The 72,089-nt window shown below is 38.8% G+C and overlaps 2 protein-coding genes across 2 annotated transcripts; both read left to right on the forward strand.

Annotated features, from left to right (window-relative positions):
• Positions 1 to 252: 252 nt before the first annotated feature.
• On the forward strand, positions 253 to 39,414 carry LOC117495256 (regulator of G-protein signaling 8-like). The gene is made up of 5 exons (XM_034146406.1): positions 253 to 446; positions 25,828 to 25,938; positions 27,943 to 28,004; positions 37,349 to 37,515; positions 37,676 to 39,414. Exons 2-5 carry the CDS (start codon positions 25,838 to 25,840, stop codon positions 37,868 to 37,870), a joined length of 525 nt encoding a protein of 174 aa, XP_034002297.1. The 5' UTR covers positions 253 to 446; positions 25,828 to 25,837; the 3' UTR covers positions 37,871 to 39,414.
• Positions 39,415 to 63,777: 24,363 nt separating this feature from the next.
• LOC117495939 (regulator of G-protein signaling 5-like) lies at positions 63,778 to 65,537 on the forward strand. Its single transcript, XM_034147553.1, has 5 exons — positions 63,778 to 63,898; positions 64,127 to 64,210; positions 64,320 to 64,381; positions 64,513 to 64,679; positions 64,804 to 65,537. Exons 1-5 carry the CDS (start codon positions 63,855 to 63,857, stop codon positions 64,999 to 65,001), a joined length of 555 nt encoding a protein of 184 aa, XP_034003444.1. The 5' UTR covers positions 63,778 to 63,854; the 3' UTR covers positions 65,002 to 65,537.
• Positions 65,538 to 72,089: the final 6,552 nt, after the last annotated feature.

The raw sequence follows: 72,089 nt of genomic DNA on the forward strand, positions 1-72,089 counted from the left end.
AGATCTCAACCTTTTTACACCCCGCTGCATCCATCCCCAGCTGTCCTTCTGCACTTCACATTCACGTTTCCATCTCTTCAACCACAACATCACTGAGCGCCGCTTCTCCACTTCACAGATGTGCTTGGGTTGTCCTTGGAGATTTCCCTGTGCAAACAAAGCTCTCTTCCCCCTCTGTCTCTCTCTGAATCCACCCCCTCTGCCTCTCGCTCTATCCAACTCTGCTGCTCTCTTCCCCCCGCCAATGAGCATGCCGTGTGTAGCTCCCACTCGCTGGCATCAGAAACACTAGATATCTTCGGTTCCGAGCTGCACAGATACATACAAAAACGCACCAGCATTGGCTAGACGAAGGCTGCGTTCTGCCAAACACACCTTGGGGATAGGCTGTGATAAATAAGAAGGGGAGAAAGAGTCCAGCATCTCTCGCACACACAAGACTCAAGGTAAAGGATCCATATTCATTTGTTAGATAACAAAGAGTTATGTAATTCTGCTCTAGACACAGAGCTCGTATGCATTATGTGGGTCTTTCCTAAAAGGTTCACAGGTTGATTATGATCTACTGCATTGAATAGAGCTTATGGTTACATCAATGAAAACATTGTTAATGGAATGATGACATCTATGTGGCTAATAAGGAAAACATTAATCAAACTATTGGAGTAGAGGAATACAAGCTGCATAAGAATGTTAACCAAAAATCCAGCTAATTTTAATGATGTTTGTGTACACTGGCTGCATGTCCACATGTCTACCTGAGTGATCTCTTTTCCACGCATGCTTTCTGTCCCATTTATTGTGAGACCTATAAGAAATCCGTTCAAACCCTCCCTCTGCCTTGATGCTGAAAGCTCCAAGGGCTTTTCAGTCTAGCAAATGTCAGTCATCACAGCAATCAAAGCTGGAGCTGGGCTTTGAAGCCTACACAAGTGCCACCTATGATTGAGGTACACCCAAACCCTTCCATAACATTCAGATGTTTGACTTTTGAACCTACCAACTCCTACTTACCCTACCTTTGTATGTCAACCATGTCATAGTAATCTATTGGACATTCAGAAAGGTTATTTAGCAGCAAACAACTATTTGCCATGTTAAGATGTTGCAGAGTAATTTTATCCAAAGCAGTAAATTAAGTGACCCTTCTGTGTGTTGTTATCAGAGCTTCTGTGCTTTATTTACGTATCTAATACCAATGCGTGCAGGAGTACCTGTTTGGCTAGTCATTGCTCTGAATTGCGCTAAATAGGCGGCCACCAATGATCACGCTATCCCGACCCACAACATTTCCGCAGAAGTGTAGCAGGCACCCTTTGGTTCACACAAGTTATCACTTTGCTCTGTCAGCACTGTTGCCATAGTTTGCAATGTAAGGAGGATGTGTTATACCTTTTGACAGAGCAAGACTAAGTTATCCTCCTGATTGCAGTGTTTGTTCTAAGCTAGCTGGCTACGTGAAATCGTTTTTTATTTTATGTGGTATCTTGATCTTCTCACCAATTCTCAAATAAGCCTTTCTCCCACAAAATGTCTTGTATTTTTATTTTTAAACATTTGCTATACCAATACATTACAACATGAGATTAATTAGCATGAGTTACCACAGACAGCTATTTTAGGCAAAGACAAATAACATATAGTGTACTTACAGTCCACTTTTGGACACACGTTCAACATGAACATGTTGTGTTGGTAGGAAAAGTTGTACCCATGTAAATAAATAAGTATTGCTGTATAAACAAGGCTTAAACATATTTGTATTATACATGTATATTCCAATTGGTTTAGAAAATTCTGCCATTTGTGTTTCACTGATTATCAAAATAATTTTTTTTTTCTCAATTGACTAAATTAGTTTATTTATTGTTGCAGCTCTATCGATAAATTATAATCCAGTGACATTGCTGTGCCAACCCAGTCTCACGGCCTTTCGTGTTATAGTCACGACATTTAATCTATTGGTTCGTGTTCACCAACACGATTTTCCCCTTTTTTTTGTGTCACACAGAACGATTTTAAAAGCAATGTATTTCTATATGGTAGTATGTTTCATGCCTGCACCACGTCTTTTTGTCCGGTCGGGTCTTGGAAGACCGGAAGCTGTGTGGTTCATAAAAACATTTTCTTACTCAATATCAAGCCACGATTATTGTTTTTATTTTAAATCGTATAATGTCTGACTTTTTTTGCCGTCCGTGAGGAAAATAAATGGGGCTCAGAGCCTCAGAATACTGAAATCTGTATTTTTTTAAATCTTTTTTTCCTTCTAATTTGTTATTCTTTTCTAAATAACACACTGTTATTTACTCAACAATAACACACAATTATCCTTGTTTTTATTGATTTGTTTAATTCTATAATATCGGGCTTTTTCGCCGTCCTTCAGGAACTGCAGTTCAAAATAAAGTCACCGGAAACAGACGTGCGATACACACCCACGGAACTGATTACCCAAGATCCTCAGCTATGGTTGAAGCTCGGTGATTGGATGTTCTAGCCGCAATGCACGTTGCGATATGAAATAACTATCAACAGAATTGCGTTGCCAGGCAACAGCTTGGGGTGAAAACAGTATTTCCGGTCTCGAAGTTTGCATAGTAATCTGCAGTACTCATCAACTAAAAACATCAGTTTAGCCTTGCTAATTACACAACATTGATTGGTTTAAATTGTGTACAATGCTTTTGTGTTTTCCCCCTTCGATTCGGAGAAACGAATAGTTTTTTCTGAGTTTAGGATGGCCGAAGACACTACACTACCCATAATCCTCAGCTATCGTTTGGGACTACAGTCCCTTTTCTTGACAAACCCCGTTATTAATCTTCAAGTTCTGTGATTGGATGTTGGAGTGGCAGTGTGCCAAGGTTACGCCGAGCGTTAGACAGCTCTATGAAATGGAATGAAATCATGGCAGACTATCCAAAACTGGACTCGAATGGGTCCAGCCCACCCCCCCCCCAGAACTACACATGCTGGCTATTGTGTTTCGCAACCTATGTTCGCAACATGTTCTATGGCACGTTTTAAAAGACGTTTTTGTTTTTCACACAATTAGAAGTTGCCAGTATTCAACTGTGTACACCCCTGGAGGTTTAGGGGGTAAGAAACACATTGGTGTTATCAAATTTAAAACATATAATTAATAAATGGGTAAAAATTGCTTGTGTCCATAATGGGCAGTATTAATATATACCCACACTGTAAAAAATGGCTGTGAAATCCACAGTTATTTACAGTGTTTGTGCACAGTAAATTACTGTATACTATTTTCGAGTATAATACCGTGTTTCCAACCAAAAATGTCAGTACCTCTGGAGTTACTTTAAAAATATCAGTAGTAACGTCCCAACTGTATACAATCTCAGTAACCAACAATGTTCTGTAGAAGATCACAGTAACCAACAATGTACTGTAGATAATCACAGTAACCAACAATGTACTGTATAAGATCACAGTAACCAACAATGTACTGTAGATAATCACAGTAACCAACAATGTACTGTAGATATTCACAATAACCAACAATGTACTGTAGATAATCACAGTAACCAACAATGTACTGTAGAAGATCACAGTAACCAAAAAAGAAAGAAACAACCGAAAAACCCAATTTCTAGAATAGCTAAAATATCTTAAATAAACCAACATATTTTTCTTAATAATCTTGATGCAGTGTAATTACTAGTTTGGCTATATTAGATATTTTATATACTTAGTAGATATATATTTTGAAGACCCTATGTCTTTGCAAACTGGAAGAACTACAACTGTGGTGCTGATTTGTACCAAGCTGCATAGCGTGGCTCTAGGGAATTGTAGTTTTTAAATATATTAGTGTTTTTCCTAAAATTGGAAGTTATAAATACTGAATTAAGAATACACTGAGGGTTTAAGGGGATGGTAAACACATGTTTGTAATCAGATTTTATATATCAAATTATGAAATGGGTCAAAATACATTTTAACCATATTTGACAGTGCCCCCTGTTTTGACTATACTCACATGATAGTTGAGGTCAAGAGCTCTCTATAACAGTATGTCCCATGTCTTATAAGCCTTCAAACATGCACCAAGGTCAGTATTTCAAAGCAGGAGCCATGTGGAATCTTCATACTGACATATGTTACTCTCCAGGTCAAGACCTTTACAACAACGTATTTGGTGTACCTCTATGGCAAAGTTTTCATTTTCTCATTTCATGGTCACAAGCCATCCCAGGCGTATAGTTTCAGAGAGCACTTTCAAGGCCCAATATATAGAAGCTTTTTTTTTGGTTTATTTGTTTTAGTTTTATGGAAATAGTGACCAAAATGACCTTCAGAGATTACAATACTACATAATCTGTTTCATTAGCCAATGCAAGCATACAAAGAATGTGTCTTGGCATTGCGCCTTAAAAACGCAACACAGAGAAAAAAGAATAGACAAAAGTAAGGTAATAATCATAATTTTTATTATTATTGTGGCGGCTCAATTCCCAGTCCAGTTTGAGTCGCCGAGAGGCTAAGCTTGGCTATAGGCTGTGACGCGTTTTCAAAGAGAAAGTCCACACCGAAGTAATATAGTCTGACAATATTTAATAAACAAAAACGAACGACAAACTATAGGGACAAAAACGGTCAACAGAAAAAATAGGCTTGTTTGAGATGAGCTGCGGCTCGCCTCGAAAGTAGACGAGAATAGCCGATTGCAGCCGGGGGAGGTCTCAAAAAGCTCGCCTGAAGTCAGACAGCTCGGAGTCGGCTTGACTCGGTTTGCGATGGCGGAAATTGCGTTGGCGTTCTTCATTGCAGATGAAGTGGATGCAGTAGAAATCCCACAATTATTATATCACTACTAGGGATGTAACGGTTCACAAACATTTCGGTTCAGTACGTACCTCGGTTTTTAGGTCACGGTTCGGTACGTTTTCGGTACAGCAGAAAAAATGATCACAAAACATAAAATAATTTTTTATTTTTTTTTATTATTATTAAACTGTGAATAATGTATTCACTCAAATAAATACAAAATATAATAAAATAAACATTAAGGTGCAGCATTTCGATGAACTGAAATAATCTGTATTTGAACTTTACTGTACTAGTACCTAAGCAGCCAGTTTGACATTATGATTTGCTTGTCATTGTATTTTCATGTTTCTTTACACCCTCTCGCTAGGGACAGAGGTAGCAGATACAGCCAGGTAGCGCTTTGCTAACATGGCAACATAAGGATATTTGGCGTTTGTAATAGCTTTGGCTCGGTCTGAACTTTTTGCGAGTGGTGGAGGCTTAAATGCTAGTGGGAGTTGGGTTTGCACTTCAGTCTTTTTTGTTTTGGTACCGGTGATATTCACGTTCGGGTGATGCCTTTTCAAATGAGTGTGCAAGTTTGATGTATTGCCAGCCGCGTAACCAATGTTAGTTGAACAATGCCGACAAACAGCTTTGGTTCGGTCCACCTGTCTTTGTCCGTCATCCTTGTACGTAACTGCGAAACCAAAAATGTTCCCAAACCGGAGACTTCAATGATGCTGGAGGATTTTCGAGCTCAACTTTATCTGCGTTCGCCACCACCAATGAGCGCTCAGCTCGATATACCAGCGAGTCGTTTCCCATCAAGCATTTCGCTTCTGTAGCTCGTGGAGAGAAACTGGGGGTGTTTCTCAATGTCGAGGACGCTTCCTTGGTAAGACATGTCTTCCGAGTCAGGTCCATCAGAGGCTAGGCAAGAATCCTTCCTGGCATTCGGAGAACAAAGAATGGAACAGGCTAGCAAGTGTGCAGGTGTGCGTCATATGAGAGCCTTACATTTTCCGCCAAAGATTTGGGGAATTGGTCCGTGCGCAAAGCATTGTGGGGATTTTAAGACCGCGGAGGATATAAATGTGCAGCCTCGAAATTTCCCGCAACGAAGGACGCCGGCCTCGGTAGGATTCCAAGCATCCTGGACATTGGAACAGTTCTACGGCGAGACTCCATGACGTAGCATCCTTGAAATAGTGGCTCTGGAGCAGCCTTCCTCGACATTGAGAAACTCAATGTCGAAGAAAGCTGCTGACCAATTGTCAGGGACCAAGCAGTAAGGCAACAGGACACAGGAGTGGTTTAAATAGACTGGGTTTTTTATTTACCCAAAAGTCCACAGAAAACATCATAAATCAATAAGTTCTAAAAACTAGACCTATAAAAGAGGTCAACGGAAAATGGCATCAACTTAACAGGTGTACAGTAAACTCAACAAACTGACCTTCTACAATGAAAAACCAAGGAACCTATATAGTGGCTTGGCCAAACCAAGTTGAAACCAAGGGATAATTAATAGTAACATAATACACAAAGGACATCCCCCCTTTAACATGGAAGCAGGTGGTTTGTCCCAATCTGTACCAATTGGCTCCTTACAGTATTTATGAGTCCTCAGTGCTCGGCCACGCCCTTTGCTGAACCAGGAAATAACCTCCCCCAATGGACATGGTAACTCAAGAGACAAAGAAAGTAATTAATACAAACTATTTTGTCGGTTAATTTATGTAACCGTAGCCAAAGTTTGACAGTCCGACGTACAGGGTCCATTCCTGCATTCATTTTGCATGTTAAAATTCACAGAAATCTTGCAAACATTAGATTTCAGTGTGGACATGCAGAATGCCCTACTGCAGCAGTTTTCAAAGTGTGAGGCGCACCTCCCCGGGGGGCGCCAGAGAGCTTCAGGGGAGGCACAGCGTGAGAAAAAAATACCAAGAAACAGTGAAATCTAGCTAGTTAACTTCAGCTAACTTTATGCGAGCGGCAACATGGATCGATTTTTAGTGAAGTTACCTAAAGTGAAAGAGGAGACAGCGTCTGGCAGAAAACGTCACTTGCACACTTTTGTCTGTCTGTGGAGACCGAGTTCCCCCCCATCGCCAAAAAGGCTGTAAAAGTGCTCATTCCCTTCACCTCCGCCTACCTGTGTGAGTGCGGGTTTTCCGCATTGACTTTGATCAAAAGCAAGTACCGGTCAAGCAGGGGCGGATCTACCGGGGTGGCATGGGGTGGCAACTGCCACCCTAAAAATAGCCTTGCCACCCCAGTTGGCAGCTTTGTTTTGAAATAAAAGTTGTGGCTCATCGGACATTTTGAGAGAAAATCCCTAATGTCCGAGTATAAGTGAATGCAGCACAAGACGCGAGCCTTGTAGCCCCTCCCCCGGCCCTGGGGCGAGCGAGGAAATGTGATTGGCGGCGATTTCATTTGAATGGGACAGCGCATTCGGACCCAAGTAGACGGAAGGAATGAGGTATTTGCGGTCTACAATGACAGAGAAGAGACTGTCAGGTTTGGCTGTACTCAGCATTGAATCAAAATGCACTAAAGCTTTAGATCTTAATAAGTTTGTGAGGCGTTTTGCTAAACAAGATGGTAATCGTCGCATTCAGCTGTTATATGCATGCCAACTTGATGCTCTGCTCACGGATGACTCGATGAGCATAAACAACTGTTAAGATGATGACCTTACGTGTGTAAATATATTTTTTTCTTTGCAGGGGTCTTCCCCCAAAAAACTGTTTTAAGTCCTGAGAAAGTCAAATAAGACGGTGTGTAAAACTACACTGCCCAGCCAAAAAAAAGTAACCACTTTGATTTAACTAGGCCAGTAGGTAAGGGCATTCCACTGGATAATAATACCCTTGCATTATAGGAACAACAATAACAATAATAATAATAATAATAATAATATCATAGTAGGGGCACGGCTGTTCTTATGTTCTCTGAGGGGAGGCTCAACTTCCCACACTTTGAAAACTCCTGCCATACTGTATTCAAAGTGTTTTAAAATATTGTGTATTATCTAAGAATAGTGATAATGTATTTGCCAAACAGTGCCTTTTGTTGTGTCTCGTCAAATGTGTTAGTTATGTTTATGTATTATGTCTGTCATTTCATGTTTAGTCAGGTTTTCATGTTTATTCACGTCATGTCAGGTCTGTCTATTTATTTCATTCATCTCTAGTTAAGTCCCCGTGTTTCATGTCGTGTCTCGTTTTCCATTTCCTGTTTTATTTTGTACTTACCTCTTGTCTCTCATTTCAGGCCCTGTTACTTCCTCCCTTTTCATCGTCAGCGTCTGCCCCGCCCCTGATTGTTTCCACCTGTTCCCACTCACCTCATGTTTAAATAGTTCTGTGTCCCTCCTTTCCTGTGTCAGTTCGTCTTGTTTGTTCCCACGTGTGGTCGTGCCAGGCCTCAGCAAAGAGAGGATCGTTTCCAGTCTTGTCAGGTTTTGTTATTTTGTTATTTTTGTAGACTTAATTTTATTTTAAGTTCTCTTTTTGTTAAGATTAGTTTTTTCCTCCTTGTGAGCGTTTTTTTTTGTTATTCCAGTACTTACTCTGTTAAGAGGGATTTTCTGTTCATTGACATTAAAAAGACAATTTTTGTTACATTCAAGACTATGTCTCTGGGTCGTGCATTTGTGTTCTCCAGTTTGTGTCGAGGTCGTGACACCTTTTCAACTACAGCACGTCTCTAAAATGGCTTGGCAGAAGAAATGGCTTCATATTTTTTGTGTTGATTTGTTATCGCCACTGTTTTAAAAATGCAAGCTCCATGTTTTTGGATATTAATATCCATTGTTTAATGGATGAAAACATTTAATAAGTGTAGGAATTGCAGCTGCTGGTCAGTTAAGCACAGTTTATAAGACATGGAAGATAATTGTACATGGGATATGCAATGGAAGACTACATTGGTAGCAGCCATGGTATGCTCACCCATTTAGTACAAGAAAATACATGTTCCTGATACCGTTCAACAATTAAGAATAAATTGTTAAAATGTATTGTTTGCTGTCTCCCTGCAGTTATTGGTGAGCTTTAAAATTGTGTCAAGAATTTCTGGTAATCTGTAAATTACCAGCATGACATGAAGTATACTATAATGAAGAAATTGTTTTACAGTTACAATACTGATACTGTAACTTAAAATTATAGCGTTAAAGTTTTTATTTTACAGTTGAAACACTATTACCATAAACAAATACAGTGCTTTTTAAATGGCAGTGTTTTATTTCATAGTTAAAATACTATTACCTTAAACAAAAATACAATGCTTGGAAATGACTGTTTTATTTTACAGCTATAACACTACTGCTGTAACAAATAAAGTAATTAAATATTACTGTGTTTCATTTTACAGTTTAAACACTATTACCGTAAACACAAATACAGTACTTGGAAGTTACTGTGTTTCATTTTACAGTTTAAACACTATTACTGTAAACACAAATACAGTACTTGGAAGTTACTGTGTTTCATTTTACAGCTATAATACTACTACTGTAATACAAAATAAAGTAAATGCTAATTACTGTGTTTCATTTTTACAGTTAAAACACTATTACCGGAAACACAAATACAGTACTTGGAAGTTACTGTGTTTCATTTTACACTGTTACTTATAATAAAAACGTGTAAATACTGTGATTACCTTTACAGTATGTAACTGGCAGCAATTGACAAGTTACTTACTGTAATTCATTTTGCAGTAAGTAACTTGTCAATTGCTGCCAGTTACATACTGTGAATTTCACGGTACGTTTCTTACAGTGACATGACAGCTCATTGTTATTTTGTAATTCTACTCCACTACAATTCAGAGGTTAACCTGGTATTTTTACTCCACTACATTTATTTTAGTTACTTTGTAGATTCTGATTAATGATGTGAAATATAAACAACCCTTAAATCAGACTTTAGTTACAGCTGAGTAAAATTCAGGGAAGGTGATTGTCAAGTGCCAACAATCAGGAGAGATATTTGAGAGTTGGTGCTTGAAAAGACTAAACATTTATCTGCAGATCCCTATAAAGCATATTCATTACTCGTTATTCTCTACTAATAGTTAATTAAAGACTGTATATAATGGCTATTTTGCACATCCCTTTCAAGATTTCAAGATTTTCTAAGGTTTATTGACATATCTTATGCAATGAGGAAAAACTTGGGTCGCAGGTTCCTCAACAGTGCATTACAAGACATCTATCAATATGTGTGTATACCTCCACCATTAAACTGTCATATTCTGCACATTTCTTATACTATCTACATACATCTTATAAGAGTATAATTAATATGCATAATATCAGTTAAAATAAGTGCTTCAACACAGTTAACATTGCAGGAAAGCAATATATTAGACGTTAAGTACTTTGTCAGGCTTAATATTTATCTGTAGATACCCCCAAAGCTTTTTTCTTATTCAAAAGAAGACCTTAACCTAAAGTATTCTTTAATGTTTAAATTCATTCATTTTTCTGTTTTGCACATCCTCCTATTAATATCTTTGTACATCCAGCACTAAACTGTTTTATTGTAGAGATCACTTACAGTATCTCCTTGATATGTTATATTCTATATTTCTATCATTGACCTTCTACGTTCCCCCTATTTTGTATGTACTCTTAATATTTTTTTCATCAAATATAACATATTCAACAACAAAAAATCAATAACGTGCTTTAACCACTAGGCGGTGCGGGTTAAAAAACTGTGAAGTTTAAAGTGTTAACACAACAAATTATACTTTTTATTATTAGTGTAGGACACTTATGTATGTATAACATCTGAAGATGTGTAGTTTTACTCATGTTTTCACATAATTTTACAGGATATTGCTATATTATTTGACATGTTTTACTTCTACACATTAATATCACAGACAGAAAGGTATATCCGTCATTTAATGGTAAGCTATTGAAATTCTGAATTCATAGATGTGTCGCCCATCACCCAAAACCCCTGACTATTCTCTCAACTCAGTATTTACATTCTTTAATTCAAAGAAAATCAATAATATCTTTAAAAACGACAAGTCCCTGTCTATCAGCTGTGCACCGCTACCTATCTACCTATTGGATCAAATATAAAAGTCTGCTGAATTAGTATTGATACTGCAAGGAGAAACAGAGAAATTGAAGATGTTGTTTAATTGCTGATATATTTATGATTCACGTCACATATTCAGTTTCGGTGGCAGTTCTTCCAGTTGGTCCAGAAGTCTTCTAATCAGGGCTCTATAAATAAAGAACTACGGCAGATGTGTAATATTTAATGCAGCCGAACCGTGTATTACAATGCCATTATGTGATGACTTCCAAAGAGAAAAGCAAGTACACTCGAAATAAAGTATTATTTTCTTTCTTTTTTTATAAATGTTTTCGGATTTAATATCGCATAAATACTATATCCCAACGTGCAATGCGGCTAAAACATCCAATCACCGAGCTTCAACCATAGCTGAGGATCTTGGGTAATCAGTTCAGTGGGTGTGTATCGCCTACGTCTGTTTCCGGTGACTTTATTTTTAAATTCAGTTCCTGACGGACTGCAAAAAAGCCCGATATTATAGAATTAAACAAATAAATAAAAACAAGGATAATTGTTTTTTATTGTTGAGTAAATAACAGTGTGCTATTTAGAAAAGAATAACAAATTAGAAGGAAAAAAAGATTGAAAAAATACAGATTTCAGTATTCTGAGGCTCTTAGCCCCATTCATTTTCCTCATGGACGGCAAAAAAAGTCAGACATTATACGATTCAAAATAAAAACAATAATCGTGGCTTGATATTGAGTAAGAAAATGTTTTTATGAACCACACAGCTTCTGGTCTTCCAAGACCCGACCGGACAAAAATACGTGGTGCAGGCACGAAACATACTACCAATAGAAATACATTGCTTTTAAAATCGTTCTGTGTGACACGAAAAAAAGGGGAAAATCGTGTTGGTGAACACGAATCAATAGATTAAATGTCGTGACTATAACACAAAATGCCGTGAGACTGGGTTGGCTGTGCATGTAAGCGAGCACGACTGTAGCTCAACAGCAAAAATCATACAGTATAACAACACTGTTTCAAATCTCAACCAGAAGTAAGATAAATAGTATGCCTCCTGCTGACTACAATGGATGGTTATACATTGTTAGCATAGGTCAAACATAAAGGACATGAATCATTTCTGTCTCTCATTCTCCTTATTCTAACACTGCTCCAAACAAGATATTCAGCAGGACCATACAAAAGGCCTGTCACATCAATGATGTTGTGATATGGCCCAAAGAGGATGGCAAGCTCTAATTTTAGCATAGTGTTCTCCAGAAGCTAAAGCAAGTCAGTGGTGCTCACCCCTGCACACATGTGCTTTTAATAGTCAAGTCCAGCCAGTGCCAGGCAGATTTACTTGAGTATAATCTGACAACGCTCTAAATCAAATGCTTGGTCAAAGTTTGGGAAGCATTGCTTGCCCTCCATTTACCACAAAACGTACTGAGTGCAGAATATGCTTTAAGCGCAGTCGGTTTGAGATTTGTCTGAGCTGAAGGCAAATATGCATACAGTTTTTTATACAGTATATTTAAATAGGCGCACAATGTTGTGACAGAAACCATGAAGAATGATTGGGTTAGTAAAGATGCTGTTCTAGCTCATATTGACAAACCCAACGTCATGCTGCCCTCAAGGCAACAAACAGAAACACTGCATTATACAGTACCAGTATCTTTACTTAACCCACTTTTGTATTGATTTTACAGTAGCAAAGGTTGTAGCAGATAGCACGAAGATAGCACGTGCTACTTTTTGTTTGGTACCACCTCCAAGAAAGTTCTAAGCAAGCAGAGTTTACACTTACTGGTGGAGTTAAATATGACATACAACTGATTGGACAGAGACAATCCTCACTTACATGATTTGTAAATAGCCAAGCTTACGTCAATAGCGATTGCAATATTTGTATTCACTCGACCCAAATGTTCTGGCTCTGCAAGACTACAGCGTGGAATTGACAAAGTGCAGACAATCCTTGATGAAAGGATTCAGCAAGTGTCCCTTTGAAAAAGATCTCCTGGCAATCACATGTGCCAATCAGCTTATCATGCCGCTTAAACTTACATTCTAAACATGTTGCAGCTGAGGAGTTTTGAGACAATTGTGCTAAAAGGCATGACAGAATGAATGCTATTGTGATCTGTTCATACTCAATTATCTGAACATGATCTGTGCATGCTTAATTTGTAATTGCTTAGTAACACATTTGCTCGGGCCGTAATATGCACCCCAACTCATGTACTGTCTTACTACCCAATGGTTTATTTGCAGTCATAGGTGGTTAGCAGGCTAGCCAACTAAGAAGCAAAGCTCTAAAGTAGCAAGTTAGCTTAAACATTATCTTCTGTATTAAACTAATCACAATTGGGAGAATCATGTGCAATCAGGAAATCGACTTACACTCAAAAGATTGTCAATCTTTGGATAGAGGTGTACAATATTTTAAATGAACACTGTACTAGTCTGTATTTTTTACAGATTCCACCGACACTCAGGCTACTTTTTTAATGACTGGTGCAAGCAACATTCGATAAAAAAAAATAAGGAGCATAAGTATGAAAAAATATCAGGCAATTGGTGAATCCAATACTGAGTTCTAACCTAATAAAAGCTTGTACATGTTTGTCAATGCAGGGACAGAACAAATGAGGCAAAAACACAACACCTGCAGTCAAGATTAACAAAAACCCAAATGAACACGAGAGCACCTCGGTTGGAGGGGAAAACATTCAGAACATAGTGATAATTTTATAGAGGATTGGCAATCTTTTCAGTGTTACAAAACAAGCTGCAGTGATATATAATGCACCATGTGCCTGCCAGGCTTGCACAGTACATTTCTATTCTTTAGGAGATTAAATTATAAGCTGGTAAAGCTCGTGAACAGGCAGCAGATTAGGTTGATACAAAATAAATAGATAGAGCAGGGCTTGCGTGGCAGGGAAGTGACATTCATTTTAACGTACATCATCGTACCATTCTGAGTAAAAAAAATAGATGAAAATAGTATCAGGGTTTTATGTGCTGAAAAGTCCCTGGGAAGCTTTATCCCAGATTGACCTATCAGACTGTTGGTGAGCAATGTGCTCAGGTGTCCTCACAGGAGGCCTCTGAGGAGAGAAGGACATCTGACTTTAATAGGACATGATGCATAACAGGGAACATGATTCACTTCAAAGTCTTCAGTCCAATATAGTGTTTCCTTGTATTTTGTCCCAAATATGTTAATTGAGGTGGATATAATTGAACAAACACATTCAAGCTTATACACATACCAATAGCTTATTATTCATTGACTTGTTATTATTGAGTGGTTTTGTCACATATTCTTACTTCTTATAATATATGAAAAAAATTGTTTATTTCATTAAAAAAAAGCAGTTATGAAACACAATTTCCCCCAGGATAAATAAAACATTTCTGATTCCTTTTACTTTTGGTTAAGGATAATACTTAACATTAAAAGCAGTTTCTAAATATACCACTACAGAACATATGATGAACAGTCAGCATTTTTTTCAGGGACACAAGTGGCCAGATGTCTGACACTCACCAGTAACAAAAGACAACACAGAGACAGCAATATAGTGAGCAGAATTTGCATCAAAATGACATTCTGCTTTATAAATCTCTTTATCCAGACGCCCTCTTAATCACCTGGTTATATCAATGCTGTTTTGTGTTTCACTTCTTGTTCTCAGTAAAAGGAACAGCGGAGGAGTGTAATTCTACTGATTGTGCCACGTCTGTTGGGTTCTATAACAATGTCAGACCTGCTGTATGTGTGTCTAATACTCACAGCTGTGGCTATAAATGGCACCACATTTATTCATCACAAGTACCTGCCATTGGTGCGGTGGTGACAACTCGATCATTATTACTGCGTATGCAAGAGATAATCAGTTATTCAGTTTGAAGTTGGGAAGTAGGCCATTTGTATTCATGTTATAATCATCCTCTACATCTTTTACCATAATCCTGCTGACAGAAAATAAACAATCTGACAAACAAACCGAGCAGAAAACCTAGCCTTCCTTAGTGGTGATATCAAATGATGTCTCCAATGTCAATAAAAAGAATGAGAACATTTACCTCATTAAATCATACATGTTTGTTTGGGAAATGCATTTTATGTGTACTGCGAACATCAATAACCACTGGCACAGGGAAAACACACACATATGTAATCTTATCCCTTTTCTATTGATGTGTCAGAAAAGATTCATCATTTTCCTTTTTACCAATGTTCACTATTATGTTTTGTCCTTGAATGTTCAACAACACGTAGGCACAAGGAGACGAGTCAAAGAAAAGCATAGCTGCAGGCCTTTCTGGATCAGTGTGGCAGCTAGCGGGTCTTTGGGCTATAGTGTGGTGTGATAGTTCTGTTCTGAAACCTAACTTAGCAGAACCGGCCATAGCAAGTGCTCAGAGGACAGAAATAAACCCGAAATCAGCCACGATTCCTCCTTCTGTTGTTTCTAAAGGTGGTAACACGTCAGATGGTCTGACATTCTGTGGGGACTCGGGCTGCCGAGCTCGGGGCAGTGTGCACAAAAATACACACATGCAAAAACACACAAGTGCAAGACCAAAGTTGTGCTCTTATGACTCAGGTCAATTCTGACAGCTTGGCTGCAGAGAGAAAGCCTGGAACTGCCAAGACTGAACTGCTCTGCAGTCACCCTTGATAACTTGTCATCTGAGTCACAGCGCATCCTAACTAGCCTGACAACAAGCTAAAACTGTGTCTTGGAATGAATGTGCAGTGAAAGCTAGATTTTGGATGTGATGACTTCTTGAAACATTTGAGAACCTATTAAATAACAAATAAAAAAATCTGTTCAGTGTAACGTATTATTCGCTTCAATCTTTTTTGCTATGTATGCCTTACGGTTCCAAAAAACAGGATAGCAAAAACCAAAAACTCAAGGTTTTCAAAACCGTAGTCTGAAAATGCATGTCATCATGTTGGCTACATTGACTTCTTACTCTATACTCTCTATAACTTGAAAGCTTTTATTGACTGTAGCACTGGATGCTATAAGATATGTGTATATGCAAATGTTGTGATTTTTCTACCACTGCCAACATGTTTTTAAATGACTATTATTAGCCCCGGGGAAACTGATGATCCTCTTAGGCCGATGTAGTTAATTTGTTGTGACCCCCACAAAAAGGCTGTGCAGTGTCATACAGGCAAATCAACAGACACAGCTCTGTGGTTCTGCAGAGATGAGACAAGCAAATAATTATGTTCAATGTGTGAAGAAGTCGGGAGGGGGGGTTGACAGTGAGTTAATTAATTAACACGTGCATGAATTAGAATTGATAAAAGGATCTGTTGCTGAGACTGCTGCTTATAAGTGAGGCTGTGGAGGAAAGTTGGATTGTGAGGAACAAGAAGTGGACATTTTAGACAGAACACTTGTAAACTATTAAATGAAACCTAAAGACCTATTGGCTGTATAGCCGAAAGTTAGAAGAAAAGATTGATACCACACTCAAATGTCTGTATGTTGAATATGAAACCATTCACTACTTTGCATCTCTCCTAAAACGTCTTTCTTTCTATTGTTATCATTATTTTATTTATTTGTTGGAAGTAGATAAGTAGCCAAATGTTAATAGCATTTCTGTTTTGTGTTTTGTACATTTCAATAAATTCTATAGGATAAAGTTTGGCAATTACATAGAGGATGTTATCCAGATTAAATACATGACGTATGCTTGACGAATATACCCGATTTCCAAAGTTGTCAGAATATCATTGCTATTTTTACAAGCGCTCAGTGGGAATGGACCAGGGATTTGTTCTGAACTAAAATGTGACCCGCTCTATCGAAATCAGTCGGATGTCGCAACGGCTCATTTCAAAATAAACGTGGATTTGCGGAAAAAATATTTTTTCGGGGTTCGGGTGTTTTGTTTGATTTTAAATAAACAAAGTCTTGGCTTTCAGAATATGAAACTTTTATTTCCAAAATCACACGATAAATACATTTGTGAAGCTTGTAAAGGGAAGATGACAGGCACGTCTCAATCGCAATCTGCTGTTCCGTAGCGCAGCCCCCCCTCCCTCCGGCTGAAATTATGAATGTAAGGCATAAGTAATCATAGATAACACGGCAGGGTCCGTTACAGTTTGTTTTCATCTGATTTCAATTAAACAAAGTCTTGGCTTTCAGAATATTAAACTTGTTTCGGCAAATTTAGATGATAAATACAACTATGAAGCTTGTAACGGCATATTTACAAGCGGAGAACGGAGTAATTTAACGTCACAGCAAGCATAACAACAGCCGGTGTTTCTCGTGAGTGTTTTCCCCGGGAAACAAACACAATACACACAAACGCAAAAATACACAAACACACACACACACATACACTCACACACTCGCGAGCTTCCCCCAGACCAGTAATCCAAACGGAAATATTTTCCCTCCGGACTATTTTGATCATTTGCTCCGCTAATAATCAATCAGATCGATGGATTCCAGAGAAGAGGAAACTTTGAAGGCCTTTTTCTCAAAATGATGACTCGGTGACAGTCATTATATAATGTGACATATTTTGCTTAATATTTGGAGTACAACAAAAATCTTGATATCATTAGAAAGCTAGGAATCTCCTCTTTCCAACAGTGTATACAACTCAAAATGTGTCTTCGGGTCAATGCGACTGATTTCGATAGAGCAGGTCACAAATGTTCTTTTAACATGAAAGAGGACATGATCCACATTCCGTGACGTCATTGTCAAGTAATGTGTCCAACGAAGCATACGTATCAATACCAGAGGTCCTACATGTGCAAGTCATGAGCAAGTCTCAAGTCTTGACCTACAAGTATCAAGCAAGTCCCAAGTCACTGTGGTGAGAGTCAAGCAAGTCAAGTCAAGTCATTGCTCAGGTCAAGTCAAGTCAAGTCATACAAAATTCTGATGAATAAGCCCAGTTTCCGCATTTAAATCAGTTAAAAGACAGTGGTTATGAAAATGGATTTAACCCACACTATGATCTTCATTACATCCACAGTTAATCATTTGAAATCTAATTTAGACCGACGACAATCATATTAGATTCATATTAACCCTAGAACTGCAGACAATATAGCTAGGACTCAGTCCTAAAAAGGCAGAATTCCAGGTAAGAAAATCATATATGGCATTTGCCATTACACATATTTAATTTAAATGTCTGTTAACACTAGAACCGCCAACAGCGTCAGCACCTACATAGATATCATTTTCAAATCATTGAATTTGTTCCTCTTCATAATTTCCTTATAAACTAAGTAGGACGATTTAAAACTCAGTTAATTGGGTTAATTTAGAAATTGCTTCAGTTTATCATCATAACAGATCAAAAAGTTCAGATTCATTTTACAATAAATCAAGGAATGATGCACTTCTACAAACAAAAACAACATAATTAAAACATTTAAACAAACTACTAAAAGTAGATGAACTACATTATTCAACAGTTTACAGTAACTTCTGATAATAACACAGGGGAAATAAACGAGGCATCTCTTTTCCTCTCTCTCTCTCCCTCTCCTGACAGCCCGTCAGTATGAGGGTTAGTACAAATGAATCCCTTGGCGGTTCTAGTGTTAATTTACCGTTTTGTCTTCTCTTTGTAATGCTTAATCGATTTGAAACCAAGTCTAATGTAGCTTAAACTTAACGTTAGCTTTCTAGCTAACACAACACATTCACGCACCTTTCTCTGTGGGTTTTTTTGTAGTGACGAATGAAGTTGGATGTTTTGGTGGTCGTGTCACTGATCTTTATGCTGCAGACCCTGCATACCGCTGTTCTCTTCTTATTAGCGGCATCGACAACATAATCCTTGAATCCAAACTTCACTATTTGTGGAGTAACGCTAGCCGCTGCCATGTTAACTGACACTCCTGCCGTCTAGTGGGTTGCCAGGTTTGCGCGCACGGTGCTATAATCACCCAATCACGTTTTTCAAAAAAACTAAACGTAATATCTCACTACAAAAACAAATGCAAATATTTAATTTTAAACAGTCAAGTCCTTTCAAGTCATCTGTCTCAAGCTTAAGTCAAGTCTCAAGTCATGAATACCTAGTCAAAGTCAAGTCAAGTCTTTTATCAATGTTAGTCAAGCAAGTCTCAAGTCAAAAAATATGCGACTCGAGTCTGACTCGAGTCAAGTCATGTGACTCGAGTCCCCACCTCTGATCAATACTGTCAATCTACAGTATTGGAATCAAGCTTGTGCAAACACTTTTGGCAAAAATAGCTGTAGAACTGCTGGGTTTCTTCTGTCAGCATCCAGAAATGAGGACATTGAGGGTAATCTGAAAAACTGCATTGCACCAAGTTAGGTAACATCAAAGAAGATGTTCATACACGCACACACACGCAACTTCCACAATGTACATTTTTACTTCCTCTATTTACCAACCCAAACAGGCATCTGGGGGTCTAGCGGATGTTGATTGCACTTTTACATTCATAAGGCGTACTTTTATGTCCAGTGTGTGTGTGTGTGTGTGTGTGTGTGTGTGTGTGTGTGTGTGTGTGTGTGTGTGTGTGTGTGTGTGTGTGTGTGTGTGTGTGTGTGTGTGTGTGTGTGTGTGTGTGTGTGTGTGTGTGTGTGTGTGTGTGTGTGTATCTGAGCACTGTTGCTGTTTTTAGCCTTTTTCCTCCAGGAGCAGGCCTTGCTGCATGGCTGAATAGAACATGCACTGCTTCCTCCTGACTACATGGATTTGTCAGGGTTTTTTATAAATAGCTCAGTGGCAGCACGTGTCAGCACCCCACTGCAAGATACAGATTTGACAAGAGAGATGAGGAAAGAGGGCATAACAGGCGCAGGGAGAGGTCGGTTGTCATGTTATTCGCAGTTTGGCCCACTTCAAAGCACATTCTGACACAATTACAATTTATGTAACTATATATATATTTATAATTTATGTAACTATATATATTTTTGAATGCTGGTTTCCAGTTCAAATATTAGAGTACGAAAGCTGCTGTCTATTTCCATGTGTTTGTGCAACATTTGGGATCCCACATGTGTTGACATTGAATTTCAAGCACTATTTGCAGTCTGAATCTAATTATCTAATAACATTGTCCACACAATGGCACAGATTGAACAACAATAAGATTAAAAAGAATAATTCAGTGACTCGGTGTTCGTGTTTGTTATTTTGAAATCAATGGGAAAGATGTTTTCGCATTTCTTGTAATTTTTCTTCTGCAAAAGTTTGATTAACAATGGAAACCAGTTGTAAAAAACGTGTCATCATCTCGAAAAGAATGTGTGACATGATTAAAAGCAGCAGGAGCACTACTAAATGGATGTTGCGCTGAGTTGATTTTGTTTATTAAAGTGTTCCAACAACTAACATTAGCTGACTAAAGACAAGAATACCATGATATTTGCTGAAAACAAATCAGATTTCCCTGATGACGTATTTTATTAATTTTAGTGATGATCTTTTTTTCATCACCAGCCAATTCTTCCCATTGCACTCATCGGTTATTAAGGTCCTTGTCAATTTCTTTAGCAAATCCTTGCAGAGGAAGAATGCATTACATTTTCTTTTTTTATGACGTCTTTTGTGGTGTATAATCATCAGCAATGTGTCTAGTAAGAGTTAGGTGTTGGCATTACTGTCATCATTGTGGGAGGAAGCCATCCTAACAATACTCTTTTACAAGCTTCAACAAGTATATAAAAGAGTCTGACGTAATAATTGCCCCTTGCTGGTGAACTTAACATTTATAGACTATACATAGACTGCTGCACTTGAAATATCCCTGCTCATTATTTTTTCAATCCACTCTGAAAATAACCCTTTATTAACAATTGAAGTGCACCTTGAGAATATGACTAACATAGATGACACGCAAACTACCCTTCCAGTCCAGTGCATTTTTATATATAGCATCTGATACATAACAAGGCTTTATCTGGGGCAGACAGCTTCATAGCCACAGTGCATTCAAAACAAGCTGCACATTTTTTTTTTTATTTAGAAGATGGTTATGAATTAGCATTTAAAAGATTAACGCCACTAAAAACCCAATTAACCTCACTTGATCGTGGCAGTTTTAATTGATGTGTTTTTTTGAACTTTTGTTAATTATGCAAAAACAAATTAACCCTCTGCTACTTTGCTACAGTCCAAACTCCAATTTTAAGCAGGCAATATCAGAAACGTGATTAATTTGTCGCAACACAACACAAATGCATGTGCCATCTTTCATTCAAATACACACAGATCCCTGTATTTCTATCATTGTGAGGACACCCACTGACATGGCATTTCCTAGCCTTAACCATAACAACTAAAATGCCTAACACCAACCTGAAAACGTATTAAAACCTTAAATCAAAGTCTATACCCCTTAAATAGGCCTTGGAAGTGGGGATGGGCAACATTTTCTAATTTCCCCAAAATGGCCTCACTGTGGTTAAAAATATGCTCTGGTCCTCAACATTTTGCAAAACAAGACAATACACACATTTGTAAATATGATAACACTTTATATTAAGGTACACAAATTAACCATCAGTTGTTAATTAACATGCATATTAGCAGTATATTGGCTCTTTGTTAGTCATTATAAAACACTTATTAATGCCTTATTCTACATGACCATATTCTGCAAGTAAGCCATTAGTTGAGAGTATTTCGTCAATAACCCTCTAATTAGTGCTTATTTATTGCAAGTAAGGAAGTTGTTGTACATGAGTTTTGGTCTTAATATGCTCTGCTCAATATGGGCCTAATAAGACAGTAGTACCACAAGAATAGTAATTCTCCCATAATAACACTTAACAAATATGATCTATTCTTATGTAACAAGACATGAAACTTTAAGTGTTAATTGTGTCTAAATAACTCAAAATTAGGTATTTATTCTAAGAATATGTTTTGGGGTATTGACAGTTCAGCTACCAATAGCAAGGTGATATTGACCTGTATGTTTCATATTTGCACATTTATATTTTTGTGAAATTTGTAATGAAGGTTAGACAGGAAACCGGGTACAGGAAGTAGGAGAAAGTGAACTGAATAGCTTGGCAGTAGACCATGGATATATAATAAGGGTCAAGTCCGTCAGAAAGCAATGACTGTAAGTGTAAGCCTTACACTTACACTGTAAGGATTAGTAACATGTATTGTGTTTATGGGATGACATTTGGAGATGTTTAAACACAATGAGAAAATGCGTTAGTATTCGCGCTAGCATTTGCGTTAGCATTCGCGCTAGCGTTAGCATACACGGTAGCGTTAGCATACGTGCTAGTGTTAGCCATAGTAGCCTGTATACATGCTTATTGCACAGCTAGTGTTAGAAATTAAAATCAATGTTTTATGGCATAATTTAGTCTAAAACATACCGTCAGTTTAAAAGCAGTCTTATGAAGAACTCATTGATTTCAGTATTATGTTCATACCTTAAAGGGTATGAAAGGAGGGATTGTTAAAAACCAAGCTAATTGCTGCTATTTTGAAAAGTGATATTGAATGTTAAAACTAGAAGTTTAAGCACAAAGGAAAACTTATGTTGAAGACCAACCGAAGTATTTTTTGTATTTTTGATGACTGTTATTTGAACCATTCCATTTTGATAGTATGTTTTTTATATGAGTTATGTACTATGCAAAGTTCAGATGAAGAACTCATTGATTTCAGTATTGTGTTCACACCTTAAAAGGTGTGAAAGGAGGGATTGTTAGAAATTAAAATCAATGTTGATGTGGCGTAATTTGAATGAAATACACTATTTCATTTAAATCTGTTTTATTCTGAAAACCGAAGATTCACATGTGACTTCCGGTTTTTCCGCTGGTGAATTTCGTCATTTCCGGTTAGCATTAGCTTGTGGCGAAATGCTACGTTTTCAAACCGTGAATTGAAGGTGAAATAACGTGATGTTGTACACTAAACACCCTGAGTTTAACACTCATTTATTGACGCTGGAATGAGGTTTATTAGGGAATGTTTAGATGACCACAGACATCAGAGTGATGTAATTTAGCAGCAGAAACCGACAGGATTTGCATTGGACACGCCCCCGTCGACGCCGGCCAATAGGAGAAGACTACAGGTCTTACCCGGGAGACCCAAGAAGGATCTCGCTCTCTCTCCTTGCCCGCAGCTGACCCGGACGGACGGGGCCAAAACAGCTGGGAGGAGCAAACCACCAACGAGCACAGTTCTTTTGTAAACCACCGCATCTTTTGTGTAATTAAATGCTGTTAACTTGTATAAGCTTGCCTTGACTCTTTTCAGTCTCTCCTGCTCTCGGGGTTCAAGAATAACTAACACTAGCATTAGCTATATTTACTTTGTTTACACTTGGCGGTCCTATTTGTTAATCTGTGTATGTTACACTTGCATGTATGAGATCATTAAACTTGTAACTTCTTTTTTTTATAGTTTCACTCTGTTTGAATGTCAGTGGACTGCAAATAAGTCAATAAAGGAGCATGGCTGCCCATTCCCTGGCTCTCAAAAGAGTGGCTGGCTGTTTAATCTATGTTCACACTGAGACAGTACAACACATAGAGAGAACAGTACACCTATTGTGTAAGAACATACAAGAAGGTCACACAGTATGATCACAAATACATAAACTCTGTTATAAATCAGTTTTTATTAAAAAAGTACAGGCTGCATATGTGTTCTCAGCCTTCGAGAAACTTGACATGTTTTGGTACATGTATGTGTCTGAACTTCTCTTTAGTGGTTCATTAATAAAACAGATATTTCAACGTGTGCCTACTTTGTTCATGTACTGTTGAGGTTAATTTCAGTAGTTGTGTGCTATAATGTATTTACAAAGTGTGAAGAGGAGGCAACTTTAGAATAGGAAACCTGTTCAGGTCAATTATGGCGCGTTTCCACTACAGCGCGGAGCACGGTTTAAGAGGGCTGTGACGTCAGCGGCCCGTTTTTGGTTGCGTTTCCACTTGGCCTAGTACCGGCCGGCGGGTCCTAATTCACAGTTTTTCTGGCCTCATAAAATCGTGGGTCTAGGGCCAGAGACAACGAGGCTGAGTTGGGCTGAGTATGCTAAACTAGAGAGAGAATCGCTGGCAAGGGGGCTACAACTACAACAAGATGGACATATTTGACCGTGATTTAATTGTAATACACGTTTCAAAATGATGCCGAAGTAACAACATACTGATACCGGTTAGTAAAAACCATGAATTAATGCTTTGACAAGTCTGCAGACAGACGGCAGGCGAAAAACCTTTTAAAATGCGTGTTTTCTAAATGGAGATTGGCTAAGCTAACGCAGTATATGCTCCGACCGTCCACACTCACAACAACGGCCTATACAGACATAAATAAAGCAGCGACTGTATTCGCCATGACACAGGCAGTCTGTGGTTTGTACTTGTTTAACTTTTGTCTAGTTTCTGAACATATATGAGGAGCTGTGAGCTCTGAGTGCTAACAGCTAACGGCTGTGTTGTTTTTCTGGGGTTCTCATTGAAGATGACGTCACGGCTCCGCCTACACTGCGTTACTATAGATACTACCCCAGTTCCTAAACTGTAATGGAAATGCGCCATAAAGTGAGCCAGTCCTAACGAGGCCTAGCCATACCGAGCGAGGCCGAGCGAGGCCGTTTAGTGGAAATGCGCCATTAGAGTCAAACTACTAGCTTATTGGTTTTGAACAAGACTTCACTTTAAAATAGTGAACATGTTCTTAGATAGAAATACCTAATTAGAGTCAAACTACTAGCTTATTGGTTATGAACAAGACTTCACTTTAAAATAGGGAACATGTTCTTAGATAGAAATACCTAATTAGAGTCAAACTACTAGCTTATTGGTTATGAACAAGACTTCACTTTAAAATAGGGAACATGTTCTTAGATAGAAATACCTAATTTTGAGTTATTTAGACACAATTAACATTTATACTTTCATGTATTGTTACATAAGAATAGATCATATGTGTTAAGTGTTATTATGGGAGAATTACTATTCTTGTTGTACTACTGCCTTATTAGGCCCATATTGAGCAGAGCATATTAAGACCAAAACTCATGTACAACAACTTCCTTACTTGCAATAAATAAGCCATAATTAGAGGGTTATTGAGGAAAAACTCTCAACTAATGGCTTATTACTTGTAGAATATGGTCATGTAGAATAAGGCATTAATAAGTGTTTTATAATGACTAATAAAGAGCCAATATACTGCTAATATGCATGTTAATTAACAACTAGTTGATCGTTAATTTGTGTACCTTAATATAAAGTGTTACCGTAAATATTAATATATGATAACTCAAAACAACCTGTTAGAGGTTTGGAGAACATAAATGCTTTTTTTTTTAGAAGCCTTGCCATTCATGTGGTGGAGTCCATTAACTCAAGCAAATAGCTTTCAGGTTTGAGCAATTTAAGCTCCCAAAATAAGCTCCAAGCATCAACACAATCCACCAATCGCCTCTGCTACTGCACTGAGTGTCATTGTCATTGTCCATTAGATTGCTCCCAAGACTCTTGAATAACATACTGGTGATTGTACAGTACACCATAATTCTTGCACTTTTTGAAATATCCTTTATTCTCATACTCATAATCGACTTCAATACAACTTGATGAATTTTATATTCATTGAAATAATTTTGAGGCCAATCTTGAACGTTGATATACAGATCAATTCAGGTTCTACTGATACTGTATCTTATGACTGCCTGTGTTTTTAATGCCTGTTTTTCTTTTTTGTTGAATGTATAATTTTTTTTGTATTACTATGTTTGTTTTTCTTATTGTGCTGAAGGTCTCTCAAAAACGATTTTGAGCTAATTGAGATGCTTGAATAAAAGTTATATATATAAAAGCCAAGCATCATCTAAATGTAGCATTGCTAGAAATATGCAACATTTTCAGGTTTGTGGTTCTCTTATTAAGTAGAACACTTGCAAATAATTGTGTGTTTTCTCTTTTAGGATCAGCACCATGAAGACGAGACTAGGCTGCCTGTCACACAAGTCTGACTCCTACAGTGATTTCTCCGAGTTCCTCCCTCCTGCCAACGAGACTACCGCCAGGTGCCTGAAGTGAGTCTGCCAAACATTTTTAAATGAAAACTCAAGCTTCTGTAGTGTTGGAAACACTTTGTAGACACCAGACTTGGCTTTCAAATTGTTGTTTTTTTGCCTTCTTCTTAAGTCCTAATTCAAATTTGAGTATTCCTATTGTCAGTGGCGAGCCGTGACTTTTATACCTAGGCCCTCTGACCCCCCCCTTCCCTCGAAAAAAAAAAAGAAGAGTTATTACGTCACAGCGTATACTTCAGCGGAATATCAAAACAACGGCCCGGGGTGCAAAACGCATCAATGACAGCGACCCTCTACCACACAAAACAACACCATTTATATAAACACCTATGACAGGGCACCCACAACCAAAACAATTAAAAATGAATTAAGTTGGCACGGCGGCCCACATTGAAAATTACTTAGGCCTACCTTTGATGATCAAATCACTTAAACACAAAGTCCATCCTCCTGTCCTTTTGGATGAAGTACTTGATGGCGGGTCATGCAGCTGATCCTTTGCCTCTCCAGTTTATCATTGTAACTCAATCTTGAAAATGACTCGGTTAATAATTTCGCAACGATGTCATCACTATCACTGACATGAGCCATCATGAACGAACTTATGCTAATCATAAATCTATCGATCATAAATCTATCGATTAGATTTATGATTCGAAAATTATAAAAGTAGGGTAGACATGTGGATATTATCCGGCTGAACAAAACGTGCATTTATCTAACAGGTTCGTTTTCCACAGACCTTATTTCGGCTATTTTCCAAAATCCTATGGAGAAATCCCATTGCTTTCTGTCGAGGGAACCCATGCGCATGCATCAACTTCACAGCGGGCGGAACTTTTCATAAAGTCCGCGAAAATAAAGCCCACCCATTTAGAGGGAAGATATGATTGGTCAATTTTACTGTCATTTGTCATTACTCTCTCGTTGAGTTACTCTTGCTGGCCCTCTGTGAATTTACAGCAGGACCACCAATCAGCTCCTGTCTTCACAGTAACTCGCCGAGAGGGCTAAAAGGAGCTTCTTTCATTTAACCCTTCACATTCCAACAGAAACTGAACAGGCAGATTCAAAGGATTTATTTCTTTGGAAAAGTTATTTTAAATACAATTAAATCAAGTTATTTTTGGTAAAACTAATGAAAGATATAACTAAACATTTTTTTTTTTAATGTTTTCAAATAATATTTTTTGGAATATCTTAGGCCCTCAGAGAGGGCCTAGAGGGCCCTGACGGCTCGCCACTGCCTATTGTATTTTTTTACGTTATCTTTATTCAAAATCAGTAATTTCAGACTTGACTGTTAAAATGGCCATCAAAATCAAAAGGTAAAAGAAAATCACTTATCTCCGTGTGATTAAATTGCTTTAGGCTTAAGTTGCCGTGCTATGACCAATATGATAAATTAAGCACCAAATTAGGTCAGACATGAGTAAGAAATACCTCGTTGGCAAATATTTCAACATTTACAAATGGATAATAACTTTAAACTACATGCTGTTTAAAAAATGTGTTTCCTTTAGTTTCTTTTGCGTTCATATCCAAAGTCAACCCGGGATGCTTAAACATAAAACCACATCATAAACCTTATGTGTTATGTATGTTGGTATTTAGCTTCAAATTTTGTTTCAGAAATAGCCTCATGTCTCCATCTACTAATATGTATGGGGTAAAATAATTTTGATGTGTTTAATCTTCTAGAGAAGGTTTTCTCCTATCATGTTAACATTTCATAAAATAGTGTTAACATGTGCACTACTGTCAGCTATTGTTTTATCTTCTATCTCCTCTACATCCGCCATCATTCTTCAAATGGAACCACATTTTACAATGACTTGACTGCCTTGAGCGGAAGAACTGCTGTGAGCAGGAAATTAATCATACATCAAACTCGGCTGCCTTTTAATAATACATACAGTACCATCATGTGTTAAAAATGCATTAACAAACAGTGGGTGGTCGGCATCTTTCTCAGGCAGTTCCCTTTGTCTTTCCTTCCACCAGAGTTTCAACGGATGAGGTTGTTCGATGGTCAGAATCGTTTGATCATCTCCTCTCGCACAAATGTAAGTGGATTGTTCTATTTTTCACCACTGCACAAGTCACATAATCCCGGCAATAAAACAATTGTAGCCACCTAAATGTAGCAGTAACATTACCCTCTGCTGTTTCTTTAATAGTTTCAAATGTTTCACTCAATTTTCCCTTGCCAAGCCCATTTTATTTCATGGTCTCATTGTGCAGCGAGGACCCCTACCGAGTAATGAAACACACACCCTTGTCTTTTACTTTTTCAATGGACCAAATACACACTGGCACAGACTCACTCACACACATCCATATGCACAAACGAATGAAATCTACTTTTTTCTATAAATATGCTTGTGTTTTACTAAACCCCAAAAGTGTAAGTAGAAGAAAATCATTCCTTCAGAGGTAAGACACACTACATATAAGAATACAGATACACTATTTCACAGATAGGTGTACTGTGAAACTAAGTACTGACTACTTAAAAACATAACAAGTATTGGTCTTTTGGGTGTTGGCATAATTACAATGCCCCCTAGGGATAGTGACAAGCTTCTTTTGAAAACAGACTACTGTAGGTAGCAATGCAAACTGTAAGAACAATTTATTTTAAATGCCTTGTAGGATGTCCCAGAGCCCAATCGTAAGCCTGAAACCTAAATATGTTTTATTTACATTAATATTAAACAGAGAGAAGCAGCAAATATTCACATTACAGGAGCTGGAACCAGAAGATGTTTGTTGTGTTTGCTTGACGAATGGCCTTTAACGATAAATCCTTTATCAAAATCCATTTTCTTTTGATTGTTTGATCAAAAATATTTGTCATTTTTCTGCTCATCAAGTTGGGATTTTCTTTTGTCTACTCTTCCAGTTGAGATTGTTCATGTATCAGCCACAGATGCAGAAGATGCAACTGTGAAGTCCTTGCTTCCCAGTGTAGTTGTCTCCATCCACATTTTTTCTTTGCCTTTTAATGCAAATTCCTATAGTGATTGATGCTCTTAAGTAAGCATGATGTCACATGAAATAATGGGATATTTGCATCCCTACTGTATTCACTTTTAACTGACAAAACTACAACTATGCGTATTTCCTGCACAACGTCTCTTTGTTTTTCTGAAGCCAAACATACTAGTTTTTTTCCGCCACCAGAGTTAAGTTATAATGCTTTGGCCTGAGCATGCAAAACATTGATGCACCACCAGTGGCGGTTCTAGAACATTTTACATGGGATGGCAAAGGGGGGGCAAGAGGTCATGCCAGGGTGGCATGGGAGGGCGGACCGTACATTGTATTTTATAATGCATATATAACCTTTTTATTGTTAAATCATGCCCTAAAACAAGTGTTCTTAATGCATAAGAGAAACAAGGTGTTCAGACAAACAAACTAAAATATAGTATAAAACAGCAGAAAATACTCATGATACCCTAGAATTCTGTTTACTGTAAGTACAATAAAAGTACTTAGTTATAATTAAGTACACAAATGACATCACCCATCTCTTAAGAGAGCTAAAGGTGACCTGTGCAGCAACACATTTCAATAAATATTTGTCAATACTAAGAGCTGCTAGATTGTGCTGCTGTGATGGAATATGTATGCAAGAAGATTAAAAACATACCATGTGGTCCAGCTGGAGTTTCATCTGCCTCCTGATCCCTGCCTCTGTCCCTCTTTCTGACACTTCATCTTTATTCCTCACATACATTTCTTCTTCTTCTTCACTAATGTCTTCATCTCCTCCTGGCTTTCTCCTGCTCTGACCCTCCTGGTCTCTTCAGTGTACTGTCTTTTCCTTTTCCTCTTTCTACTCATCCTGATCACCTTTCAGATATGTCTTTTTATTTTTGTTGAATCACTCCAGCTACTCTGGCCTGCAAGAGTCTACTTGTGAAAAGCACTGGTACAAATGCTTACAACTTTACACGTTAGGGCCATGTAGCTAATAAGTAGCATAGCCAATAATAAATATAAAATCAGAAAGTATTTATCAAGCGCACAGGCAGCTGCGTTTAGATCCAGTTTGACGGTAAAGGATGTATCCTGGTTTAATTGATCTGGCCTCATTGCTGTGATGTGTAATATACGTGGATTTAATAGTACCGCATAGTTTAGCAAATAAAGTGATCGATCTCCCAGCTAGCGCTGTCTGCGTAGTATTTTGTAACGTAACGGCCCAAACAGCGACCGTCTGTTAAACGTTATCGATTCAAACGGCAGCGGTTTATTAATATTTTGTTTCAAACTCTCGTCCTTATTAAAAACAAAACCAGTCGAAGGGGAAATGCTCCCAGGGGAAGCTGATCCACCCTCAGGTGCTGGGACAGCTCCCTCCCTCTCTGCAGCGGTGTGAGCCGCAGTCTGTGAACGCCGCTCCACAGTTTAATGCAGGGCCGTAGCTACGTTTTTAACGGGCCTAAGATGATATTTAAAATTATTCACTTTTAATTAATGTACTGCTTGTTTAGTTGATTGAGAAGCTTGTGGACATAGTGTAGGTTTGTTTCTACAAGTACAGTTTTAGGGACACAAAAGTTAGGGGGGCAGCTGGGGGGGCAATGTTCTACAGTGGGGGGGCAGCTGCCCCCCCTTTTCCCCCCGTAGATCCGCCCCTGTGCACCACTATTGCCTGTCATCGAAGTGATAATAGTGATTATATGTAACACTGTGTAAGGGATTAGAGATATACACTGAGAAGAACTGTGTGCACTCGCATGAACATTATTCATTTTGTTCAGATCGAGGTTGTGACATAACATAACTAATGGATCCTTTACGTCACCTACGAAAATAAATGTTGTTTGTAACCAAGCCAAGAACACAGCCCTCCCCAGGCGAAGACACTGTGATTCACTTTCCTGTTTCAATTACCAAGCATTTTACAGCTGACTAAAACATGTACAGTACATGCACCAACCTACATTAGAAGGAATGGTAAAGCAAAGATTAACACAGTACTGAATGTTCCCTTGTTTGGATATTGCATTAAGCTAGGTTCTTATTAAATGTATAAGGATGGGTTGTGTATTACAACTAGACCAGACTGCAGTCTAGTGTCATTCTTCAGTGTGTAAAGCTGATTATGTGTTTGCTGGTGGCCAGACTCGTGCACGCTGTCAGCTGTAATGTGTCTAGTGAGAACAAGAACACTCTGTGAGGGCTTTGCTTTTTAAGCTTATGTCATAGAGATGCAGTTTGTACTGTAGCCAAGCCTGTTGTGCAGAGTGAAAAATAACAAAAATCTAAGCATTTAAAAAATGCTGCATAGCCGGAGTGATTTAAGCTATGCAACAATGTAGGTTTTAAATAAAAACATGGTGGGTCCCAGTGTGATTACATCTGAGTCTCCAGTGATTGACTCAGTCCCAGCTGCTGTGCATTGTGGGTAATACTCCCAGCTGGGTCCTTACACTTCATTTAGTTCCCTTGCTGCACTGACTCAGATTTTCTAAGGTAGATTACATTCTTGTGAACTGCTCCGGATTTTTGCCTTAATCAGTCTTCACTACGGTGGCCCTGAAGTGCAAGTCAAAACAGCATTTCAGGAAACACCACAGCATTTCACAAAACACCACAGCATTTCACAAAACACCACAGCATTTCACAAAACGCCACAGCATTTCACAAAACGCCACAGCATTTCACAAAACACTACAGCATTTCAGGAAACACCACAGCATTTCACAAAACGCCACAGCATTTCACAAAACGCCACAGCATTTCACAAAACGCCACAGCATTTCACAAAATGCTACAGCATTTCACAAAACGCCACAGCATTTCACAAAAACGCCACAGCATTTCACAAAACACCACAGCATTTCAACTTATACGGAAAGGGTATTCCTTTAGGGAGAACACTTCTTGTTTGTGATTGGACAGAGCCAGCCAGAGAAGCACTGCTGTGATTGGTTGTTTTTGCTGCCAGTCAAGAAATGACGCTTCGTGATTGGTCAGCACCCGACAGCGCAACATGTCCCGAAACATCAGCCGTTAGCTGTTAGCACACAGAGCTCACAGCTCCTCATATCTGTTCAGAAACTGGACAAAAGTTAAACATGAACAAACCACAGACTGTCTATGTCATGGTGAATACAGTCGCTACTTTATTTATTTAAGTCTGTATGCCGTTGTTGTGAGTTTGGACGGAGCAGCTACAGCAGGTTTGTTTATCCTGATCGATTTTATCTCCATTCAGAAAACACGCATTTTAAAAGGTTTTTCGCCTGCCGTCTTGTCTGCAGACTTGTCACAGCATTAATTCATGGTTTTTACCAACACAGTCTCACACCCATAGTCAGGGGCGGATCTACCTGGGTGGCATGGGGTGGCAACAGCCACCCTACAAAATAGCCTTGCCACCCCAGCTGCCACCCCAGTTGGCATCTTTGTTTTGAAAAAAAAGTTGTGGCTCATCGGACATTTATGAGAGAAAATCTCTAATGTCCGAGTGCAAGTGAATACAGCACAAGATGCGAGCGTTGTAACCCCTCCCCCGGCCCTGGCGCGAGCATGGAAATATGATTGGCGGCGATTTCATTTGAACGGGACGGCGCAAAACGAAAAGCATTCGGACCCAAGTAGACGGAAGGAATGAGGTATTTGCGGTCTACAATGACAGAGAAGAGACTGTCAGGTTTGGCTGTACTCAGCATTGAATCAAAATGCACTAAAGCTGTTGATCTTAATAAGTTTGTGAGGCGTTTTGCTGAACAAGATGGTAATCGCCGCATTCAGCTGTAATAGGCATGCCAACTTGATGCTCTGCTCACGGATGACTCGATGAGCATAACAAACTGTTAAGATGATGACCTTGTATGTGTGTATTTTTTTTTTCTTTGTGGGGGTCTGCCCCCAAAAAACAGTTTTGAGTCCTGAGAAAGTCAAATAAGACGGTGTGTAAAACTACACTGCCCAGCCAAAAAAAAGTAACCACTTTGATTTAACTAGGCCAGTAGGTAAGGACTTTCCACTGGATAATAACTCTGTAGCGATGTATATGTTTTAGCTGAATACACGTTTTTTTAACCCTAACTGATGCAGTTAGTCACTTCTTTAATGTTTGTTCTTTCTGATGTAAAGTCAAGGTTGTAACTGTTTGCAGTAAAGTTGTGGGGCGCTGAACTGTTCCTTTGAATCTTTTAAATGTTGATACATGATAGTAATTACTTGTCTTTCAAATTTGAAGGAGGGTGAGCAAGCATCTTGAGGAACATTCATCATTAACTCCTCCAAAAAATATAGTTTATTCAATAATAAATGAATATGTGAATCATAACAGTGATTGACAGCTGATAGGAATAATATGATTGTTAATAGTATCATATTCATACAGACAAACATCGATGAGACAGGTAATTAATGTACTTATTGCAGCAGTCTGCATAAATTTGGTACCCCTGCTCAGTGAAACAAACTCATTCAGTTATTGTTCAGTGAAAATTCATTAAATGATGTCTGCCACGTTATATATTTATATGTAAGGCTTTACTGATGTGCCACAATAATGTCACCTATTGAGTTAAAATATTAATATTGTGGCTTTCCAAGTTAAAGGTGGGGTATGTAATTTATTTCAGAAACACTTTTTGTTATATTCCATGGAATGCTCTTAACATCCCGATAGCAATGCATATATTAAATGCTTTGACAATAAATACATTAAAAAATGTCATCTGTGGAAGCCGTAGCGCTGTAAAAAGCACGACCAAAATAAGCCCGGCTAAAATAACTGGATGGCCTACCTGCCTGTCAGCCTTCCATCTGTGCACAAACTTATCTCGTGCCCTCATTGGTCATGTGCGCGTTCGTGTGTGTTGGAGGAGGGGCTCTATAAGGAAGTGGCAGATTTTTTCCGGTTGTGTATTTTCAAATTCTAGTGCACTCGAGCTGGTTTCTCCAAAATGACCTACCTCACCTTTAACATTGATTGATATGACTGCGATTAAATCAGCATATACTTCTGCCAGGGGATGCCACCCCTCAGAATCTCCTGCAACCCCATGAATATTTGTCTAGATACGCCCCTGCTGATAGTCCAATAGCGACGCTTGGTCAGGGTCCTTTGGCTTCAACTTCTAATTATGGGAAATACGAAAACGTCTTTTAAAACTACAATTCCCAGTAGAGACGCGCCAAAGAAAATGTTGCGAAACACACATATACCCAGCATGTGTAGTTCTGGGGGGGGGGGGGGGGGGAGGTGGACACGTTCAAGTCCAGTTTTGGATAGTGTGCCGTCAATGTGTTTCATTCCATTTCAAAGTGCTGTTTGACGCTTGGCGTAAACTTTGCGCACTGCCACTCCAACATCCAATCACAGAGCTTGAGGACTAATCACGGGGTTTGTCGAGCAAAGCGCATGGTGTAGTCCTAAACGATAGCTGAGGATTATGGGTAGTGTAGTGTCTTCTGCCATCCTAAACTCAGAAAAAATCATTGTTTCTCCGAATCGAAGGGGAAAAATACAAAAGCATTGTACACAATTTAAACCAATCAATGTTGTGTAATTAACAAGGATAAACTGGTGTTTTTGAGTTTGATGAGTAATGCAGATATCACTGTAAAATCAATCGACAGTAAGGAGAATACTTACTTCCGGGTGTAAAATTCTCCGTTATCCAATGGGAATGGACGCTCACATTGCCTTTAACTGCCGCCGACATGGACGGATGCGGTGCTTCCCTGAGCGTCAAATACCGCCGCCGATGGGAATACATTGCAATCAGTTGAAAGCTCTTTGCGTCCGTTTATGAAGCTGAAGGAGTCTCGGTGCGTCACAACTGCACGCCAAAGGACCCTGACCAAGCGTCGCTATTGGACTATCAGGGAGTGAGACTGTGTTGTTTTTACTAACTGGTATCAGTATGTTGTTACTTCGGCATCATTTTGAAACGTGTATTACAATTAAATCACGGTAAAATATGTTCATTTTGTTGTAGTCTACCATAGTATTTACATGGATATAAGCCCTGAATATTCGCATCGCTCTAATCGCTCGAGTTTCAGGTTTCACCGCGGCTGTCAGCTGTGTTTACTCCTGTCATTCAAACAAGACGCGCTGGAGAGGGGGCGGGGCTTATATCCATGCAAATACTTTGGTAAATACCAACTACAACAAAATGAACATATTTTACCGTGATTTAATTGTAATACACGTTTCAAAATGATGCCGAAGTAACAACATACTGATCCCGGTTAGTAAAAACCATGAATTAATGCTGTGACAAGTGTGCTAACAGCTAACGGCTGATGTTTCGGGACATGTTGCGCTGTCGGGTGCTGACCAATCACAAAGCGTCATTTCTTGGCAAAAACAACCAATCACAGCAGTGCTTCTCTGGCTGGCTCTGTCCAATCACAAACAAGAAGTGTTCTCCCTAAAGGAATACCCTTTCCGTATAAGTTGTGGCGTTTTGTGAAACGCTGTGGCGTTTTGAGAAACGCTGTGGCGTTTTCTGAAATGCTGTGGTGTTTTCTGAAATGCTGTAGTGTTTTGTGAAGTGCTGTGGTGTTTTGTGAAATGCTGTATCGTTTTCTGAAATGCTGTATCGTTTTCTGAAATGCTGTGTTGTTTTCTGAAATGCTGTAGCGTTTTCTAAAATGCTGTGGTGTTTTGTGAAATGCTGTGGTGTTTCCTGAAATGCTGTTTTGACTTGCACTTCAGGGCCACCGTACTTCTCTTGCACCATATTTCCGTGCGCAAGTCTCTTGTTAGCTGTCATCGGTTTCTCTCTCTCAGCCAACACTTCCAAACAAATCATAACCTTTACCATAACCTCAGTCTAAAGTGTGAACCACTTTACAAGCAACCATACCTTCAACCCCTTTCTTTTCCACATAAAAGCTACCTTAATACTTATCATGTTTTGTGTTGTTTTTCTTTTGTGTTTGATCTAGTTTAAAATAATGATGCTATTGGTTAATGTTTTTAAAAGTGTGTCCCGACTTCTTTTAACATTGATTGAGTCATCATTTGCAACTATTCCATGAAAAAAACAAGCAATTAAGCAACATAAATGTGGTACAACTGCGGTTTAACAATCACCGCAATGTTCATAGGGCTTGCTTCAATAATACCCTTGTGTAGGGATTTTGCGTAGTATTGTTTTAACAAGGCTGAGCTGCCCATTTTCTTATTTGTGTGTTGACTAGATTGGCTCCAAAAGTTAGATTATCAAAACAATATTGCAATTTTGAGGCCAATCAATATGTGTAGGGAATCTTTAAACATCTGACCACTTTTTCACAAACAACTGAACTTTAATAAAAATAAAAATAAATGCTACATATAATCTGTGATTGGCTGCTAGATCATAATTAAATTGAAGGTTGCATTCTCAGTGGAGGTCTGTGCTTGCTGGGATCTTTTCACACAGTGTTTTACTAAGATGGGAATCCATTTATTAATTAGGTTGTGAACACTTTATAAATCATTAATAAGCTTTTATAAGACATGAGATAAACAGGGCAACTGTGACCGGTTGCTTGCCAAATAGTGAGCCCACATGTATCTGTACTGCTTAGCCTTATATTGGCTACCTAGCTTACTTCGTCTTCTTCATCAGCCAGCATCCTTGGTATCTGTTGTTCACTGAGTTGATTCTCGCCAATGTAAGGCTTAGTCATCTTGCCAAATAGTGAGCCTGTGTTGATGTATGAAAACTATGTTAGAACTGGTTTATAAATGGTTCTTAATGATTAATAAAGTGTTTACAACCTAATTCATAACCTAATTATAAACCCTTTATGAATCCTTTATAAGGGTAGTCTTATTGTAAAGTGGTACCAATTTTTGTTGTGGTGGTTTTCTAAAGGCAGCCTAAAGTGTGTGTATGTTTGTGTAACCCTGTGCCCATTTAAACCCTTCATGTTGTTGTGTTTACAGTATATGCATGATAATGTGTGTTCGTCCTTCTAATTTCAGTAATTTTATGGAATATTCAATTGGACCATCTCCTCTCTTTACAGCTTTATTAAGTAAGCAGCAGATGAGAAGGATGGAAATGACATGTCAACATGACACAGGCACATAGAAAAACATGCCCTTGTTATCATCAATGGGGAGCACATTAATTGATCACTTATCTTGACAGCACAAAAAAGATCTCTGTGGGAGTATTTTGCTCTCATTTGTTTGTGTTCCAATCATGAAAGCTGTTTCCCGCTCCTGGGAACAATAGTGTGTACGCACTAGAAAAACATCAACATAGAATGAAGGTTATTATCACATAATCAAGCACTACTGTATGTTAAAAAGAAAAAAAACATTTAGCATCCTGCTTTACCGAAATAGGTGTTACGCAGCAGTATTAATCATGTTTTTGTTGTCTTTACCTCCTCCCGTCATCATCTGATTCATTTGTTTTTCCAGATGGCCTGGCAGCCTTCCGGACATTTCTCAAGTCAGAGTTCAGTGACGAGAATATCGAGTTTTGGATGGCCTGCGAGGAGTATAAGAAACTCAAAAGCTCAACCAAGCTTGTGTCCAAAGCAAACAAGATCCTCCATGAGTTCATTGACAACCAGGCACCCAGAGAGGTGTGTGACTGTGATTGAGCTTATGTGTTCCTTCCTTTATTGAAAGATGCTTGGGAAAGGACCTTTTTTCCAATAATAATCATTATAAATTGTAGAAATTGTACTATGATTGTGATATCCTGCTATAATAAGATACATGATGCTTTCCCTATCCCTGCAGATAAACATTGACTACCGCACCAGGGAAAAGACCAAGCAGACTCTTAAGGTTCCATCCCCAACTAGCCTCAATGAAGTCCAATCCAAAGTCTACAGTCTCATGGAAAAAGACTCCTACCCAAGGTTCCTCAGGTCCAAGATGTACCAGGATATAGTGAACCGGGCGCACGCACAAGGCCAGCGAAGATCTGTTTGACCAAATATGATGAAGACCACAGGCGACATAAAATTGGACCAACACTGTATATCAATTGTAAACCCTTTGACGTCATCTCTGAATACTGTGAATCTGCAAGGATGGTGGTGACATGTTTGAGTTTTTCCTTTGTCTACACCAGATCCATGCATGCAATCCCTCTAGTAAATATGTGTCTTGGTGGGCTGCACTGCACAGAGGGGATTTGATCATGATAGGTTAACTGTTTACCTCTATTTAGTGCTGGGCGATATGTTATAAATACCATATCATTCAAATGTATACTTGTCCAATTGACATTTACAATGAAACTAAATATGACTACTAAAGAGATAGCAAGCAACGACTGAAACGTCCTAACCAATTATTGATCTTGTAAAATATGTATTTTGAGTTAAAGCTACTAAAAGACTTGCTTGAGAATGAAAACTGTAAAATATGGTGTAAAGCTCAAACCATTTCCGAGCTCGAGAATAAAACACAGTATCAGTTAACTGTCAAACTGTATAACCATTTAATTTGACGAACCAAAAATCTGAGACAGTTGTCAGAGACAAACTTTGATTTTTGACCTTGTAGGTAGTTCTTAATTTTGGTCTGACTTATAAAAACGTATATAAAACGTATTGTTTAGGTGGCAGTTTCTTGAAGCAAATTTGTATTTTTTGATATTGCACTAAATGAATAACATTATTTGATACTATACTTATTATAAAAGTACCATTTGCTAGCTCGATTGCTTGATACAATTGTTTGAATTGATTAGGTACCACCCACCTAATGCTTGTAATACACAGTTGACCAAGAGATGATTTAATTCCATCGTTAACACAACAGAAAGTTTAGATGAATACCCTCACATTGTTTTTCGCCCAGCTCTACCTCCACTTACCTTCAGTTCTTTGTGAAATAGACAACTGGGTATATATACATTCAGGACATGACCTGTAGTGGTAGTTTGTGTGTTTACAACAGACAATGAACACTTAATATCTGAAACTGTGCCAAACTAGATTGCATTTAGATATTGATATAGTTACATAATCCTGTGTATGGTAAACTCTTGCAGGTGTTTTCTGTGAAATGTAATGTGGAGTCCAATAAAGTATTGGTTTAGCTTTTGCTTTCAATTCATGCAATAGAGGAGATGCAAATTCGCTATCATCCATGTTGTACTACCTATTTGACCAATGTTTTTTTTTTGGTATTGTAACTTAATAAAAAAGGAGCTAATTAACTAATGAATAACTAATCAGCAAAAATATACACCATAATTGGCACCCAGAATTATTGAATTGAATAATTAACATTTGCCTCCTGCTAGTATTGAACTGAAAGCAACAGCCCAACCACGGAAAATCTGTTCTAAGTGAAACACGTGTTGTGCAAAATCCACATTTTTTAGCATGATGCAATAGAGAACCGCAGTGACGCGGACCCGGAAGTAAGTTAGCATTTTTACCACTTCCGGTTCCTTCGACAAAAAGCAATGCAATTTCTCCATAGGATTTTGGAAAATAGCTGGAAATAAGGTCTGTGTTTGACTCAAATTGAAGAGACAGATCACGTTTTGTTCTACGACATTAAATACATCAGCAGTGACCCCACTGGTGATTTCTGAAGAGTTTACGTGTCTGAAAAACGATGGTTGTTAACATGTGGCTGAATAGGACTACAGAAGTTGTCGAGGCCGTTTTACGTCATTACACCGGACACGTAAACACTCCCACTAAGTTTGTTTGCCCTGTTCTGCTTGAAAGCAAGTACCTGCCTCCTGCAAACTGTTCAAACAAACGCTTCAACTTGTACCATTTAGAATCTGTAGTTTTGAATATGGATCTTAAGTTGGCGTGACGTTGAAGCAGCGACCCTGCTGTAGTTCGTTTATAGCATAACGTTAGCATTTTGCTTTTGGCGACTAGATTTATGATTCGAAAATTATAAAAGTAGGGTAGACATGTGGATATTATCCGGCTGAACAAAATGTGATCCGTCTCTTAAATGTGTGTCAACCACAGACCTTATTTCGAGCTATTTTCCAAAATCCTATGGAGAAATTGCATTGCGTTTTTGACGAAGGAACCGGAAGGAGTTTACTTCCGGGTTTTAGGACGCGTCACTGCGGTTCTCTATACTGAGAAATACTATTTAGATATTCTTTGACATGTACAGTATGTTATGAAAATGACTGCAAAATAAATTCAGTCCAGAGTATGTCGGTAACATGTGTTTGAATTGTGCTCCCTCAGCGTTTGCACTCCTTTTTAAATAGGTTGTTTGAAAAGATTTTAGGGGAGATATTTTCTTTATTGCATGTGTACTTTAAAGGCAAAACAGTTGGAAATACAACACAACTGGCTTAACAACATATCGCCCTATATGGTATGTTACTGTGTTCCACATTAATGCATCCTCCCCCCCTATATTTTGCAATTAAAAACAAATATGCATCTATGTTGGTGTGGACTGTGTGACTTCATTCTCAATAACAAAAGTCTATGAGATTTATGAAAAATGCATCCATACTGATCAGATGACGGATTGACCTCGATTACAGTGCCATTTTATAAACCTTCCATTTTATTCTTTTTAGAAGAGATTAAAGATTGTAATATCTGGTTCCTAGCTACTATTACGTTTGAATAATTAACAGTGAATACATGAAATGAACATTTTTAAATCTGGCTGATTTACGACAATAAGATAAATGAAGCTCAGCGCAAGTTCTTTCAGGAAGACTGGGTATATATACATTCACGCCGCAGCTGCATATAATCAGCTCATCACGGGCGTTCTCTTTAACCTATTACATTTCACCTCATTCTCCAGCAGCCAATACCGTGCTGCAGCCAAACTTTAAAATGGTTCTCCTCTCTCCTGCAGTCAGCTGTGATTTCAGGTGTTCATGCTGCCGCCCGCCTCCTCCCCACCCACCTCCTTTCATCATATCCAGTGCCAGGAGATCTAATCCAAAGACCTCATCACACCTCTTCTTCATCCCATCTCCTCATCAAATCCAGATCTTCAGCATCATCACCAGTGTCTAGACCCCGGGGGGGTTCCCTATATGCTCACGGCTGCATTTCCCCCTTTAGATATACGATTTCAGGATTGGGGTCTAATCGCCAAAGATAAAATAATATGACATGTGTCAATAAATGTTCTTTTAACAAAATGAAGTCTCTCCTGATTGAAATGCTATTGAAACCGACCCTGCTAAACATTTAAACCTTACCTTTCTACACATCTTACGTTAGATGTGGCAGGTGTTTTTAACAATGAGGAATCAAACAAAGAAAATAATGAAAAACAAAATATTTGTACATTTGTGTCAGTATTTGTACTTACTACAGCACCACTCATGAGAAAACGAATGTTCTTTTCTCATATGTGGGGCACTGGTGGAAAAGGTGTCACCCACTGATTACATATCCTATAACTTTGCTGTTGTTGGTAATGTGTCAGTAACTCAGGGAATAAAGAGATGGGTTGAATGTGGGACAGCAGCCCACTCGGTAGACACAACAAAAGCTTATCTGGGCCAGTCTATTGTTAATGCAGCCAACACAGCTAAAGTGGTACAACCTATCTGTGGTAATGAGTGTACTAACCACAAACTGTTATTGCTCAGGTTAATAGCGCCCCAGCCTCCGACGTAAACCTGTTATTTGGTAATTGGTTCTTGACGGGCTGTCCAGTGGTGCCAGCTAAGAACCGGTCTTCAGAGCCAAGAGCAGGCCCCTTTGCAGTGGAAACAGGAAGAACCGGTTCTTAATCGGGCACTATAGCTCCAAACCGGCTCAGGGACCACTTTGGTGGGAAAGGGTAATGGGGCCTGTGATTTAATCTGCTTTACTCTGCAAACCTTGTATTTCCATAAAGTTAAGTAAAAAAAATAAGAAACACCTTATTTTCCTTCTGATCACATTTTAGTTGTTCAGTTACCTCAAGGTTCTTTATTGTCAATCTGACATAGCTACAGAGTAATTATGCAGTTGAAAATCTTATGTCACAGGCTTCTCCAACAATGCAACATAATAACATAACATAATAACAATAAGAGCAAGAGCAATACTTCTTACCTATGCGGTAAGAAGTGGACACATTCATCATGCAGTTACTATTTGGTTTGAGGACTTTAGATTTTAAAGTCATTTTGACTCAACCTTTTGACTTAACCACACTACATTTTAGGGGCCCTATTATCCAAAAGTTGAGGTTCATATTTGTATTGTTGCATGTTTACATGCTTTAATGTTGAGCCTGTGTTGTGCACACGGGAACGTTTGCGTTTATGCACAGTATGCGTTTTCCAAAAAGTCTTCCGTTCACATGCATTCGTTTCATTTAACGTGTCTGTTCAAACGAGACTGCTGGAAACGCTGGACACGCTGTAGTACATATGCCGGGACTGTAAGTGGCGCTGTAACTTCCGCCACAAAATACACCAAAAGCAGCGAAGAAGACCCCGGAGCAGCCCGGAGCAATGTTGCCATGGCTACCCTTCTGTTTATGCCCCGTGGTGGATTTAGCAACATGTAGTAGTTAAATGTAATTCTCCATGTCCACTTGTTGCTGATGGTTGTGGTAGAGGAGCTGTAGATTTTGCACTAACATCTGTAGCATGGTCAGTAGCAGTAGCACTAGCAGTAGCTACTGACAGGAGGAAGTGTGTGTGGCGATTGCTGGTATTCAGCGGGATATAGTAATTTCCTCAGTATATGGATAAATGCAACGGGGAAGTTAACTGAAAGAAACCGAATCTGTGGATATTGCATCGACCGACCAAGAAGCACGTCTCCGTGGAGAGGATGCGCTCAGAAAGAGAGATATTCTCTACAAACACCGGGTGAGATCGCTCCTCTGGGACACGCCGGTCCTCGTGTTTCCTTTTTTTTTGTGGATTATAGCCTGAATAGGCCTACACACATTTCACTTTTTGCCGCCGACGGGCGCAGGAGCAATGAACAATAATGGCCTGGATTAGGCAGTAAAGAGAATTTTGGTGTATCGCAGAGCGGACTGTTTAATTTTGTTTGTGTTTGGCTGGAAAATTGTCAATATAATGGATCAATGCATGAAATCTGACTCTGTTTATTTTGTTTAAGGAGTATATGGGCGTTAACAATTCTGGTTTGCCTTTTATAATATTATTTCATTCAAGACCCCCTTGTGCGTTTAATTAACACAGCTATTTTTGATAGTTGATCGTTACAGATGGCTACTGGCCATGCTACAGCAGTGAGCAGCAGAGGCGGGGAGAGGTGGGGCTATCGTTATTTTTTCAGGAAATATTCGTATAGAGGCGATTACACGGACTCGTTTGACCCCCCCAGAGAGTTTCGTTTGCAAATCTATCCACCTTGGGACCCGTTATCGTTTGTGGGGTCCGTTTCTATCGGCCTCGTGTAAATAATAGGGCTATACGCAAGAGAAACTATGCAGATACAAGCCGTTTCGTTCTCGTGTAAACGGCACCTTTAATTTGGCGATTTTTACATTTTGCAACAACCAAAATGTAAAAAATCCCTGAAAATATATATAATATTATAGCTTCACTTTTTAGCCATAGAGGTTAAAAACTGTTTGGAACACAATCTTTTGTTAACTGACTTCAAACCATGAATTCAATGTATGACTTTTTTTTTATTGAACACAACATAAGGAAAACTAGTAATTACATCAGTATCGCTGAATCTCTTCATCATTCTAACATTTGTTTATTTTGCTCTCCTGCTGCTCGCCAGTTTTTCTGTTCTCTCTCTTCATCTCTATTTTTTTAATCAATAGTAAACATAATACCCATGGTGCAGCGCTGCCATGACTATAGATCAGGGGGACGATGTGCAGGGCAGTTGATTACTGGCTGTGTATAGCTCTGAAACAAACAACAGAAGCTGGACGGGAAAAACAACAAAACACATCTGACTGTCCGTGTTACAACATGTTGTATTTTATCAGAGGCTAACCAGTCGCACAAGACTGTGACGTTGTAAAATAACACTCCATTGGTCAATATGTTTTCAACATTGGATTAAATTAAAAGATGAAATATAAGAGAGCTTGCATGCAAAAATACACCCAAAGGGAAGTCCGTTACATCTCTGTGAATTTTCAGAGTTAGCAGTTAGAATTAGAATTTGCAGGAATCATACCTGAATATTTAGAAAAGAATATTCACCCACTATTCCTGATTCTTTCATAAAAGATCTCTTCTCTTTTTGAGAAAAAAGTGTTTTCATGCATGGCCCTTGTTAAATAAAGACTAAATTCATAATAATTCAACAATTGTAGGGTGGTCATTTGACACTCATAACAACATGCTTTATTTGGGTATAATATTAGTAAAGAGCAGTATTAACATAATAGCCAGATTCAAATAATACCGTGCCTGTTTGGTATCTTGCCTCCAAAATGTTGGACCGAGCTCCTTGTTGATAACGTGACAGCAGCAACATGTTCTTCTCTCACATTCTGAAATCTAACCTGTTTTTTCCTTGGCAAATAAAAAAGGAGAAACAAAAATGACTTCTTACTTCTGCTTGTAGCACTTAGAATGGGTTGCCTTTTTGAAGCCAAAGCAGTAGCACTTTAAATGGTTTTTAAGGTTTTATGAAATCTAATAAAATTGCATGATTTTCAATGTTTTGAGTACATATCTTCATGGTTGATTGAACCTATTGTACATTCATTTCAATAAAACTATCAGCTAAATGTAATTATAATGTACCCTCCGGTACTTACTTAATTACATTTTCAAATGACTGGATTGTCTAATAGGGTGTTACCTCTTGTTTTCAGTCACAAACAACAGTCTCTGGGAATAACAGTACTTGGTGCTCTCGGCTATTGACACGACTGATTGTTTATTATGATCTCCGAGGCAGCAGGCACATTCATTTGTATGTGATGTTGACAAGAGTCAAATATCAGTCCTGTTATTGTCAGCGCCAGACGTTGCACCACCTCACCACTGGGGTACAGCAGACAAAACAAAGCCAATCAGTGTTGAGTTAATCATTATCAGTGATTATCCAGGGCATGCTGTACTTGTAAAGGACCACTTACAATTCTCAGACATTTACCAGCTGGAGGGGGTTTTGTTGGAGATGACATAGCATTTATATTTTATTCATGACCATGAAATGTGTTTCAGCTCTGCCAGATAACCCTGTTACTCTCTCACACCTTTTTCCAATACACACTTCACATCACACACTTCAATCGTGGCTTCAGTCATCTTTAAGGTTGAAAAGAAGAGCACATGTGAGAGAACTGATGCACACAACACATGTTCAACCAGAAGGCACTGGTGTGAATGCATTTCACTCCAATACCTCCAACATGTGACGAAAAAATGAGCATGAGAGCATCTACAGGCATGGACCTGTGGCACATGTGCTTGCTGTGGTGTGGTAGACACCCATTAATTCAATCATTATTTAAAACCCTGCAATGTCTCGTGATTTTCCCAATGGCATTTGTAAAAAGGTTGAGTCCCTAGTTACCAGTGTTGGTGGAACGCTCTACCAAATACTGTATGTAAATATTTACCCAAGAAATTATGAATTCGTCCACGTCATAATATAAAAAAAATGAGGTGGTAATAACCCAGAAGTCAGCTCATAGACCGATGAGGCAGTAGCATATTGCTAAGAGGAAACAAGGTACTCACATGTTTACAACCACTGGGTTATCTTTTGAAGATAACACTTGGTCATTCATAATACCATGTGTTTAATTAGCAGTAGAGAAAATTGTTTTGTATGTTGGTCAAGAATATTGCAGTACCAGTTTAATGTTATGGTTTAATTTAAAAAGGAAATGAAAAAGGGATTACCAAAGATAATGCTCAATCCTCAAAAGGTGGCAGCACAGTGGAACTGGTTGCTGGTTGTCCACAAAAGTAATCTTTCAAGTTTATTTGGGTTTATTAGGCCTGCTGGTCTTTCTTGTCTGTTTGTGTTTATAAGGACATATAGGTTTAATTTTGGGCTGCGTTTAGTGATTTTTGGGGATTGTCTGTTTCCATTTTGTTTGTTTCTTCGGGAAAAATGTAGAATTGTGATCTGTTTCAGTGTGATTTATGCACAGTTTCTTGTGATATTTTGGGTGATTTATTGAATGTTTGTTTCAATAAAAACATTTCAGAAAAAAAGGTTGATGAATTATTTACAGTAGTTTTTTCAGACCCACTCGAGCTGACACGATGCTGACCTTGTGCATATATGAATTCTGTTGACAATATATTGGTACAAATTCATCTAGTACACAGTATTTGGTCCCGTGAGTATGACTACACACATCTTCTTACATAACCAAACAGACCAAATGGAGTGCAAACTTCAACAGAACATCAAAATAAAATAATAAAAACTCCAGATGATGTTTGAACATAAAATGATGTAGTTAAAAGCAGCACACCAGTAATGAAAAACACATCACAGATTATCACATTTAATCTCAGGAGTGTTTACATAATGTAGGCTCGGCTGACCTCTGTCTAAACAGCCTCCTGGGAGTAGTTACGGATCACAGTGTTGCTGATGGGAGAACATACTCCAGTGGTTATTGTTTAACAGCCACAGTGAGCATCTGGCACAGCCCACCGCAGGATGCCCCCCCCACTCCCCGGAGGACTATCAGACAGATGAGCAACCTGAGGCTCTTCCATGCACACTGCCAGACTCACTCCCTCTGAGACCAAACAGTAACACTTCACAAATATTGGAAGGCTATGGAACAACTCCAATTCATTTTTTTAAATTGGGAAAATTAGGTTTTATCAAAGTTGATCATAAAAAAAAATGATTTCCAAAACAAAACTACCATATATCACATGTTATGATATTTGAACGCAAAATATGTATTTTTTTATAAAATAAATGCCAGAGATTTGATTTTCCTAAATGAAAATAATTTTTAATTCCATTACAAAAAATGAGGCCTTCTTTCCTCACATTCTGTACGCAGACCACATCTTGTGAACTTAAGCCAAGGTGGTTTCATATAAAAAATCAAGAGGGAAAAAATACATTTCTGATGAGATGACACACAGCCATGTGATCTGTTGCCCTCATGGTGCAACGTGCAGAGAACACGTGTGACATTTGAGCTCTATAAAAAAATCCAGGCAAACAAGGATTTAGCCTCATTTAAAGGTGTTGCTGTTTCTTGGCATGTCACGTTTTCAGTAAAGGCAGCAATTAAATTATGTCACCTGTCATCTGTGTTTTATAGGACAGCATATCTATAGAGCTGCGTGGCCGATTTTACATTTTTAAATTAATAGTTTTTAGGTTTTTGGGACATTTTCAAATTACATTTATTTTGGAAAGTTCAATAATAGAATGATAACAGTGGTATAAACATTTTTAAAATTCTATTTTATCCCTTCAAAATGTGAGAGAGTTAAAACAAAATGCAGATGTTTACTTTTTCAGGATTGAAATTGGTCAAACGCTTTGCAATGATGGAGATGGAATTTCATAATCCAGACCAAAATTATTTATGAACTAAGGATGACCAAAGTCTTTGAATAAATGTCTTTGTCAATAGAGAAATATTTGGCTATAGATCACATCAAATTATGAATACTGGAGAAACATCCGGGCAATGTAACCTCAATCATCCATCCTTTTCTTTTGGATCTCCATTTGCGACATTTCTAATATTTATCCGATCCATCATCAAGAATTTCCCAGCGCTTCACCTTTCTGATTGAATGTTTCCAGTCAGTCATTACTTTTAATGGGCTCTCATCTGTCCTAATCTAGTCTGCACTGAGTCACCGCTCTGAGGGACCTTGAGAAAAAAACAAACAAACAGAAAAGCCGATGCAATGCCGGGAAACATTACAGACATCTTCCTGTGGCATTGACCTGAACATTATGTTCTTCTCTTCTTCAACACATACAGTAGAGGCCATTCACACAAAACAGCCATAAACACAGGGTTATTGCTTCAATATATTTGTATCTGCTATATTTTTGAGTTTTTGATTCTCGCAAAAACAGGCAAACAAGTCTTTAGGATTTTGTGCAAATGTTGTAATCCTTGAGTATTACTCAAGGATTGACTGCTCAGTCTGTCAGTGCATTATACATTTGCACATCAAAAACATGTTTAGTTCACTTTCAGTGTGTGTGAAATAAGAACAGCTGCTCCGTGTGTGTTCTGAAGAATAATGTCTAACTTCTGTATTGTCGAAGAGATTTGCGATCGGCATCACAAAGCAAAGCCAATTTAACAGCTGGTTAATACTTCATCTGGAAACAAAGGAGTGCAGCCTCCTTGTTGAAGCATGTGGAGAACTGAACTGTACTCCGGAGCTCAGTATTTTCTAGCTGAATAGTCATCATCAATAGAAATAAAAGGAGCAAGATGTTCAACAGTAAACCTCATTCTGAGAAGGTTGATTGTGCAAACTTGTATTGCTTCATATCCTTAATAAACCTAAAGTGTACGTTATAAAGTAAGGTTTTTTACTTTTGCCAAGGAGAAAAAGCTTTTGGTTTGGTTTGTTCATTTATCAGCAGGGTTACGGAATAACTATAGCCCCATTTCATGAAACTTGGTGGAACGTTGTAACATGGGTTAAGAACCCATATCATTATGGAATGGATGTTAATCACATGACCTATAAAATATTTTTTATTTTGAAATTGATTGATGCAGATGGTATTGCAATAATTTTAGCAATTTGTACTTAATAAACTGGCAACTATTGGAATTTCCACAATACTGGTCAACCGTCTTGAAAGATGGATTCCATGGATCCCTCAGATTTTTGTGCTATAACCGCTTCCAACTGACCCAATTTCACTGTCAAAAGTTTGAAATGCATTATAATTCACAAGTGGGATTTCTGTATTATGATCAAAGAACAATATATTTTTGTAGCAAACACTGTTAGCTTCTAGTTAGAAATAAAAGCATGAACCTACTTACTGTAAGGTGTTTATTTATTTGGACACTGACATTTTGTGATAATATGTACATATGGATATCAACAGGGTAGGGTTAGCGTTGTGCACTTACCGGAGATAAAGATTGCCAGTGTTAGCTACGGTAAGAGTTAGGGTTAGGGCTTGCAAGCAACAGATGGTTTTAGCCATTTTGGAAATCACAGTAACACAGAATACCACACAAAAATTACTATTATGGACTCTTGGTGTTTTTATGTTGATGTTTGGTGCAGTTCTGTTTCCAACACGGAAATAAAAGTGAGGTATCAAGGACGTCATCGGATGTATTCATAATTTCCTCTATGGCAACAATACACCATGAGGGGTTCATAACATCATCCCCTGAAGAGAGAAGGCTACCAACCCTGCTTTCTCATATCTGCAGCAGAACCCAGATAGAGGTGAACTGTGAAAGGAGCACGCTGAGCTGAAGATGAAATGTCCCTCCATCACAGCTGAGCCCACATGAAACAGAAAGGTCTTCACCAGACTCATGATTGCAAGGGATTGAAAAAGGACTTCAAATTTGAGGTAGTGTGAGGTAAAAAGGCTTAGTAAATAATATGACTGGAATTGTGGGTCGAGGTAAAAGGGGGGACATGAGACTAGGTGTCCTGAACTGGCCTCGGCCTTCATTCTGTCACAGATGTGATGGAGCGAACTATGAATATGATGTGACCTTTCGTTTGAAACTCATTCATACAGGTAAATGTCACTTTTTGTTTATAAGGATTGCTTGGTGATGCATTTCCTTGGTGCCATTCATTATTGTGACGTCCACACTCAAGATACATTGCGTTCAGTGTTTTATTTTCAGAGTTCTCACAAAAAGGCCATTTGGAAACTTTGATAAAACAAAAAAAAAATAGAAAATCCAAAATGAACCAACATTTTGACAAAAATATAGAAGTTTGTGAAGTTATTTTATTTAGTACTGTTTTCTGGTCCTCTATCATTAATACAGGAAACAATACACATCTGTGGCAACACAGCCCTCATTTAACTCTTGCTTCTAACATATAGAGCCTTTTGCCGTGATCGGAAAACATTTCTAGCAGTTTTCTCCCAAAATGCCGCTAATATAGGCCATTGAGTATACTGTTGGTGTATGAAGATTGTCATGTCAATATATGTTTTGAATGTGTCCTACCTTACAATACTCCGTTTCTGTTGACACAAGAGTAAGCAAACCGAACACATCAATATGTCAAGGGTAACACAGACAGTATTATATTTTGTTGTAAAACATAGATAACATAAAATCAATCTTTCTAGTACTGAAAATAGTCATAGATGCACAAGGGTTTTCTCAGAAAGCCTCCATACTTTTCAACCTCGAAACTTAGTGTGACAATTCATAAGACAGGGTTTGTCATTCATGGCAATTCACTTAAAGAAAAATTCATGAATTTAAAAGAAAATACAGTTAAAACCGAACCATTTGTGGGACATCAGTGTGAATGGATGCATGATAGTCGAGTGGCAACAAACAGCATCACCAGACGATGTCTGATCCAACAATGGAGCTCTCTGTTGCTGAGATCTCAGATAGGGATTTAGCCAGTAGAGTTTTTCTGAGAATAGGAAATGAAAGCCCTCTTTCAGAGCTTTATCTCACATATCACTTTAGTCTGTAATAATGACTAAAGCTACAAACAGATCAATGGAGAAGTATCACGTTTCTCGGAACAGGTTATCATCCTAGCAGTGCTGAGTATCTAAGGGTAAGAGTGTTAAATAGGTAAAAATAGTGTTGGTGCGCATAGTGATGTAAGGCGTTAACCTGTTAAGCCCTGAGCCTGTTTTTCAGCTTTCAGGCTCGAAAATGCCACTTATGTCGCGTTTCCACTACACGGCCTCGCTCGGCCCCGCTCGGTATGGCTGGGCCTCGTTAGGACTGGCTCACTTTATGGCGCATTTCCATTACAGTTTAGGAACTGGGGCAGTATCTATAGTAACGCAGTGTAGGCAGAGCCGTGACGTGATCTTCAGAGGACCCCAGAAAAACAACACAGCCGTTAGCTGTTAGCACTCAGAGCTCACAGCTCCTCATATATGTTCAGAAACTAGACAACAGTTAAACAAGTACAAACCACAGACTGCCTGTGTCATGGCGAATACAGTCACTGCTTTATTTATGTCTGTATAGGCCGTTGTTGTGAGTGTGGACGGTCGGAGCATATACTGCGTTAGCTTAGCCAATCTCCATTTAGAAAACAAGCATTTTAAAAGGTTTTTCCCCTGCCGTCTGTCTGCAGACTTGACAAAGCATTAATTCATGGTTTTTACTAACCGGTATCAGTATGTTGTTACTTCGGCATCATTTTGAAACGTGTATTACAATTAAATCACGGTCAAATATGTCCATCTTGTTGTAGTTGTTGCCCCCTTGCCAGCGACGCTCTCTCTAGTTTAGCATACTCAGCCCGACTCAGCCTCGTTGCCTCTGGCCCTGGCCCCACGATTTTATGAGGCCAGAAAAACTGTGAATTAGGACCCGCCGGCCGGTACTAGGCCAAGTGGAAACGCAACCAAAGACGGGCCGCTGACGTCACAGCCCTCTTAAACCGGGCTGCGGGCTGTAGTGGAAACGCGCCATTACACAACAAAGACTACATCTTCACTTCTAAAAAGGGGAAATTAATAATCTTTTTTCTCAAAGCAAGGTTACATCTGTGAGTTGGATGAAGAAGTGTCAGAAATCAATATAGATGTTTTTATTTTAAAATAAATTCATATGGAACATAGTAAAAACATGTAAATTCTATCTCCGCCTAAAAAAAACCCATTACAGATAGTGAAAACCACCCTTGGATGATGGGTTAGTAGACTAAAAGCTTTAGGAATCCAAAGTACAAAATATAATAAGTACCCTGTATCAAGATTGATGCAAAACAAGATAAATTTGACCTTTTTAGAGAGTGGAGGTGTTCCAAATTCCAACATTTCTGCAGCAAGCTGCTCCCTGAAAGTCTTCTGTGTGTGTGGCTTTGTCCTGCTGGGGTCACTCGTCATCTTGTGCAGCTCCTTGTGGAATCACCTGGGAAATTGAAGTTATATGGCCATTTCTTCCTCCAGTAGTCCGATCGGTTGGGAACGGTGACGAGGCCTGAGAAAATTATAATGGACAGGAAAACATAGAAATCCCTCACAGTCAGCATTTTCCAAACATGCTTCTTTCCAGCCTGCAGTCTTTTCAGGGCGTTGGCGTTCGTGTTGGAAATGATTGTATGAACCACTGAAGCGCTAAAAAAAAGTCTGAAAATGGAGAGGGGAGACCATGCTACAGTGGGGTCGAGCGCTGGGCCTGGGACCCTGGCTGGTGTGAAATTCAGTGGCTCTGGTGTTTGGTCATTCTCCTCTCTGTTGTGCCACCCGAGTTCTTCTTCTGTCATTCTGGAAGAGGAAGAACCTTGGCCACGCTTCCTGCGTTTTACACATTTATCTGATGCTTCTCCTTTTCCTGGCTGAGGAGCGGGAGCCCCACCTCGGCCACGCTTCCTTTGGTTTACAGATGCATCCGACGCTGCAGAAAGCTGGTAAAAACCAGACGATGGTAAGTGAGTGCTTTTTGGATGCAGGCTGAGTGGCCAATACTGGTGCCGATCTCTTTCTGGAGGAATGTGATGGTGAGGCAGGTGTGGCAGGTGTGGTCTGGGTGAAAGTAGGCAGTGGTGAAGCCATTGCATCCTCATCTCCATCACTATGAAAAGAAATGTGGAAAAACAAAGAGATTAGATTAATTCCTGTAATTCCTGTTTCCTTGGCAGTAAACATGCCATTTTGAGTGTGTGAATGAAACACATTTAGTGACTATAGAGCCATTTCATCCCCATCACTTTGAAAAGAAACACTTTTTTTTTTTTAGATAATGTCTCAGGGCTTCTTAAATGTATGAAACTATTAATGTGTAGCACCAGATTAACGGTAATAATCTCAGCTAACTGAAGATATAAACCATTTTTAGCTAAAAGAAACACAAGAGTAATACCAAGCCTTAGAATTAGCATTTTGCGAAAAAATGTAAATATAAAGTTTTGCAGTCAAGGCTTGTACTTTCAGATGTGCTTCGTTTGTTTCTCTATTACCTCTTCATTATTTATTAACTATATGAATAATCGTACACCAAATAACTAAGTAATAGATAAAAACAGAGAGATTACATACCTTTCCCGTGGTGGAATTTCATCATCAGAGTCACAACGCTCCGGGTTCCGTTCTGGCTGCAAGAGGTCCTCGTCGTCTGACTCAGAATCAACAGGTAACATGTCTGCATCGCTGTCAGCATTAGTCACCATTTCCATTGCCTGTAAAGTCGTAAGCATCTCTTTCCTGCAAGCCATTATTACAAGTATAGCAAGTATAGCAAAAGTCCTAAACGCCAATCTTGTAGTCTGCTCCGTTATCTGCTGTCCGCTCTGCGCTCTGGGTCCTGCTGCAATTCTTCTTGTTTACGTACTAAACACTGCGTCGAGTGTGGTGCGTAGTGTGTGTGCCGCTGGCATTCACAATTTATACTTTACGCAGGACCATATCTATGGAACCCATTGGTCGATTTGAGTGATTTACACCTTTTTCTTAACCATTAGATCCAATAGAATCCGATGGGCAGTTCCAAAATCTACGTAAACATTACCATTGCGGAGGTAATAGAGAAACAAACGAAGCACATCTGAAAGTACAAGCCTTGACTGCAAAACTTTATACCCAGTTTATTGCCATAAATATGATGATGTATTATCAGTAAAAAATTCTACGTGACACAGACACATTGGATTAACCTTGAGCGGCGTTTTTATTCCGTTGAACACAACTTTTGATCACAAATCAAAAAAGGTAAGATGTAATTATTGTAATATTTTTTAAACCGGATGTTGTTTACTTTCTCTTTTCTGGCTGAAAGCTCCGCAAATTCGGGGTCGTACAGTGATGACACTACATGTATGGAATATGTGGAGTCTCAGCTTTAATCGGATATCTTGTTTGTGCAGTTACGATAAGTAATAAGGGCATTTTGAGAGTGAGTGCTGTGCAAAACTCCGTTAGCATTAGTTAGCATTTTTTCGCAAAATGCTAATTCTAAGGCTTGGTATTACTCTTGTGTTTCTTTTAGCTAAAAATGGTTCATATCTTCAGTTAGCTGAGATTATTACCGTTAATCTGGTGCTACACATTAATAGTTTCATAAATTTAAGAAGCCCTGAGACATTATCTAAAAAAAAAAAAGTGGGAGGGGTCCAATGGGGGGATCGCCGGGCTTAAGAGGTTAAATAACGTTAATGTTGTGTAAGCGTGTTGTACTGTTGTGTCAGCTAGCATCAAGGACAGTGAATCCCCAGCTTTCAGAAAAGTCCCTCGTGTCACAATATGATGTGTTTTCCTTTCATTGCTTTTTTTCCCTCCTGTTTCCGGTTGTCCTTTTTCAACAGGGCTGACAAATAGGCTGAAGTGTGCTGACATCACCATGAGTAGGTGAGTGGGTGGCCGGGATCCCCCCCCCGGCGTCTCAGGCTAACCTTTTGTTGTTTTTCTTCCGGTAGTAAAAATGGTGCAATTAAATCTTTCCCCGCACAATGAAACTGGACAGGTTAGGTAATGCCTGTGCGTTTATCTTCCTCCACAGCCGCAGCCGTCCAATCTACATAACTGACTCAAACTGATCAGTGCTACTTTGTCATGGTACACTGTGAGATCTAGCTAAATGTGTTTGGGGACACAGGAAATGCCCTTTGCACACACTCCCTTTATACCAAGTGTTATCTTAGTCGGAAATGTTATATTTAGTCATATTTATAAGTCCTGTTTTGGTCAGTTCCGTTCAGTGGTGAAAAAATACTCAAATCTTTTACTTAAAGGTAGGGTAGGTAAGTTTGAGAAACTGGCTCGAGATACACTTTTTGTTATATTCCATGGAATGCTCTTAACATCCTGATAGCAATGAATATCTGAAGTGCTTTGACAAAAAATCCATAAAAAAATGTCATCTGTGGAAGCCGTAATACTGTAAAAAGCACGACCAATCATTTTAGCCGGCCCGGCTAAAATAACTGGATGGCCTACCTGCCTGTCAGCCTTCCATCTGTACACAAACTTATCTCGTGCCCTCATTGGTCATGGGCGCGTTCGTGTGTGTTGGAGGAGGGGCTCTATAAGGAAGTGGCAGATTTTCTCCGGTTGTGTATTTTCAAATTCTAGCGATCTCGAGCCGGTTTCTCAAATGTACCTACCCTACCTTTAAAGGGGACCTATCATGCAAAATGCACTTTTGTACGTCTTTTATACATGAATATGTGTCCCCGGTGTTCCAGGGAACTCACCAAGTGTCAGAAAACACAACCCTCTCTATTTTCCTCCATACCCAAATCTCTAAAAAAGGGGCTGCAACGGATCTGATACAGACTGATCCAGATTTGAACACTTCTATGACATCACAAAAGTGGCGCTACGGCTATTGGGCCAACTCTCCACCTATCAGGGGAATGTGGGGTTGGGCCATGGCCGGCCATTGCCGCTCGAAAGCGCTGGAGACGCTGTAGTACATATGCCAGGCCTGTAAGTGGCGCTGTAGTCTGCCACAAAAGCAGCGAAGAAGACTTCCCGCCCATAGTTACCATGGTTACCCTTCTGTTTATTCTCCGCTGTGTCCCTCCCCGAGGCAAGCGTTTGCTCCCGCTGCTTTAATTCAATGCAATCCCTCCCCATCGAGGCAAGCACTGTAATTCTCTCCGGTTAGTCCACCAGCAGATGACAAACACCCACCTCTCCGCCTCTTCCAAGGAACGAGGGGACCGTGCGGCAGAGTTTCAGTTTCAGTTTCTTTCGCCAGTCAAGATGTCCGTTAAAGTTGAAATCTTCCGGACAAAATTAGAAAAGTGCCGGTCAAAGGTCTTCTTTGTTATTTATTGAGCTTTAAAACAAATGAATAACGACTCTATATAATAAAACACGGAGGACGGAGATCTTTTTTTCTCCCCCTCTTGACTTGATCAGAGCACGGCTCCCCTCTCCTGCAGGGGGGCGTGGTCAGCTGCAGCTCAGATGCGGCTTTCACATCGGCGCTTTTCACTTTCTAGCTCCTCGCGAGAGCTTTTCTGGTTCAGCTCCCGTTTCCCTTTTCAGCTCCCGCTCTGTTCACACCGCCCAGAGCTGCCGCTGCTGCGTCATGACGTCACAGTTTACGTCGTTGATTTTCTCCCACAACAACAACGGGCCGGGGACTGCGTCGGGTCGATGATCGTGTTGCTTTTAATCATACAGATTAAATTAAATAACGACTTCTCCTACTTTTCTCCAGAGTGCCGTGGTTCATTGTTTATTAATAGCCGCGTTCACACCGGAGTACTTTCACCGTACTTTTCGCGTTTTAGTTCCGTGAGTACCCCTTATGTCGCGTTCACACCAAAAATCGTACTTAATCTCGGGTACTTTTACCCCCATTTTTAGAGCCAGCTCAGAGAGCGTACTTTTCTGTGGGTGAAAAGTGCTCCAAAAGTGCCCCAGTGCTGATTGGCTGGGCGAATTGCAAACCACGCCCGTACAACTCTGAAAATGTTGTGTGGAGACGCTCCGTGCGTTGTGTTTGTTTTTGAAAGCAGTTATGGCAAGCATCAAGAAATGATGAGGAGGTGTCGGCGCTTCTGGAGATCTACGCAGAGGACGCGACCCAGGGAATGCTACTGAAGCCAGTTCGGTAGCTTTCACTCGACCTGGGAATGTGCACAGCCCCACCGGCTAAAAATAAAGAAACTCAGGCAGGACTACAAACGGCGGATTCAGTGGCCAACGATGACGACCACGACGAAGGTAAAATCAACTACATGCACTGGGGTTTTAATCTGCACAATAATGGTCTCAGATGTACTTTTATTTGCTCAGTAGATCAAGCTAGCCATGCTAGCCATAATAGGCTAACACCGGCCCCGAGCACACAGTACACACACACTGTAACTTTGTCTTGAAAGAACGTTACGCATCGAACTGATGTTCACAATCATGTTTATTTCATAATATTCATCATATTTTATGTTTAACTTGCCTCAACAACATTAAACAAAGTTCAAGCATACATGAAGCACTCTTCAAAAAGGAACAATCCTCCGTGTTTGAACCTCTTAAATCGCTGCATAGCCGATTTATTTGGACTGGATTATCCCAGAGAGGCCAAACATTCTTTATAACACAGTTTCAGATTTGTGAAACCTTAATTCTATTTGTGAAAATAAAAAAAAAGGGAGATTTCAGTGCTTTTTTTACATGTAGACCACATTAGACCAGGTCCTGATCTAAAACCACTATACCTAGACTCATCAAATCTGGACTGGATTATCCCAGAGAGTCAAAAGATTCTTTATAACACAGTTTCAGATTTGTGAAACCTTAATTCTATTAGTGAAAATACAAAAAACACATTCCTAGTATGTTGTAAAACTACATGGCGACTAAACTTGTATATTGTATATTGCTTATTTTCCCCTCTTAGGAAAGCGGACACGGGATGCGAATTTCTTTGACACCGCCCAGGCGTTGGAGGACCGGCGTGCCGTGGTGAATGAGTCGCTGCGTGGAGATCAGATGGTGCTGTTCACCAAGGCCCAGGAAACGGAGGACAAGATGCTCACCTCGATGGAGCGCCAGGCAGAAGTGTTCAAGCAGCAGATGGAGCGCCAGCAGCACCAGGATGAAGTGTGGGCGCTGCGCCATGAGGAAGCGTCGGCGCAGCGGTAGGATGAGCGACAAACTGCATTTAATAACAGTTTATTTGGTATAGTTTTTGTAAATACTGACACACGACACACAACGTTGCACTAAGGTGTGCATGCTGCTGAGAATATCCCTACACCTGGGACAGTTTATTTTATATTGTTATTACTGTTATGACTTTATTTTATATATAATGTTTACTGACATGTACAACTGACACTTTATTTACATTTAAAATTGTTCTATTTAATGTTATGTCTTGAGAGTGCAATAAAGAAAACCGACATGGCGATTAAGCTTATTTCTCCTGACACTTTATCTTTTGTGACCTGTGTAGCATCCTATACATCACATGTAAGTGATTATTCTGATACCATCATGTTTCATCGGTTATAAACTGGCAAAGCTTTATTTGTCATTTATTTATCATCAATGTTGCAACCTTGTGGGGGAATGGCAGGGGCACATACACAAATATGACAATTTATATAATTTTAAATATTATTTGACCTAAACTTTTAATTCCCCCCCATTTCACACAACACAACATGGAGTCCACTATGGGCCAAAACTAACATGTATGTTTGCATAGTGTTTATGGCAGACGGATGCAGTGGGTCTCAGGAAGATATATAATAAAGGTGGGTTTGCTGCTGAGACTCCCTACACCTGGGAGTTTATATTATATTGTTATTACTGTTATTATATAGTACAACTGACACTTTATTTTATATTGACAATGTTTACTGACATGTACAACTGACACTTTAGTTACATTTAAAATATTTCTATTTAATGTTATGTCTTGAGAGTGCAATAAAGAAAACCGACATGGCGATTAAACAGATCCTGTATCAGTTTTTCTTCTTCTTCTCTTGTCTTGTTCACCTACTGTACTTTTAATCTTCCCTCAGGGAAAAGTACTCCGGTGTGAACGCGATCTGTACTAAGTACCCTGGGGTTAAAAGCGCCAGGGCTCTTAGTGCCGGAACTAAGTACAGGAAAGTACTTGGTGTGAACGCGGCTAATGTGTTTCAACGGCATTTACCGACCGCTGCAGTGCTGGCTGCACTTCCACGGGAGTTTATTCTCCCGTTAGCTCCGGGTTAGCTCACACGGCTCTAAAGTATTCACTGTCTGACTGTCACACAAGCAGCTGATACATATCCCCAGTTCCCCTTAAGTGAATGTGTGTCAGTCTGAATTGACGCTGTTTGGCATCACAACGCTGTTATGAAAGTTTCTCTGGTATAACATGGGTGATGTTAGCATAGCAACCGAAGCTAAACTGACTACCGGCGTCATTATGATTCTACTTCTGATAGTCGGACATGACAACCTGTACAGCCCATGTATCTCCACAATCATCAATAACAGCGAACGGATGGTCAAAGTAAGGTTTCCTGCACGCCTCGACGTAAGAGACGTAAGCGACGCCGCGTCATAGCTCCGAAGCTCTTGCCTCTGGATCGACAATTTTTTGGAGCTGGAAGTGAACCGCATTCCGGAGCTATGACGCGCCGCCGCTGCGGTGTGAACAGGAAAAACTGGCGCTTTTCAGGCTCTAGCTCCGAGCAGGAGCTGGAAAAGCGCCGGTGTGAAAGGGGCAACAGAGATCAGCCCCGTAGACAGCAAACAGCACATAGAGCGAAATGAGGCATGGCTAAAATGCATGATCTGTTTGGTATTTTGAAAACAGAAATGTATAAATATACCTTATACAGTATAGGTATGGCCCTACAATATATTATTTAAATATAGCATGATAGGTCCACTTTAAGTACAAATTGTTAAACCACAATGTAAAAATCCAGTAAACTAAAAGTCCTATACATACAACATTTTGGTAAAACATATAATAAATTAACATAAAGGTAAAATAAAAGTAAAATAACTAATTCTGCCCTGGCCCATTCAGAGAAAAATAATAATAATATATATATATATATTGTGTGTGTGTATTCATGCTATAGTGTGTCCAATAGTATCCAATATATTTCAATTGTAATCTGTAATAGTACATAATACATTATTTATTGATTATGAATTGGTGTATTAATCCAAAACCTGAATAATAAAGTAATTAAAGCTGTCAAATAAATGTATGTGAAAAAAAGAATTGTCTCTGAATTGGAGTGGAGTAGAAGTATAATGTACCAGTAAATTAAAATAAACTAGTCAAGCTGGGCGTTTGGCTGCTACCGGCACCATCCATTTGTTCAACTCACGTGACACAATGTCAATGTGACATGAGTGAAGGTGGGGTTGTGATTCGGCTATAGACCGCCGCCGCGTAGTAATAAAGTTGAGCGCATACACTGGGCACGGCCTTGCTCAAAGAGACAGGGTGCAAATGACCAAAGCCATACATTATATTATAAATGTCTATCTAATGCCATTAAAATAATGAAACCCAATATATCTGGAATCCACTACAAAACGTATTGCCTGTGTATTCAAAACTTGAGATTGAGCTTATTCTTCTGTGCTCTGCTGTCAAGATACCATTACAACCATGACCATGGGTAAGAACATGTGCACTGCATCCTGACCCAGTTCCCAGTAACTGCCCTCCTGCTGTAGACACTGACCTGTGCACCCGTGTGTATTATTCTGCTGCCAAACATATAATAAATGAACATAAAGGTAAAATAAAAGTAAAATAACTAATTTTGCCCTGGCCCATTCAGAGAACAATTATAATATATATAAAGTGTGTGTGTATTCATGCTATAGTGTGTCTATCATTTTAATGTTGGTAAAGGATAAGCTTTTAACCTATTTATTCATACTAAGGAGTATCCAATAGATTTAAATTGTAATCTGTAATAGTACATTCCTAGATTAGGAATTGGTGTATTAATCCAAAACCTGAATAATAAAGTAATTAAAGCTGTCAAATAAATGTATGTGAAAAAAAGAATTGTCTCTGAATTGGAGTGGAGTAGAAGTATAATGTAACAGTACATTAAAAATAAACTAGTCAAGTACAGTACTTGAGTAAATGTACTTGGTTACTGTCCACCGCTGGTTAATTTTAAATAAACCAGGTGCTGATCATAAAAAATGACTAATATCTCATCTTCCACCTAAGGTTAAGGTCTGTGTAAGCTTGGGCAACTAAACATCCTAACTCTAAGTCTAGAAAATATCAAAATGACTAAAAGACAAGGCCGGATTAGTACCTCCAGGGGCCCCTGGGCACTGAGAGCTCAGGACCCCTTAACCCACATACCAACATGTAACAACACGCCTACCCAACATGACCAATATTTACATTTTTCATTCAAACTGGCAAGTCAATCGCACACCTATTTGTCAGAAGCAGGAACGCAGCTACATAGTTCAACCAAAGTAGGTCTAGCCTTTTGCCCTTTCAGTAAAAAATGACAAGACAAGGATACAATGGATAAGATCTCAAGACAGTGTATGGCTCAAGAAGACCTAGGTAATATCACTCAAAACCTCAGAGCAGCACCCCACTTCAAATGCCAAAATATGACTGGCTGGCTGTACAAGTAAACGAGGAGTTCTATTTGTCACAAACATCGAGTTACAAAAGTAAAACGTTTATTGAAAGTATGTGGTTGCTCAACTAAGTGATCAGTATATGTGATAGAAGATATTATTGTGTGTGTGTGTGTGTGTGTGTGTGTGTGTGTGTGTGTGTGTGTGTGTGTGTGTGTGTGTGTGTGTGTGTGTGTGTGTGTGTGTGTGTGTGTGTGTGTGTGTGCGTGTGTGTGCGTGCGTGCGTGTGTGATTGATTGAGTTTAAAAAAAAAGCTATTTATTGTTTGAAAATGTTTTAATGCAGCCGCCACTCTCTCTTCCTTTTCTTTCTTTTTCTTTCTTTTCGCTGCCCCGCTGGGCGTCTGGCTGCTACCGGCACCATCAATTTTTTCAGCTCACATGACATGTGACATGAGTGAAGGTGGGGTTGTGATTCGGCTATAGACCGCCGCCGCGTAGTAATAAAGTTGAGCGCATACATGTGAAACCTACAGTACAGAGACGGTTTAGAAAATATATTAATTTGACCCTATAGAAGAGTTGAGTTATTTATTGCGACGGAGAGTGAGTTTCATTTAAAACAATGTATGATGAGTGAGGTTGTTCCAAAAAAAATGAAAAGAAATAAGAAATTCGTTTTTTTGGTTCTCTTGTCACTGAGGGCCCTCTCTTGCTCAAGGGCCTCTGGGCATGTGCCCAGTGTGACCATATGGTTAATCCGGCCTTGCTAAAAGAAACAGCGTGCAAATGACCAAAGCCATAAATTATATTATAAATGTCTATCTAATGTTTAAAATTGAGTAAAAAAATAAATAGAAATGCCATTAAAATAATTAAACCCATTATATCTGGATCCCACTACAAAACGTATTGCCTGTGTATTCAAGACTTGAGATTGAGCTTATTCTTCTGTGCTCTGCTGTCAAGATACCATTACAACCATGACCATGGGTAAGAACATGTGCACTGCATCCTGACCCAGTTCCCAGTAACTGCCCTCCTGCTGTAGACACTGACCTGTGCACCCGTGTGTATTATTCTGCTGCCAAAAAGAAAAAAAATAAAGTAGACCAAACAAAGACACAATTTGTTCTCCTTTTCAAGTTACAGTGCCTAAAACCTCGTACCCAACCGCAGTAAACCTAACCCTAGGGTATCATGTAGCCTTTTATAAATATATAATAATATAGGAAGTTCTTTCTTACTTGTGTTGGCGTGTGATTATGTTGGTCTTAGCTGTGGTGCACTCTTATGGTTTATTTCAAATTTAAAAACAGTTCCCTGTTTTAGTATGTACCAAAAAAAAGTTTTGGCATTATACCTTCTCTCTTAAGAGAAGACACAAACTGACATCCCTGAATCTCCAACAGCTGCTTAAAGCAAAAATAATGTTATCTAATATTTCTTAGAAAAACCCCTGACATTTGATAATAAGTGCTTTTTATAGAGATGTCCTTTTATCACACTATTGGGTCTCAATTCCCAGAAGTGCCAATGGCAATATTCTGGCATAACGGGTTCAATACAATGTATCTACTGTTTTTGGTTGGAGGTCCTTTAATGTTCTTATCTGGGTCTTGTTGTACCATTGAAGAAAACATCAACAAATTCATAAAAGCAAAACATTTTACGAATGATTTCTGATAATTCAACTCAACTTCACTACTTTGGAAATATGTCAGACAAAACTACACACTTAAAATAATACGTAAGTTATTACCATCCTTCTGTCAAATATTGCTTTACTTTTTATACTGCCACTCTAATTAGAATTATATGATGATAAAATCCTAGATAAACAAAACCGCAGCTCGCCATATGGGAGATGTTTCAGCTTTATTGTGTCAAGCATTTGTCTGTACCTCCCGCTTGATTACAGTAATGTAATTAAACAGAGTCAATAACACGTTTCCTTCCGATCAGTCCCTGGAGTGAGCACCTTTATCAGGTCCATAAAGAGGCAGGGTGTTATTGTGTGTGTCCACTGAAAAGGTTTTATATTAGCCTGTGCATTTCTTCAATTATGTCTTATTTGTGTAAAACAGAACCAGGAAATGTGAACAAAGGCGCAAACAAGCTGACAGGAAACGATTTGACCACACAGGGTGTGCTTAGCATATATTCTTGCAAGGATATATCATACAGATTGTTTGGATTGAAACCTGTATGCATACAGGGGAAACTCACAGTTGTTGTTTATGATAAAAAACTACTTTCAAGCTAAAATGTATTTAAAAAAAGAATAATAAAAGATGAAATATAGCAAATAAATTATATCATAGCCACTTTAAATTGGGGTCATTGTTTTATTGAGGAAAATGTTCATCAACATTTAATTGTATGTGTAAAATATATATAAAAGGTGGCTATGTTATTGTCACATCAACACACTGGCACAAATGTTCTTTTTTCATGTGTGTAAATAAGTTGTTTTGAAAGAGTAGGGTGGAAAGAAAACACTTAAAGCTTAACCGCTGTGTTTTCAGGGACAGGCAAGAAAAACAGTGTACTGTTCATCAGTGGCTTTTGTCAACTCACAGTAATCCCCCAGCCTTGTCCTTGCATATCCTCCCCCACTTTCTCACTTCAGCATCTCTCTCTTTCTCTCTCTTTCCCTCTACCTCTCTGTGATTGGCTGAGAGGCTTTGTGATATGTACGAAGCAAGGGAGGTAGGACTATAAAGCCTCTGCTGTGGCTCTGTTCCGACACACAGACAACCTTGCTCCCTACTGAGCTTCTCTAAACGGATATTTAACTGCCATCTCAACGACATATCACCTCTACTACCTCCAACCTGCTGCTACAGAATGTGCAAAGGACTATCATCACTGCCTGCAAGCTGCGTAGAAAGGTACATGAAGCTACATGCATGGTGGATGTTTGGGGATATGAAAAACACTGTCTTTGTGTATCTGTGTGAGAACCTTTAAGACGCTAAAAGAGTGCTGGTCTGAGCTTATGTTTATTGTAGACTTTGTACTCAGTGTGGATAAATGCAGTGCTTGAAGAATAATGACGTGTCAGTATGCAATCAATGTAGTGAGAAATATAAAACTAACCTTTATTTTTTTTCTAACAGGGCTATGGAGCTAAAAGAAAGACTGAGAAGCATTTTGCTGAAATCGCATTGGAATAAATCCTGCAGCAAAATGGGGCAAAACAAGTAAGCATCACATTTACTGTACTGTTTATTAGTACCTATTCATTTGAAATGTATTGTGAGCTTGAATACAATTCTTGGTTTATACTAATCTTGCTTCTTTTGTGTTCAGGCCAACCCTGGAGGAATGCCTTGGGTGGAAGCAGTCCTTTGAAAAACTCTTGTCAAGCAAATGTAAGTATAAATCAAAAATTAAAATATCTGATACATCTGCACACCGAAAAACATACGCAAATACATGCCACATGCAGCCCCTGCAGTTAAATGATGTGCTTTAACTAATCAAATATCCTCTCTTTCTTCAGATGGACTGTGTGCCTTCACAGCTTTCCTGGTGTCTGAGTTTAGTGAGGAGAACATTTCCTTCTACTTTGCGTGTGAAGACTACAGAAATACCAAGTCTCCTGCCAAACTGTCAGCCAAAGCCCAGAAGATCTACGATGAATTCATCGGCTTTGATGCTCCACGAGAGGTAAGAAAGCATCCATCTCAAACGAGTAAAATATGAATCCTTATAGATGATGGGACCCAAGAAACAAATGTATTCCTGTAGCCTCTAAGTAACTAATCATGATGTTTCCTTGTCTCTTTTATAGATTAACATTGACCATGAAACTCGTGACATCACCAGAGCAAACATCCAGGAGCCGTCAACCGATGCCTTCGACCCGGCCCAGCATAAGATCTACATGCTGATGGCTAAAGACTGCTACCCTCGCTTCCTCCGCTCACAAGCCTACGGGGATTTAGTTTGCCAAGCCAAACCCAGCGCCACGGCAACCAAGAAGCCCTGAACTCTCTCCATTAAACGATGGAGTGTTCTTAGTTGATCGCCCTCAATGGTTGAGAAGGCAAAGCTAAACGTTAGGTACTGCACCATGAAGCTGGTCTCTGGTGTAGAAACATCGGATTGTCCCAGGAGTGGCCGTAAATGGCCGTGTTCGGTAGATGCCCGAAGATTGAAGAGAAAGGGAAAACGGTGGATCCCTTGAGTGAACTGTTGTGTGAACACAGATGAAGTTTGGACGTTACAATTCAATAACGGTACAACAGACTGAGTGCCAATCAAACAGGAAGAAAGGAAGAAAGCACTTTTATTTGCCATGAACCGATTTTTGTGGCTGTGGTGTGCAATGTTTCTCAGTTAAAGTCTTACACTCTTTGTGAACAGGCTTGTATGGTCCTTTATGATTTTGTATTTATTTTTAATGTATTTGCCTGTAATATATCTCTTGTTTTTTTACCCAACACAATGAAAAACAGAGATTTAATTTATATAATATATATTTAATTATATGTTGTATTTATTTGTACATACAAGCAACTTAAATAAATTATGGGAAAAAAATGCTCAAATGGTTTGTCCTTATTGAAAAATAACATGTGGTGGTAACACATTTATTATGACACTCTATGGGAATTTTAGGAGTCACACATACTTGGTCAATTGACTTACTTGGAGATCAAAGGTCAAGTGGAGTACTGTATTTACACACCAAGGAGCAAGCTAAAAAAAAAGTCTGCATGTTAAATCATTCAAATGACCTGATATAAAAAGGACAATGGTATATTTGTACTCTATCATGAGGCATTTTGCAGCTAATGTTGTGCACAACTGTTAATCACCTAGGGAACCACTCGTAAAGAACACAGACAATGACAGCAGCCGCCTGCTCTGAGCTTTTGTCCCATATGATGCAAATGAGAAAGAGCCCTCTAGCAAACAGGAAGCACAAAGAGATTATGCAACGGCATTAACGTAATAGATAGAGCAATAAATGTTATTATCACCTTAGCAACTGTTTGCACACGCTCAACGACTTCAGGTAATAAATGACAGCAAAACCACTATCTGTCTGGAGAACGACTTACACTGTGGGCTAACCAAGCATGCAGGAAACACATAAAGGATGATGTGAAGCCCTCTGGTCATAATGCATTAATTACAGAAGTTATGCTATTATCTAATTTGTTCTCATTAAAATGTACAGCCACTATGATTGCTTTGATAAAGTACGTTTTGCCAGCAGGCAGTACAACATGTGGCTGGATGTCTACTCTGCATATTCAGATGTCATCAGTGTAGAGTGGCGCCAGTTTGAGGTGGACAACAGCTGGTCCAACCTGATGAATATAAACATCTCATAATGCTGATACCTTCTCCATAGTGACCCTTTGACATTTGTATCTAGATCCAAGCATAACAACGGCCATCTGTAATACAGGTTGTACTACTTGTACTTGTAAATGTACAATGACACATTGTGAATAATGTGGTATCAGTATTTAGTAGTAGGTGAATACTAGGAAGACATACTCCCAGTAAGCCTGCAATGATTATTTATCTAATTGTTGAGCCAACTTACAAAAATGAATGGCAAACTGTTTTGATAATACCTTAATCGTCAAGTCATTTTTCATAAAAAAATGGCAGAATATGCTGTTTTCAGCCTCTTTATTATGGAGATATCCTACTTTTCCACTTATTATATAATATAATCAAATAATATTTGGGTATCAAATTAACAAAACAACATATTTTAGACATCACCTTTGCATTTGATTAACTTGGATGGACACAGTTAACTCTTTTAAGATGGGTCCAAAAGAGTTAGTAAATAAATCTAGAAACGTATCGATGGATACATTCAAAATGAGAAATCTTTTTAGCTGCATTCCTACTCAAAATAGCATTCAACTGTGGGTGCATGTTACGTAAGGCAAACATTTAGCAATTCAATAATATTGAGTTTCTACTGAAAGTTAGTGAAGACTTCACAAGCGATTAAAGTGAATATTGAGGTTGGATCCATCAAGTAGATAGATATGAATGATTTCTGGTGTTGCCTCACATTTGAGTATTTCTGCCCCCTAATGGCCACAAAGGAATTAAGGCAACATGTAATATTTCATATACAATTCATAGGTTTTTTTCGAATGGTAAAAAACATTTTTGCACATATTTTATAGTTTGAAAGGTCCAAGTGCTGCAAGTCATTGTAGCCAACATGTCTAGTTTTTGGCCAACAAAAGCTAGATGTCAACAGATTGTGTTTATGTACTGCTGCCTGCAATTAGTTGCCTAAATTGGGCCTTTATTTACAGAATGTGAGGTAATGGTTTTGCACTGACCCTGCACTGACCACGCGTAGTATTTTCACCACTGATTGGGTGGTTGTTTTTAAAAGTTAAAACCCTTCTGATTGCTGACCCATTTACTGTATATATATAAACACATATATATACTCCAATACACTACTTGCTTAAGGAAAAGACAGGATTGTAGATTTAGTTTGTAAACTGACTATCTTGGGATTAAAGTAGGAAACAAACCCCCTATCTCAATCAATCAATCAATGTTTATTTATATAGCCCAATATCACAAATGTTACATTTGTCTCAGTGGACTTCACAGTTTGTACAGAATGTCAGTATGACAATACGACACCCTCTGTCCTTAGACCCTCACATCGTACAAAGAAAAACTTCCGGAGAAAACCCACAGTTTAAAGGGGAAAATGGGAGAAACCTCAGGGAGAGCAACAGAGGAGGGATCCCTCTCCCAGGACGGACAGACGTGCAATAGATGCCGTGTGTAAATTGAAAAGATAATACATTTACAGCATAGGTAGTCCAAATGTTTGGAAATGCATGTGTCTATAATAAGAAGATGAATCCACGAGGATATCCATCCAGGACTTATGATCCAGGACCACAGCAGCAGGCACAGCCACGACTCAAGATCCAGGGCTCGCGATCCAGGACTCAGGACCACAGCAACAGGATCAGCCACGACTCAGGATCCCGGCGTAGATAGACACCAAAAAAGAAATTTGGGGAAGCTGGGTTATTCGGAACATGAGAGTACACAGCTACAGACAAGGAAGGTCTTAAGCGTACTCTTAAAACTCAACTCTCCTGGTTGAATATCCTGTATTTGTTTAATCCAAACATTCTATCATGCATCCCACCCCATGTGGACTCACTTTGTCTACTGCTTCACCAGACCTTCTGCTTTTCATTTATTAACTACATAATTACCAACATCTAGGACACTGGTAATCACTGATCGAATTCTACATTTAATACATCTCAGAGGTAAACCGGTTATATCATGGCAGATGTTATATAACAGTTGATAAAATACATGCCTTTAACCAAAAATGGGAGCAGAGGACAGTTATACAATTGTACAATTTTTACCTACATTTACGATGGAGTGCTATCAAAATCAATATGCTCCAAGCCAGCATTTAGACTACCTTTACTTCACAGGGTAGGACACATTTTGTCTCAGGATACATAACTGAGTTACAGATTAAATTCTCGTTTATTTCCAATTTTAGAGAGGGAAAAGGCCTCAAAATCATGTTTCAGGCTGCCTGGCACAACTGATAGATATTTGTTTCCCTAATTACTCTCTCTGTATTGTTGGTGGTCACAGCTGTACTTCCTACACCAGTACTGTTTGGTATAATCATGAATTGACACTGACATCTAGTGGTTTGAGTTGTAATCACTAGATTTTACCTGGATAATTGTAAATTAATTCAGTATACAGCAGAACCATTAACTCTTGTCGTGGTTCCGAAATATGGGGTCAAGATAAAATACATTAAAATAAAAAAGTGGAGCAAATCCCTGTTGCTTAAAACTCCTACCCACACCAAGTCCAGATCCTGTGATAAGGATTAGTTTAAAAAAATACATGTATATATTATATTTTCAAAGAGATAAAAAAATGATTAAACACACTAAATGGGCAAATAACCAATATTGTATCACATTATTAGGTAACCAACAGATACAGAAGACAAAGCTGTCTCAATCACATTAACATTATTACATAATTTAAAAAAATGGCCATACAAATAGGATAATGCCTTTTGTATGAATTTCAATCAAATTCAAATATAATTATTATTTATTTACTTTAATATTGAGCAAGGTTTGCAAACCTTATTATTTGGAATAGTTTTTCAAAAAAATCTGCAAGAAAGAACTACATATAATATATAATAATATCTAGATTTTCCAGGGTGATAGAGAAGAACTGACAGCCTGCATGAGTTGATTTCACTGCACCAGGGGGCAGTGACACGCTGTACAATAACCTGGTAACTTTATGATATATTTTCTCTTTTGTTTGTCAAACTTTTGACATTAATAAACATCTTTACAAAGATTGTACTGACCTTATTGAAGACGTAAAGACACTTAAAAGAATAAAACAAAAATATTCAGCAAAAACAAATGAATTTCTCTCCTAAATTAAGAACATTTACGTGAAAAATAGAAATGGACATGTGAAAGTATTATGTTGATATTATGGGGGCATTTTCTAGCCCTCTTTTCAAATCACTGTATTGTTATTTGTATTTATTTTCTTAGTACCTTGTTATATTATTAATGTATATCTTTAATAACCGTTTGACCTAAGGAAAAATTATAAAGCACTTTGTACTGTGTAAAAAAAACATGTGTTTTGTATTTCGATCAAAGTATATTCATGGACAAAAAGTTAAATGAATATAAAGAAACTAAAAAGAAAATGGACATGATAAAAACTGTTAATGTGCTCATGTCTTAAATGTCAGTTACGGCCGGGATGTTAACACAACCAATGCACTGCAGAGCACATACTGTAAGTTCATCATAAGAGAACATCGTCTTCATCACTATGGTGGTATGAAATCCTGTGACCCTGAGTTATAAGTTCCTAGGACAGACAGTTTTCTGAACCCCTTTAGTGTCCGTTAGCAGATCTGGAGGAGATGACCCAATGTGAACATTCCTCAGTGTCTCCCCCAGGAGTGGACATGTGTGGTGCATCTCTCCAACTCCAGACGCAAGTGTGGTCATGATCTCCAAAGAGTGGGGGGGCTTTCTCTTCATCCCATATGTCCCTCACAATCCCTTGTTCATGCCTGCAGTATAAAAACTGCTTCATTTTAATATTATCATAACAGAGTAGAAATTAAGAAGAAGGCTGTGAGAGGAGGTTCAGTTGGAGAGCAAACAGAGAGGAGTAGAGGATTCATGCTAAACATATTGAGATGATAAGCGGGCGAGAACAGAGACAGCCGGGAGGAAGGAATGCGACAGCGCATTACACTCCAAGCGTGGGAAATCTCCTGGTGTGGGTCCCCAGTGAAAAAGGAAAAAACTCTGCTTGTGACACTCAGTTCCTCAGGGTTCACATCCTCTGTCCTCCCGGGATCACACTCAGGCCTGGAACAAACAACGGCTCCACAGACTCAATATCTGCTGCATCTTTCATTTCCCCTGGTGATGCATCATTTGATCATTTGACTCAGTGACTGCATTGCTGTGAGGGGTCCGAGTTGCAGATTGGATTCTGTATTATTGATTTATTATTGCAGTGAAGTCTCCTAGATAGTGTAATGACACTGTGAGAAGGAAAAAATCATTGTTCTTATATACGTGTTTTATTCAGGGATTTGTATACTCCCTTGGACTGTACTCAATTACTGTAACTAAGTTTAAGTTTGAGGTGCTTGTACTTAGTCTTGTAAAGTCTACCTTTTCTGATACTCCAGTGTTTCCCATACATTGATTTATTTGTGGCGGGCCGACACAATTAACCTGTTAAGCCCTGAGCCTGTTTTTCAGGTCTCAGGCTCGAAAATGACATTCCCAGAACAAATGACCATATCTTCCCTTCTAAAAGGGTTAAATTAATAATCTTTTTTCTCAAAGTAATGATAAACCTGTGAGTTGGATGTAGAAAAGTCAGAATCAATATAGATGTTTTTTATTTTAAAGAAAATTCAGATTTTACATAGTAAAAAACTGTAAATTATAGTGTCCGTCCAAAGATTATTTTTTACTTATAGTGAAAACCACCCTTGGATGATGGGTTAGTAGACTAAAAGCTTTAGGAATCCAAAGTACAACATATAATAAGTACCCTGTATCAAGATTGATGCAAAACAAGTGACATTTGACCTTTTTAGAGAGATTTAGCAAAAAGAAACCACTTCTGGGGTCATTTGGGTGGATTTTCCATATCTCTGGCTTCCCTTGCTCAATTTTGATGGTTGACACCTCTTTCTGACCGTTCGAGCCAATATAATCGAAGGGGGAGTCCCCCACACACACACGTTGTGAAGAGAAAAGGTGGGGGCTTCCATGTAATTTTCAGAGTGAACCTATCTCTAGCTTTGACATCTGTAAACGGAAAAGCAGTTTTAATGCTTATGGATTATCAAAAATCATTTCAAAGGGACACAGACGCATTAGATTAACCTATGGATTAACTTCAGCAGCGTTTTTATCGTTTTAATGCCATTGAAGACCACTTTGGAGAGACTACAGAGCCAAGGTAAAAATGTTAGCATTTTTAGCTACCTAGCGCCACCTGTTTTGATGTCCGTTTTTGCTTATAACGTCGCAAATACGTATAATTCAGTGGTAATGTCGGTGTCAAATGATTCTGTGTCACCTCACGATGTGAAACGATGTGTTGGATGTGGTGAAAAGATAAATAATAAGGTTTTGTGAGTGATTTTCTGTGCAGTAAGGTGTAAGGCTCGTTGGTAATTCAGAGGCTCAGTGTTAGCATTGTGGGTTTTCTTTTGAAAAAAAAATTAAAATGATCAGTTAGATGAGTTTCTTCTCGTTACATGGATATAAAACATTCATAGTTTTATTAAATGAACATGCCCTCAGACACTGTTTCCTGCAAGATGTTGCGGCAGTGCCCCGGTACCGCTCAACACACACACAAAACCATGGACACACTGGTACATAAATTACATAAACAATTTATAGGCCTAAATTCAGACAGACAGCGCTGTCTCTCTCTCTCTCTCTCTCTCTCTCTCTCTCTCTCTCTCTCTCTCTCTCTCTCTCTCTCTCT

The sequence above is a fragment of the Trematomus bernacchii genome, unplaced genomic scaffold, assembly GCF_902827165.1.
Source record: "Trematomus bernacchii unplaced genomic scaffold, fTreBer1.1, whole genome shotgun sequence".
NCBI lineage: Eukaryota > Metazoa > Chordata > Actinopteri > Perciformes > Nototheniidae > Trematomus > Trematomus bernacchii.

What these genes read in the sequence shown, in the direction of transcription:
- LOC117495939 (XM_034147553.1), top strand. Translation starts at nt 63,855, where the DNA reads ATGTGCAAAGGACTATCATCACTGCCTGCAAGCTGCGTAGAAAG. An exon ending in AGCAAAATGGGGCAAAACAA is followed by an intron (nt 64,211 to 64,319) that starts GTAAGCATCACA and finishes TTTTGTGTTCAG; the next exon opens with GCCAACCCTGGAGGAATGCC. An exon ending in GCTTTGATGCTCCACGAGAG is followed by an intron (nt 64,680 to 64,803) that starts GTAAGAAAGCAT and finishes TCTCTTTTATAG; the next exon opens with ATTAACATTGACCATGAAAC.
- LOC117495256 (XM_034146406.1), top strand. Translation starts at nt 25,838, where the DNA reads ATGAAGACGAGACTAGGCTGCCTGTCACACAAGTCTGACTCCTACAGT. An exon ending in ACTACCGCCAGGTGCCTGAA is followed by an intron (nt 25,939 to 27,942) that starts GTGAGTCTGCCA and finishes TCCTTCCACCAG; the next exon opens with AGTTTCAACGGATGAGGTTG. An exon ending in TCATCTCCTCTCGCACAAAT is followed by an intron (nt 28,005 to 37,348) that starts GTAAGTGGATTG and finishes TTGTTTTTCCAG; the next exon opens with ATGGCCTGGCAGCCTTCCGG.